This window comes from Ambystoma mexicanum, chromosome 4p, assembly GCF_040938575.1.
Source record: "Ambystoma mexicanum isolate Mex_15411 chromosome 4p, UKY_AmexF1_1, whole genome shotgun sequence".
Lineage (NCBI taxonomy): Eukaryota > Metazoa > Chordata > Amphibia > Caudata > Ambystomatidae > Ambystoma > Ambystoma mexicanum.
Window position 1 is genome coordinate 1,228,336,701 of NC_090927.1, and position 72,089 is coordinate 1,228,408,789.

Below are 72,089 nucleotides of genomic sequence, written 5' to 3' on the forward strand. Positions count from 1 at the left end.
AGATGAAATTGGCATCAAAACAGCATTTTGAAAGGGTGAAAACAGTTTCATTTTGAAGGAGATTTTGGCTTTTGCAGTAATGGCAGGCTTTCCTTTTCACTTGATTCCATATTTGTTTCAGAACACACTGGCATATTTTTCAGTGTGTCCCCTTGTTCCATGTTGCCCGAAGTGTATGAGGCAAAATGGTGCAGCCATTTTTCTATTGTTGCTGCCAAAAGCAGTTTTGAGGCCCTGGTGCACACAGGAGCCAGCGCAGCCAGTTTACTGTTTCTTGCACACAGGCAGCTCAGTGATGTAAGGCAATGCCGTTGAGTGGGTCAATATATCCCACAAACCGTCGCCGGACTCGGTGTTCTCGGCGGTGGCCAGGAAGAAGTCATCGGGTTCATCGTCATCTTCATCTGTACCCCCGGACAACGAGTGGAAGAAATTAGATTCCATTGGAAGGAAGGTAATCTACTCAGCGGCGATGACGGTGAAAGCGGCCAACGTCTTGGTGATCAAGGCCAGATATGACTGGAAGCTTTGGTTCAAGATGGCTCCACTCCTGAATTTCCTCCCCAATGACAAATGGGTCAAGGCTTTGGAGATCCTCCAAGAAGGAGAAGTGGCATCGGACCACACCATCACAGTGGCTCTGGACATTGCAAACACAGGGTTCTGCAAGATGGGCGACAGGTTTTGCTTTTGCCGTCATGGCTGGCTCAAGGCCACCAACTTCAGGCAGGAGGTCCAGACGAGGTTCCTGGACATGCCGTTTGACGGAGACAACCTGTTCAGGGAGACCGTTGATGAGTCCCTCCAGGACATCAAGACTGACACAGAGATGGCCCATGCCTTAGGGACCCAGCAAAAGCACAGGACGTCCTTTCATTCCTCGTGAGGAAAGTCTAGCAGGTCTTTGAAGGGTTTCGGCAGGGGCTCTTCCTCTTACCACTAACCTTCCTGCTCTTCAACCCCGGAAGCCAACAGGGGTCGCACCAAGGCCGTCGGAGTGTTGCAGCACGTGCTTGGCCAGCTCGAGGAGGGAGACTTATTGTGGTCATTGGATCTAGAGCATTCTTACTTCCACATCCCCATAAACAAAGGACACTGCAAGTTTCTGCGCTTTGTCGTTCAAGGGAAGCATTACCAGTTCAAGGTTCTTCCCTTCGGACAGAAGTCAGCACCCAGAGTCTTCACCAAGTGCCTGGTGCGGGAGGCGGCCCTTCTACGACTGCAAGGGATCCATGTGTACCCTTGCCTGGAAGACTGGCTCATCCGGGACAGATCAAGGCACATCACCGTTGTCCACGTGGCGAGGACTTTCCGTCTGCTGATGGAAATGGGGTTCTCTGTGAATTATGCAAAGTCCTGGTTGTCTCCATCGCAGGACGCGCTGTTCCTGGTATCCAGGCTCGACACAGTAGCCTGCCTCGTGTCACCGTCGGAGGAGAGTGATAAGGAAATCCACAGGGCAAGGGGAAAATCCTGCAGAAATGAAGTGTCAGGACACAGCTGAGACGCAAACCAAGTTATTATTAGAGAAAGACAGACAGCAGAATGCAATAATACAAAATGATAAGTGACAGGTATCAGACGGACAGCTCTCTCTGTGTTCGGTCAGAGCTCATCTTATATAGCATGGCAAGTTTCCCGGACATTTGTAGATATTTGGTAATACTAGGAAGCAGATATTTGTAAAGAAACCTTGCGTTATATGCATGGTACATTGTGTAGCAAGATCAGTACGCAACTTTGGCATAAGCACCGTAATGCTCCTTATAAGGTGGTATTTGTGCACAGCTGTGGAAAGATACTGGGAGCTGGTGTATCATGGGTCCCGAGGGCAGCATTAGGTCATGGCCTACCATGCCAAGGTGGGGTGTGGGCATGACAGGAGAGCCGAGTGTAGCAAGAGGCCTCAGGCTAAGGTATGGTGAAGGATCTGGGGCCTAGCAGGGGAGGGTGATTGCTAGGAGGTGTAGTATCAGGACAATCCTGCCACATCAACCCCTATTTGTTAATCCCTGGGACAGGGTAAAGACCACAGGGTGTAGGTTGTCCTTTTGGGAGGGATGGTACTGGAGAAGGAGGTGTAGCAGTGTATACTGTAACAGGGGACAGCTAAAGCCAGTCAAATTCAGGAAATACCACTGGGGTGAAAGGAAATCTTCTGCTAGCATATGTTGGTGTGTGTGCTCAGACATAACAATCTGAGGCATTCATTAGATCAGCATATGTCCTTGAGAAATCTGAGGAACGTATAGGTATCTGGGAACGTGAATAATGAAGTACTGGGCAGCAGTCGCAGAAAAACAGTCAGCAAGGGTAACATGTCTGATATTTGTTGGGGATACCCATGGCTGCGCTGGTGTTATATAGTCCAGGCATGCCCCAACTTGGTCAGTGTATATCATGGCAGTGTTCCTAGAGATACTGGTGTGGAAAGACGTGAGGATGGAGAGAAAGGACAAGGTCATATACTTTAAAACGAATGGCACTGTGCAAGAAACAATCATATCACGTACACTTATTATAACAAGAAATCTGGCCCACCAGTCGCAGCAGTATCTTATCCACGGGATGCTTGCTTGCTTAGCCTGGGAATGTGAAAAGTGTGCAGTAATCATTTGTAAGACATTGTAGGCACAATAGGCATGTGATCAGAGAAACATCAGTTATGCAGTGGTCATCGAGTGCCAATAATATTCCTAACTTGTGCTGTCCAGCCCTATGCAGAATGGGGCCTTATGCCCAAAAGTTCCAGATAGCAGATGGCAAAGATCAGGAAAGCAGCAGGGTAGTTGCTTGGTCAGGCGTGGAACATAAAGGTAGACGGTCAGCGTGCTGAAAATGTTTGTGGGCTGGCAGCACAGCAGGAGAATAGGCTACCCAATAAATAAGGCAGAGGATGCTAAGAGCAGGTATACAGACCAGCTAGAAGGCAAAGACACTGGCACATCACATGGGTCAGGTGGAGCTGGTCTGTGATGCAGGAGAAGGAGCAAAGGCAATTGCTGAGGCCTTAGACTCACTCAGCCGGCCCCTTCAGACTTCTTGTACTGGTGGGCCCCGGTGTCTATAATCTAGGTGCGCAGCTTTAATATGTCTGTATGAAGAAGAAACACATTTTGAGAGTGTTAGGCCACCCGCAGAAGGCAGGTGTAGCAACAGAAGTTTTGAGAGCATTGGGCAACCTGCAGAAGGCATGTGTAGCAGGACGGCAGTGCACTTTAACTGCCAGTGGTGCTGGTGGCAGAACTCTGTAAGGTAAACCTCTGGACTGGTATCAGAGTGTCATCATCTAGAAGTGCAGGATGGGGTGCTAGACAGACCCTGTCTTCTGTGTCTCCGGTGGGCAGCTGCAACAGGGTGTCTTTGTCCTGGACCCCTGGAGGTGGCACCTGGGCTTGTGTTTCCGGCATCACTGGTAGCGAGGTTGCGTTGTCCTTGTCTTTTGGCTGTGGCTCTTTGTTGGCTGATGGGGCTATCTTTACACAGTGGCGGGCATGGACCCAGGCGTTGAGGCCTCTGCAACAGCCTGCAGTGTAGGTTGTCAGCAGAACCTGGTAGGAAGACTTTTGCAGATGAACCTTCAGGACCTTCTATAAACAAGTTACTTTCCATATTACCTACCAGGACCTTCTGGAGTGACCCTATGACTAATGCTCAATGAGATCCCGAATAATGTCATCACTGAATACGCTTATTAATTCGCTATTAAGCAATCTCATGCCTGAAATGATGAATTCCATCTCCTTAGATCATAACCCCATGCAAACATTTTCCTCCCATATTATTATGTTTACTCTCTACTCTACACCATCACACAATTAGAGTGCAGCTACCCCCTTCAATCAATTCGGCCTAGCTGCTCACATACGAACATTACCCCATGAACACCTCATCACGCTAATAAAACTGAGCTATATCCCTATACAAACCGGCCTAGCTGCACACATAAGCATCCCACAGGCCTAACGCAGCCAGAACCCAGTCTTGGTGTTCACCTGCCAGACTGCACACATTCAACCAATATCAATACCACCACACCTAATGATATGATGCAGCTAACATCAGGCAATTGCATCAGCTGCACACATAACTGGTGCACCCAAGCTCCCTTCAAAACCCTATTCTCTCAACTGACCTGGACTATGGTACCAGATACCATGCAACCTACCAGCACTTTCAGGTCATACCAATGATATATAGAGCACTATACAAATGCCAAAGAACATAACATAACATAACATAACATAACAACACAAGCAAACTTCTGCAACCAGCACAACCAACCTGCACCTGAGGGACAAAACAAAATAAGGGATATGATGTGGAATGTATGCAATCATCTTGGGGGTCAACACAACAACCAACCCCCGCCAACAAAAAGGACATAAGCAAACACTCTTAAAACAAGATATATTGGCTCTATGTTAATTGACAAAAGGCACTCAACATCGAACAAACAAAATACTGTATAAAGCCCATGATAATAATAATGATAATAATAAAACACACTGGTTCAGTTCTGTAAGGAGGAAAGCGACCCAAAACCCAAACGCTAAAAATAATCCAATAGTCGAATAACCGCTACACCTCTTTGCAAGGGAAAACAAGGTTTACTGCATTCAAGAAAGGTCTCAGACAGTCCCATAGAATCGAACAGACATGGAGCTCGACACGCCCCAAGAAGTTACAGATTACATAGCAGAAAAATGCACCATTGAATAGGTTTTAAAATCATCCAACAACCCTCATTGGCTACCACGTATGTAGAATTCTAATTATCCCCTATAGTCCTTTGACTGATTGGTCACATCTAATCTAAACCCATTCCCCTAGACAAGCGTTCCCCTACTTCATCATTTGTTAAATCCAGGCACATGATTGGCTGCTAAGCCTTTTTGGTAATTTAGTAATTCATAGCCGTCACGTGATGTGCACCCCTCCGATCCAGATGCAGTCGAAGTAATTGACGAGGCCAACTCTGCTTTGATCCGACACTCGGCTTTCCCATTATACCAGACGCCGGGGCACACACAAGCTGCACCCCGACCTTGTTTTAATTTATTGGCATCACCTCTGCTCCTCCTATACCCAATCACAGGACGTTCCAGACACAACTTCCCACTAATATTTTTCAAACCCCAGGTGCCAGGTAATGATGTGGCTAGGGCACCACGTGAGTCGGAATCTTAGGGAATTATTTGCTTTGGTTATATCTGTACTTAAAAGTTGTATAGGATGGCCTTTCTTTGGATGAGGACAGTAGTGCTCTAAATCTATGCCTGCCCTCTTGGCATCAGAAGACCTTATGCCCTCTTCCCATGAATTGCCCTTCAAAGGGAACATCCCTGCCTTCTCACCTCACAGCTAACATTCTGTTCCCATCATGTTCAATCCCTGCAGCTGGATACAATTAGCAGTTATCTGCACATCATGGTGTCTAAGATCTTGGCTTCTCTAAGGGGCTCGGGAGTGGGGAAGGGCTTTGTTTTCTGGAAATAAGCCAAACAGAGCGACAGCTTCGTAACATGGCCTTCATTGTGTTCTATTCATTGTATACTAGGCCCCAACATCCATTCTGATGACACTTCGGTCATGTTAGCCTGCTTACTTCACTTCTACCTCACTACCTATCTGACTCCATCTTTCACCTTTATCAGCTCACCCTCAACATCTACTACAAATATGACTGCATATACTCTTTTTAAACATGAGGCCTACATCGCTGGCCGACCTATAACCTCTGCAACTGCAACAGTGATGCATGTGTCGCTCTTTTTGTGTTGCTATATGGTAGTATCTAATATCTGTCAAAACGACCTACCTACATGCAATTTGTGCATCTTCTGTAGCATGGGGCTCATCCTGCTTGCACGATGACACGTACTAAAAGATTTTCCTCAACCTAAACCTTCTTGCTGGCTGGGATGCCATACATGCATCCCAACATTCCCCCCTTTAGTTAATGCTCCATTATCTAACCCTTCTTCCTCCTGCCTTTGATCATTACCTTCTATGGGAATCCAAACCTTATGTATGTGGCCTAAACTTCCTCTTCCTCAGGTGTAATCTTCCGGAGTACCTGTCATAAAGCAGCACCTTCCATCTCCTGTCAAATCGACCGAGGGGATTATGTATTTTTCTTGGTCTTGTGGGTGCATGGTCAAGGTGCCCAGGTGCCCAAATGCCAGCTCTATTTTCACCAACCTGGGTCCAATAAAACCATCCCACTTATCAGTTGGGTGTACTTGTGTTTTGTGAGAGGAGGAGCTCTATCGCTGTTATTGACACGATCAGAGTTGCACTCTTCAGCCGCTTCTTTGTGCAGCATCTCAGGATCATCTGGCACGAACAAAAAAGCACAATCTGAAAACCACAATGGGAACCAGCATTATTACAGCGATTTCCTACCACAATGGGGCCTACAAAAACATTGAAGCAAACCAATCGTCCACTTTCACTCCAGATTCGTTCTCCATGACAATCCTCAAATTATGAAGGGCACCTATCGCAGGGGTCAACAACTCTTCATCCACATCATTTGAGGGTGGGGGGTTATGTGCAGAAAGACAGACCAATTTTCTTGAACATGACCCCTTCCATAGCCATGACCAAATCCAGAACATATCTGTTCTGGAGGGCATAAGCCTGATTGCCCGTAATTCAGTCTTGATGGAATTCAAACCCTGCTCTGTCTGGTTTACCAACTGGAGCATCTTCCACCTGGTGATTTGCAGCCACTTAGCATTTGTTGCAGCCTGGACACCTTGTACCAGGAAGGAGGTAAAAAAGGTCTCTGTTTTGTTGAAAAAACTACATTGATCTGAGATTGCCTTTGATTTATCTGATGAATCCCTGGATAGATATTTTGATCTTCTCTGGTGCCAGAGCCTTAGTGAGCGATTTACAAGTTTGATGGATGGGGGCTTAGTTGGTTCTGGGGCACAATATTTATAACTGTCAAATGGGCATCAGGAAGTACCAGGACTGCTGAGTGCAAGTTGGTCAGTGAGCATACGCCCCCCTATAATGGTGGGAGGTGTAGGTAAGCATATTGTCCACACACCCAATGCACATCCATAAATGCTGATGTGCCTTCAGTCAGTTAAGGGATAAACAAAGTCTTATTACAATGGATGCTCGTTCCAACACGTATGGTGCCATTTCCCCAAAAGCAAAAGGAATACTGCTGGCCTCTGTACCTTTGCTGTGGGTTCACTTAACTCAATCTATGTCAGTTTAGGCACATAGTTTTCCCATGTTCTGCCACAGTTTTGATTGACACATGCCACTACATCTTCTGAAAACCCCAGTAAACCCCACCTACTGCACAGCTTACTATTCCTGTTACTCATCTATCATTGGGTTGGAAAACAACACTCCTCCCATTTACAGTAGCAATCTTAATTTACACCAGGCTTGTTCTTTCTTCTTGGCATATTGTTCATAATCTCTGTCCATTATTACTGCTTGGACCGTGGTGCCTTTGGAAAAGACTTTGTATTCTGCATTGGGCCAAGTGCACCAAACACTGGGCTATACAAGGTGGCATTACTTGGTGTATAAACAATTTGGGTGTGCCTGTCACATGAGGTATCAAGGAGCATACAAAGCAGCTCTTGTTTGACTTCCCCTTTCCTACTTTGATCATGTGATTGTACCTGATATTGTCTTACACAGGGTGGTGCACATCACCTACAGTATCTAAGATGACCCTCTTATACTGATTATCTTCCATCTCAGCCTCAGTTTCCCTCCTGATTCGGGCCATCCCCAAGGATATATTTGTGTTATTTCCATTATTTCCATGTTCATATCTGCTTTCATATGCCCCACCCATATAAAATAACCACACAGACACACTATCAATACTCCAAAAAGAAGACAACAAATACAACATAACATGAATATTACATGACGTCTGTAGTGGTGAACTTACAGAGGGATAGAAAAAGTAGACAAGCATGCACTACAATCTATCTTTATCATAACTTTACAAGGATTCAGCAACTGTAACATCCCAAGAGGATGTGCTACAAATTCTACTTTACATTTATTCAAGAACTCATTTTTGTGAGAAGTTGGTGCAGGACTGGGTGCTTTCTGAACATCGAATAAGTGGACCCATTATAGCAACTCCTTCACCCAAACTGAAAACCGTGTCGCGTAGACCACCACAAAGAAGAGGCCTTGGAACTTCTCTTTGTTCCAGCACAGGAGGGACTTCTGCAAGTAGACCAGGTCCATGGGGTATAGCTGGGCGCCCATAGTTCCTGTCAGTGTTGAGTCAGCTCTCTATTCTAAAAGCAATCTGGCGAGACAAAATCTTTATAGTCTTTGTTAGTTCTCACAAATACCCTTGAAACTCCTCCCCCAAAACTCCTGCTGCCCTGTGAGCATCTGATGCTGTGGGTAGTTGTAATCAGTGTGTGCATTCTTCTAACCGTCACGATCTCATGCAGGGCTAAGTGGTGATCTTTGCTTGACTTACTACTCAGGCTAAATAAAGCCAGAGGGAGACACTGCAACCAATTTCTCCCTAATGTAGCGCAGATTTGAGATACTTTACTTTTTAATAAACCATTAAATCTGTTCACAATTCCACTAACCTGATGATGGTAAATTGAGCACAGTTTTTGCTGGACATGCAATCTCTTTAAACAAATCACTAAAAAAGTGAGTTGCACTATCAGATTTTAGGACCTCATATACCCTCAATGAGGGAATACCTTGCATACCAGGAATTTGGCAGCCAACTTGGCATCTGGTTGTGTGCAAGGACCAGCCTCAACCCAACATGAAAATGGACATCCTACAACAATAAGACAACAGTAATTACTGCACCTATTAATTAAATCCACATAGTCAATGTGCAGTTCTCAAAAGGGTCCAGTTGGATGGAGCAATGTGCTGCACAATGCCCTGAGAGTCTGTTCTGTGCTGTAAAGATGACACATCATGCAGTAGAATGTACACATACATTAATATACTCCTTCAGATTGGGGCAAACCAGTCTTCCTGAACATCTGCAGCAATGTGTTTTTTGAAACCATGCACAGGGTAATGCAGTTGCTTAAAATCAACCATGAGCAATTCCCTCTGGATTATTACTTTATATGTAAGGTTTTGTCTCCATATCAAATTGGTCAGTGACTGTGAGCAGCCCCTCTTTACCCATAGCTCCTTCTCTTCTTGGGGTGCCTGACCTTGTAACTCAATTATTTTGGTGAGTGGGACTGCCGTGTTTGGAATTGCTTCCAATATCTGTTGAATTGTCACCAGGATATGTGGTGACATCTGGGTCCCTTAAATATGCTGCTTCTTTGACAGCCTTAACTTCTGCTTCATTACCAAGTGGCACAGGGCTTTTATTCTGGGTACGGGTGCCGCATTTAACCACTGCTAGAAGTGTGGGGTGGGAAAGGGCACACATTAACATCTCCAACAGGGCCCCATGCTGAACAGGTATGATATTGAATCTACGAAAGCCCCTCTTTTCCATCTGGACAACCCTGAATGTACAGTGGAGGTCAAGTAAGCAGAATCAGAGTAGATGATCACTAAGCATCCTTGGGATGATTCTAATGCTTCAATCAACACAATCAATTCTGCAGCCTGGGCTGAATAGTGAGTTGGTAACCTTTTGTAAACTATTACCTCATATTTCCCATCTACAAACTCACCACTGCTGTACCTGTGTGGCTGTGGCCAATTTCCAGATCAAACATTGATGACCCATCAACAAAGAGTATCTCCCCTTCCTTAAGTGGGTTTTCATGTGCTTTTATTTGATTATCTTCAGTTCCCTCATATGTGACACAATCATGCTCTTCCTCAACTGGTATTGCAATAAATGTTGCAGGATTCAATGTGTAACATCTCAGAATATGGATGTACTGGCTGGATAAGATAACTTCATATGCTGAAGCCTATTGTGTTGTTAGAGTGGATGCTCTACATATAACTTCAAATAGCACTCCATAGTGATTGTTGAAGACTTTTCGGTGGCAAAGGCCACTGCGGCCAATGTCTGTTCACAAGAGAATTGACACTGCATCATTGAATTTGATATACAACTGTAGTGTGTTAGCGGTTTCTGCCCTTATGATGTTTTCTGAGCCAACGCTGCACTCATAACGTGACCACTAGAGTGGGAGAACAAGTACAATTCATGCGTGTAATCAGGGGTGACTAGTACTGGTGTTTTACTAATGGCATTTCCTAGCTCCTGAAAACATGTAATAATTTCTCCTGTCCATGTAAGTGTTCCCTTTACTTTCTGTGCTACTTTGCATCACCGCTGTAGAGATTTTATGTAATTAGAATAGTCAATAATCCATGCTCTACAGTAATTACAAAAACCCCAAAACTGTTGCATTTCCTTAACTGTGGTTGTCTGTGGTGTGTTTTGTGTTGCAGCTGCTCTTTTCTGGGTTACTCTTTTCCCTCCAGATTATATTATCTGTCCCAAAAACACCACCACCTTTTGACAGTATTGCATTTTGTTCTTATCCACTTTGTAGCCTTTGTCTGCAAGTAGTGTTTACAATGTACTGTGTCTGCCAGACACACTTCTTCTGTTGTGCTGCATACTAGAAGGTAATCTACATAGTGGATGACTGTGCTAGGTACTTTTATATTACACAAATCCATGTGGAGTACTATGTTGAATATGTTGGGGGACTCTCAATACCCCTAAGGAAGTCTGGCATGTTGAAATCTCTGCCCATGATAGGTAAACGCAGTTAGAAATGGAGAATCGGGGTTGGGGATGTAACGGTATAACGGTATACCGTTAAAGATACCGTGAACCACTTAATTGAACAATAATAACCGTCACATTGTTTATACCGTTATACCATTCATACCGTTAAGTGTGCTTTTCAATCTGATTTGGAAAGGCTGCAGTAAGCAAGTGCTCTGCAGTCTTGGTCTTGCACTGTTGGATGTGCCGTCTGCCAAGTAGTTTCAGTGACACAAAATCAATATGTTAGCAATAGGAAGAATAGATACAGTGCTATGAAGTAAAAGGGTTTACTTTGGGGTGGCGGCTTTGGGGTTTATATATTTATAATGGATAATGTTCTCTAAACATATGGCAATGGGGGACTTCCCTGGTTCTATCATTGAATTTACATATAATAAGTCACACTGCGAAATTCACTCATCTGTCGGTATTCCTTGCTGCCATACCAAAGGGTAACATGTCCGTGATTACTGAACACCTTTTGGCCCGCAAGTAAACTAAAGGATGTAACGTAAAGAGAGAGTGCGTGTGTGTGTATGTATGCGCAAAAGCGTATACTACCATCAGCCTCCATTGATCTGTGGCTAGGCTCCCACTAGGTTATCAAGATGGCAGCATGTTCATCTTCACCAGTAGCCAGTGGGGGAGCAAAAAGCCTAAATGACCACTTAAGAAAAGCTATTCAGTTTGCTTTGCCAGTTGCAGCAGGCCCCCCGACCCCCTCTCCACACGTGCGTTTGTGTTTGGTGGAAGCAAGGCATTTCAGTGGAAAATATGTTGAAAAGCCCAATTCTGGCCCTGGGTGCCTGGTTTTGTTTGTGATGATAAATCTGTCAATTTATGACCTTTTAGAAAATATTTGTTAAGATTAGTTACCTCCACCTGCTATACCGCGATAACCATGATATACCGTCATTTGGCAATAAGGTTATCGTACCGTCATAAAACTAATACCGTGACACCCCTAATCGGGGTGTTGTTGGAAGGAGACATTTTTTTTTCAAATCAATGACAGTACAATGGGAGACCTCAATAGGTATATTACAAAGGATTGTGGTAGAATTCGCTACTACTGGGAACACTGCTTCGACAATGTTATTCAATGGGCATACATCCTGCATCATCCTCCAAGTTGACCGTTTCACTTTTTTGACAGGGTATATCACCCTGCTGCCATAATGCCACAACTGTGTCATGTATCCCCTCATCTGCTTCTCTGGATAATGAATACTGCGTCACTCTGGGTAAAACCACCCATGCTTCAACTTTATACGTACAGCTCCTATACTTTTCAGGAGCCCTACATCGTGAGGGTTATCAGTTCAGAAGGTGCTGGGTACTGTACTGAAATCCTCCTCTAAATGTGATGGCATGGATTTAGCAATACATATGGGACAATTTACATTCCTGTGCTGGATCATTACCTGACATGGGACAGAGACCTGTAATATAATTTCACCAAAATGATCTGCATCTTCAATAAATGAGCATCAGACAACCTACTCAATGGCTGGGTGGGGTCTAAGCACAAAACCGCACACCACTCATCTCCCTGTTCATCAGTCCCATTCAGCACTATCTTATACTCTGCGATCAACACCCCTTCTGTATCTAGTGTGATGATAGTACCTTGAGCATGATCTTGGGTGACAGCCGGCCTAAGCAAAAATTCAGCTGGCACTCTCTATTGCTTGTTTGTAATGGAACCCAACGTAACAATACTTTCACACCATACATAAACAAATCTAGGTCCAATGGTATTCATCTGGTAGTGCCATCACTGTACAATGCTCTTGTAATTGCTAGGACTCAGGCATAACACATTCCAGGTGTGGAACACACTACCCCTTCTACCTATAAATTAAATTGTCATATTGAGTTTACTTAGCAGATCCCTACTAACAAGCTCACTGGTGTTGCAGTTAAGAATAATAAATGGGAACATCTTCTGTAATTGGAACTGAATGTATTGCCCCAGAGAATGCCTGTGTGTCCATTACATTTCCTGATAAGGGGAAGCGCCCTTCCTTTATGCATGATTTTCTTGCACCTGTGTCAACCACAAAGACAAAGGATTTGTTCCCTATCTCCACACTTACCAGGGGTTCCCTTTCCGGGTCAGCAGTGAATGACAGGACTGGGCACATCAGAGCTCTCTGTGGTCTGTCCTAATCAGGTTCAGCCTGGAAAATACAAAGGGATTCCCGCCGCCCACACTCGCCCTTGTATAGCATTTTTGTCCCACACTTGTGGCGCTGGCTGTTGAATCTGCTGTTGCGTGTATACTGGTGTGCTATTGGACACTGGGGATTGCATCTGTTGTGGTACCAGCACTTGATATTGATACTGGGGCTGCAGACCCTGCTGGGGCACCTGTGCACATCCTGTGCCATACAGGGTGCTTCATGGTATCATTCGCATGGCTGTTGATATGCAATTGGGGCCGCTGGTCCATTAGGATATGTGTGGGGATCATACGCCTATGCTTGCCTAATTCTACACTCTCACAAAAAATGACCCATTCCCCAGCATGACCAACATGGTCCTGATCTACCAAATCTAAACCCCATTCCTCCAAATCACCTTCCTCTACCACATCCCCCTCCATGGAATCCCCCTCTACCTTCTTTGTAATACCACTGATAACGTCCTTGATAACCCCCTGATAACCTCTGTTATCTGGAGGGCCTTGATACCCTTCTGTCCACTTCGGTGCCATGCTCTGTTCTACTGAAGCCATTCTTGGAGAAGGCCTGTAATCACTGCTCCTCCTATGCTCACCTTTGCTAATTTTGTATTTATTTGTATTTATAAAATTGTATATAGCGCTTTACACCAAAGTGCTTTACATTACAACAACAAGAACAGATTAGAAGCATAAGTACCGAACTTGAGTCAAATAATCGCGATGGGGGGATGAATGTTGTTGGGACAGCGAAGAAGGGTAGAAGGGGGTTGGTATGATCAGGGATTGGTAAGGGAGGGGAGGTTGAGCTAGGAGATGGTCATGAGGATAAGGCAGAGGGATTTGAGGAAGGGCAAAGAGTTGGGGTAGGGGGAGGGAGGGGAGAGCGAAGGGTAAAACGGCAGTGGAAAGTGGTGGGTGGGGTCACGCATGCCTGGTGGGTGGTAGAAAGGGCTGGAGTGAGGAGAAAGATGGGTGTCACTATTCGAATGACACAGAAAGGTGGGTAAGGGGGGAACATTGAGAGAGCGCTGAGGGGGATGTGGAGAGTGAAGGAAAGTGGGAGATAGGGAACTGGTGGGTCCAAACAGAGGGGCAGGGAAGGTGTTGGCTGGATATTGCAGTGAGAGGGAGCAGGGGATCTGGCCAAGCAGTTGGCCACATAGTTGGAGATGAGGGGGTTTGGGATAGAGCGATGGGGCAATGGTTGCTGCCTGTTATGTCGTCAGGTGTATCAAAACAGACTGTGCTGGTAAACCAGAAAGTGAAGTGTCGTCAGGACGCCACCGGAGGAGAGTCCACTAAGGTGCAGCTAGGTGTAGATATAAGCAGTAAGGTAGCAGGAGGCTCAAGCCACATATGAAAAGATCCAGAGTTAGACTGTTGTTGCTTGCTATGTCGAGAGTTGGATCACAGGGGTGACCAATGAAGACGATGCAGATGATCTGGCAAGTGAAAACATAGTTTGGAGGCAGCAGGAGGAGAGTCCATAGGGGTCGTAGGTAGAGGAGATGCAAGTCTGCTTCTGGGGAACGGGGGGAAGTGAAGACCAGGGAGCACCAAAGAACAGCACGACAGGAAGGAAGGAGGTGGTGTCCTGGGAGATGCATATGCAGTGCTGTGGGAGAGGATATCAGCAATGGCCCATGGAAGGACCCCACATAGTAGGATGAAGGAGTGGGGTGCAGGGTGACAGGCGTGACGGCCCCAATATAGCAGGATGTGGGACAACGGTGGAGCACTCAACTCGCAGCACCCGTCTCAGTCAGCTCAGAGGAAAAAAACACACCTGACAGTGTGTACGAGGATTGGAGGCACAGTTGTCAGGGCAGAGAGGGGAGCAGGATCAGATAGAGGGGCTGGCAGGGTGCCAACCGCATCAGCGCTGGTGCAAACGCTGTGCTGCAAGATGAGTGTGGGTACAGAGAAGAGCCACAGGAAGTGAGGGAAGCAGTGCACTTCACATGTTTAGATGATCAGGAGATCCAAAGGCCCAGGACAGTGCCCGCAGCGACCTGCAGACCGATCCAGAGCACGGTGCAGACCCAGGGTGGAGGGGGCCTGCAGGACGACAGATGCTGCGGGACACACGGGTGAGATTCACAGGGGTGGAAGACAAGAGCAAGGGGGGCCAGCGGCCCAGGTGAGATCTCTGCAGCAGCCTTGGTAAGTGCACTGCAATGACTCGCTGACAATAACGGAACAGGGTGCAGACTCCGGGAGAAGAATCTGTGCCAACAGATCCAAGGCACAGTGCAGACCAAGGGTGCAGGGGGCCTGCCTGGAGCCATTTGCCACGTGACACGCGGGCACGCTTCACAGGGGTGGATGGCAGGAGCCAAAGGGCCAGCGGCCCTTGCGAGCACAGACGCTGCGCTGACAGGTCACAAGCAGGCAAAGAGGTGAGATGCTGGAGAGGAGGAACGCAGGATCACCCCGCTGCAACAGACGTCAGGACCAAGAAGGGACTCGACAACACAGGTCAGTATTTTTGGCAGCGACACGCCGACAGGACCAGAACAGGGCGCTGACTCCAGGGTGAGGTGGCCAGTTAACCGCCGTGGCACACCAACAAATGCCGAGTTTATAAGTCCAAAGCACGCCCAGAGGGAGTAGCAGACAACCTGCAGTTTGGACTGTGCCGGCTAGGAGAAGGTAGCAGGAGCAGTGAGAGGTGGGAGGTGGATGAGCTTCCCCGTTTTAGGGCTTGAGAAGGTCTGAGGACTTGATGGTGTGAATGCGGCAAAGATCTATGCGCTGAATTCAGGTGGAGAAAGATAGCGGTTCTCAATTAAACTTGAAGAGGAGGTGTCCAGGGGGTAAACAAGCAGGAACGCAGAGTTGGGGCTCAGGAAATTGTAATTAATACTGAACTGAATAGGTTTGAATCAGCCTGATTGAGGGAGACGCTGGATCAGGCTTCCGAGCTTCCGCGCCCCCTGGTGGTTATTTATTCTGTACAAGCATCACTTCAGCTTACTGTTATACGCTGCTTCATTCACTTTCTTCTGTCACTACTTACAATGGTTTACCATAATTGCCTGAATCTCTGCCCATGCCTTTGCCTCAATTCCCACCAATTTGTCTAAATCTTTCTGCACCTCTTTTGGCAACCCCTTCTTCAACATGTGATAAAATATTGATATAGTCTTGCCCCATGGTTCCCCTGTCTCCGCCCTCCACATCTCCTGAATCAGAAGCGTGTATTGGTCCGGGTCCTCATCCTCTTTCATGGTGCATGCCATTGCCATAACTTAATGTATGCCTGGTGTGTCGGGATAAGCTGCCCTTAAGGCAGCCCACACTTTTGCCAAACAATCATCAAAATGTGCTGCATCAGGATTGTCATCACCCATTTGTGACCTGCCATTTTCCAAATTCCATCCGCTTGGTTACGTATCAATGCGGTGAACACACGTTTCATATCCTATACCACTAGGGTTACACTGGTTGTTTGTTTTTCAAGTGCATGTATCCACTATATCCACTTGCCTGCTCCTGCTGCAAACAATGGCAGTGCCTTCATAAAATGATTTCTAACCTTATGTGGCCATGGTACATACTTTGCCCTGCCGGGACCTTTATGTAAAAATGGAAACTGTGTCCCCACCTTTTTAGTCTGTGGGTTCCTTCCTCCTCTCTTCCTCTTTACAACTACCATGAAACCTGGTTGGGTTCTCAGTCTTGGATCCCACACGCTCTCTACTCTTGGTGTCACACTGGGCGGTGTCTCGTCAACCTGCTCTTCATCTGTTCCCTACTTCCTCCTCTTCTGCCACCTCTACATCAGCATCTGTTCTAATTAACTTGTAATCTAAACTGTCTTCCCATGTTAATCACTATCGAAGTCCATCACCATTACGACCATCATCTTTAGTCTCAACATGTGCATCCTTAATGGAGATACTTTCAATTCTAAACAAAATATCACCCCCTCTCCATTCATCTGTACCTAGTTGTGCTCTCCGCCCTCCTCCCCTCTCTAGCCTCACTCATGCAAGCTCTGCTTCTGTCTTTGAAGCGCAGTTTCTAGGTCTCTCTGTGCCCTAGTCTCTGCCTCCATTACTAACAGGTTTCACGTAGCATTCACTGCAGGGTGCTCCGGTACATTTTCATAGGCTTTGGGGACTCTCTGTCACGGGCGACATGGGATATATACTTGGGATTAGTATAACCTGCAGTTGCGTGCATGGGGTAGCACCCATGTGAGGGTGGCAAGGCTGTGGGGGCTTTGGGTGTATTACAGGTTGTGGGAACTACACTAGGTGCTTTTATTACAACCCTCTTTTAGTATCCTCTGGGATGTCTTCCAAATCCTCTACCATTCTACTAAGTTCCAGAATACTCTTCATATTCCTGAACTTCTTCCCCTTATACTTTACAGATAAATAAGTGTACATGTGGCACAGGACGTCTTTGTTGTGGGTTCCCTCCTCAGGCCACAGTTTGTACATCCCTCCTCTCATATCAGCGGCCCACTCCCTATGGTACTTCATTTATTTTTCCTGATACAAAGGGACTGTCGAAAATATATACTCGAGTGAGGTCAGGGAACTCGTTTCATTTTATTCTATACCTGTATAACCCGTTAACGTCTTATGCACTGATCCAGTGGCATCGATCTCTTCCACCCTCCCACACAGCCCATACTTCTCACCCTACACACCACACACTTATTACCAAACACTCTATACACACTCTTCACTATCACCACTCCACACAATACCAATTCCAAAAAAACCCCACCTCAAACCACAATTCAAAACAACACAATTGTATACACAACCCTTATAAAAGTCACCTCCTTTTGTCCTCTTACACTGGGCGAAGGAATCTCAGACCTGCCACATATTGGACCTACACAACAAAACCACAATTATTCACTCAATGGTTTAGACCCTTCCTCTATCCTCTTTCCTCCGGATGAGGGCATTTACCTCCTCTCACTCCCTTTTGCTGAGTGGAGGGACCCCAGGTCCTCAATATAATGGACCTCGCCTTTTTTATGTTAACAGCAGCACTATAGTTCACCTGCAATGGAGGAGATGATATTTTCTCTCTTCTTTTTTTCTCATACAATAACACTGTGACATCACCTTCCCTCTCGATGGAGGGGATCCCTCTGGTCACCTCTATATACAAACAGATATATACTGCCACATGGTCTTTCACAATCCATACTCTCACAACCAACTCCCTTCACACAAACACTCTTCTCATTGTTTTCTCCCACAAAGGTGCACTTACATCTATGCATTTGCGAGGCAACCTTCGATTCGGGATCCCATCAATGGCCTGCACAACTGGGGGCACTGCCCTGCTCTAAGGAGCAGACAAAGGTATTCTGGCAACACTGCACCTGCAAACCCCTTCAAGTCATGCACAAAAGACTGGTCATTGCAGGGTGGGTGCCTCGCCACAGGCTGCACAGCTGGGAAACCTCTGACTCTTCAGAGAGTCTGGGGTCACCAATTTGTAAGGAGGACAGTGACCCACAACCCAAATGCTAAAACAACTGCACCTCTTTGCAAGGGAAAACAAGGGTTATTGCATGCAAAAAAGGTCTCAGATTGTCCCGTAGAATCAAACTGACATGAGGTCATCACGCCGAAGGAGTTGCAGGTTATATGGTGGAAAACCACAACTTTTAATATATAGGTTACAAAATCATCCCACCACCCTCATTGGCTATGACCTTTATACAATTATAATTATCCCCAATAGTCCCTTGACCGATTGGACACACCTAATCTAAACCCATTCCCCTATACAAATGGTCCCCTACTTCATCATTTATTAAATCCATGTACATGATTGGCTGCTAATCCTTTTTGGAACTTTAGTGATTCATAACCCTCACGTGGTGTGTACCCCTCAGATCCAGATGCAGTCAAAAGTAATTGACAAGGCCAACTTTGCTTTGCTCAGACAATAGGGCTTCTCACTATACCAGATGCTGCGGTGTACACAAGCTGCGCAACAACCATTTTCTAATTTATTGGCATCATCTCCACTCCTCCTATCCCACATCACCGGACGTTCCAGACACTGCCTCCCCTTATCTTCTTCAGTAATTACGTGACTAGGGCAACACTGAAGTCTAAATTTCAGGAATTTATTTGCTTTGGTTATGTCTGTACTTAAAATTTGTATGGGATGATGTTCTTCGGGTGAGGGCAGTAGTGCTCGAAGGATATGATATGATAGGTTAGGTTATTTATAATGCGCTTAATACCCAGAGGTTTCTAAGCGCGGACCCGGGGATCGAACCCGTGTTGCTCTGTGTCATCTTGGTTCCAAGTTGAGCATGTAGCCCCTGAGCTATCCTCCCGCGACCTGATTCATAGAGCGTTTTCCTATGGGATTGCGCCATTATAAAATGCTTCCGTGAATCAAGCCCTAAATGTACACCTGACCTCTTGGCATCGGAAGACCTTATGCCCTCTTCCCATGAATTGTCCTTCAAAGGGTGCATCCCTGTCTTCTCACCTCACAACTAACATTCCATTACCATCGCATTAAATCCCTGCAGCTGGATATAATTAGCGGTTATCTTCACACAGTGGAGCCTCTGACCTTGGCTTCTCTCGTGGGGAGCAGGGAAGCGATTTGGTTTCTGCAACTAAGCTAAACAGAGCAGTATCTCCACAACATGACCTTCATTCTGTTCTATTCATTGTATATTAGGCCCCAACATCCAATATGGCGACACTTCGGTCATGTTAACATGCTAACCTGACTTCAACTACACTGCCTATTTGACTCCATCTTCCACCTATATCACCTCAGTCCTAACATCTACTACAAATGTAACTGCATATTCTATTTATAAACACAGAGCCTGACTCACTGCCCTACCTATAACATCTCCAATGGCAACAGAGATACATTTGTTGCTCTTTCTGTGTTGCTATATGTGGGTATCTAATATGTGTCAAAACTACCTACGTGCAATTCATGCGTCTTCTGCTGCCTGGGACTCATCCTGCTCGCACGATGACACATGCTAATACATCTTGCTCAACCTAAACCTTCTTCCCTGGCTGGGACACTGTCCGCACATCCCAACACTTCAACACAACAGAAAAAAAACACCCAATGGGCCTCATTCCGAGATTGGAGGCAGCCATGGCGCTAATAGCTCCATGGCTGCCTCCAATAACGGTACTGAGTCTGCCCTCATTCAATGGGGACTTACCGGTCTAGTCGGACCTTTGCGGTACCGGTAAGTCCCCATTGAAAATACCAATCCCCATTCCCATTGAGCCCTTATAGGGCTCAATGGGAATGGGGAAGGTGCAAATAACGGTACCGAAATTTGCGGTACCGTTATTTTCTCCCTGGACCCTTTGCGGGTCCCGCTAAGGCCGCCTGGTAAAACCAGGCGGCCTTAGCGGGACCCGCAAAAGGACCTCAGAATAGGACTCAAAGGGATAACCGGCACAGGTGTCCTTACCGGTGCCCGTAATCTCTTTGCGCCAGCCTCGGAATGAGGCCCAATGTCTTCCGGCAGAAACTAGGGTTGCTTTGGAAGATAGGATAGCTCAGGTAGGAAGGATGACTCAGGGGCAACGTGTTTGTCTTGGAATCAATACAACCCAGCACAACACAGGTTTGAATCCCAATCCTGCGATTAGAAGCCACTCATTGGTATTAATTATGTTTAGCCAGTCAGATAGCACAGTGAGTAGAGGGCTCACTTTGACATCTGTTCAGAGCCTGCCAATTCAGGATCGAATCCGGGCAGGGCCAAACTCCGCCTTTCATCGTTCCGAGGTCAATAAATGAGCACCACACACTGTCAGTAATAATAAGCAGCGCTCAGATGCTTGAGGGTTCGTACCACTATATAAATGTGAATTATTATTATAAAAGAACAATTATATTTGGACAGTTAAATGAACACTCTCTTCACTGAAAACATAGCGGTCATTGACATATGCATTTGTTAAGATACCTCAGATTTTGTAAATATCACTGCGCCTCTGACTGAATTTACGGTCATAAATACATGAATGTGGCAAGATAGAAACTGCCAAAAGAAACAATCCAGGTCAGCCCTGATTTGATGCTTGTTGATGCTGGCGTTAGACTGAGTATAAGCCTAGAAAACGTATATATGAGCGAGTTTGAAGATATGCATATTTATTCCAACAATCTATTCTCTGACCACATAAAAAATTGGCATCAATACATCGACTACAATTATTTCATTTGGGAAGGCCCTGAAGCGCATCTTGAAACCTTTATAACATGATTGATTGGTCGGAATAACCATCTTCAATTCATGTACCAGTCTTCCAAATTTGGGTTACCATTCTTAGAGCTGCTTAACAGACATGCCAATGGCAGAATTTACACCACACTCTTTAGGAAATCCACTGACAGAAATACTCGGTTGCTCTTCAACAGCCAACATCTGAGAGCCATGAGAGAGAATCTACCATATAGCCTGTTCCTGCAATTGAGAAAGAACTGGACCTTCAAAGATTGTTGCAAACTGCTGCAGGCCAACATGCTCATTGACTGACTATGAGACACAAGCTAGACAGTAAAGTTACTCAAGCATGTGGCCAAGTGGGCTTATTATACAGGCAGGAAGATCCTTCCATTAACTTCCCCCAAGATGACCACGAGTGACCACTTAGTGTGTGTGACCTGTAATGGGTCAGTAATGTGAGGCAGACACCTGCTTGCTGTAAAACAAGTAAAACATTTTATTAAAGTAAATGTTTTCAAATAAAGCCTTGCTTTCCCTACTCTATTGAGGAATTCCCTACCTATTCTAGAGGCTATGGGAACAATCTCTAGCACAGGTATACTGGTCCTCACTCTAAGCAACAAAAATTCAAAGAAAATTATAAAGCAACACAAGATATTAAACAATATGGAACAATATCTGGATGACCTTCACAGGTCCTGTGTAAAATTATTTCCACAGGATTTTAAAGTCAACATGAAAATGTTCAAAGAAAAAGAAAAGTCTTGAACCAGCTCTTATCAGTTCCAAGTTAAAGCAAATGTTAATCAAACAAAAATCCACTGGTAACAATTCTCTGGTTTTGGTTCAAAATATCCCCTTCCAATTCCAGCAAGTAAAATAGCACCAATTGCAGTCCTGGTTATCTTCTCTTCAAGATTATTTGTCACAGTTTAAAGAATAGGTAATATTTACATTTAGCACTTCTCCAGTTACAACTTTACAATTGGTTACGACTTCTGCAGTACATTTGGTATATTTGTCAGAATGCTTCTGTTTTGGTTGCTGCTTCCTTTTTAACAACCACACCTCTACTGTTGTTACTGTGAGACCAGTCACTTTTGTCCCACAGTATCCCACTTCCTCAAACCACTCCAATATGACATCTGTTGACAACGTTGTATACCACCACAGTTCAAGTACTTCTATCACTGTTTTGTACTTCTGAATTATCAGGCAAAGACGGACATTGGGCCTCATTACGACCCAGGCGGTAAGGGGTTTACGGCGGCGTAAACAGCGCCGACCCTTACCGCCTGATTCCGAGGTCCCTTAGCGCCATGGAGGATTTAACACCTGCTTTTAGAAGGTGTTAAAATCCATGGCGCTAAGGGACCTTGTTGTTAATTACGCCACCGTAATTTACGGTGGCGTAATTAACGCCTTCCCCACTCCCATTATGCCCTATGGGGCAAAAATGGGAATGGGGAAGGGTAAATGGGTTAATGGGGACTTACCGCCCCGCCAACCTCGAATGGGGCGGTAAGTCCGCCAACCACCATGGCGTAAACATAGTTTACGCCATGGTGGTAAAGGTATGACCCAGGTGGTAACTTACCGCCTGGGTCGTAATGAGGCCCATAGACACTTGCACCTCTTCAGGTAGGCAAGGCATTCCCTTCAATTACTTTCAATAAGGGGGCAGCCTCTTTGCCTCTTGTGTCTGTCTGACTGGCAAAAAATAACCTGCCTCTACTCACAAGACGTACTTCCTTTCAGCTTCAGCAGTCTTTAGAATTACAGGATAAATTCTGAATATTCTTCACAAGCACCCAGCTCCCCTTCCCCAGCTTTACTCACACCTTTTCCCAAGTAATTACCTAGAAGCCATAGTGCTACTCTATCAGCTTCAGGTAGCAATTCCACATTTATATCTGAGGGCACTGGACTGTTAGGTCACAGATTAGGTGGATGTGTTTAAACAAGACCGATTTCTCTATGACAAGGGTTCACCTCTTGGCTTGGGTAATGCGTTTTCTTCTCATCAGTATTGTGACTTCTTGTAATAATAAAGAATGTCAATTCTGGATACAATACAAGGTTCAGTCTTCAAAGTGAAAACATAATTGGGCATACGTGACAACTTTTTAAGGCTTTAAGGTAGATTTTTAAACTTAAAGTGATGAATATAATTGTATTTCTGTGTAGCATTAAGTAGGCAACTTCTGACTTCCTTTGGGAAACACAATTGGTCACAAGCGACCTTCCTTTGATGCAGTTTTCACTTAATATTACTTGTAACTCTTGTACGATGTTAACGTTAGATTTTCAGAATGGATTCAATAAGCGTTCCTTCTCCAAAATTAAGAACACACGACCACTCCGGTAAACCGAAAAGAGTTCAACAATAGATGTAAGGTAAAAACATATCCATTTGGCATTATAATATTGGCCTAAGCACGTACACATTGAACCGCATTATCGCGGTCCCCGAATGCCATCTTGGCTGCTTTGCTCTCTTTTCTGAGTTTTCGTTCAGAAAGCAGGTGAAAATTCACAAAGTCACTGCTTCGGAAACTCCTCAAACATGACCCCGCACAGGAATGCAAAGTCCGCTGAGCACATTGTCTTTAACCTTAGAGCATTGAAGTACTGGCACGAACATTGCTAATCTGTAAAAGAGGTGCCTTCCTGTCTTCATGCGCACTCTTGCCCTTTCCACAATTAATTGTGAATGTGCATTTAAACAATTAAACAGGAACACATTTCATGGCATATGTTGTTCTGAAAGACAAAGCTACTGAGTAGAAGTACAGACTGACCTTTTAGTGTAGAAACAGTATAGATAAAGTAGCGCAAGGAATGTTACCTTGTGTTAGGAACACAATATCCTCCTAAACCCCACTCCGCTCTACTTCCCAGACAGTAAATTGTCTGTGAGAATACGCTGAGTGTTCCAGCATATGTTGCTATGGTAAAATGCCCACGTCTGTAGGTCATGAACCATCATCATGTGATGGGTTAGTAAGAAATTCACCATATTGTTCTGTGTATAAGTGCACTCGTTCCCCCATGTCTTGTCTCACCTTCTCCATACCTGTATACATGCATTGACGAATTTGGGTCTGCTTAAGCGATAAAAAACTGTTGTTTATATATTTGTTCCTCGTGACTGGTGTCTCTTCATTTCTTTGCTGTAGCCTCATGTTTTTGGACTAACAGAATGGCGCCCAATGTGGGGCTCTTCCGATTATGACCCATCGCTTTGTGAGAACGAAGTTGATGAACTGAGGTCAGTGATTATCGGGGGTCCCTGCACCCTGAGATGCGATTCCTCAGCAGACTGCTGCCTACGGTCTCTGGACGTCGCGCTTTGTCCAGAGGTAATCACGAAAGATTCCTGGACTAGAGGCTTTTTGGGAAGACAGCCAGCCACGATGAGGATTCGAATGATGGGGGACCCTCTTTGATTGGAATCAGGTGAGTCTGTTTCAACCTGACAGTACCTGATAATTTGTTTAGTTTAGATCATATTCTACGTATAAAATATTGGCCTGGTAAAAGTGCTTTTTCAGACATGCCAGTTTTCAGTAAATTGTCATCTTGTTGGGCAACGCTTTGTTGCAGGAGAAGACAATGAAATGGTTTGGAACATAGTCAACCGGCGCCACCCACAGGGTCACCAGCATATGATATGTATGCAAAATATGGTTTAGGAGCTATAGTATTCAATAGTATTTGGAATCATCAAACCAGACATTAACCAGAAATTCAATGGCCAGAATTGGGGAGTTTCAAAATAGCAAGAATTGGGCATTTGGAGACTGTATTGTTACACAAGAAAGCAAGACCTGCTGCATTTGACGTCATTAGGAATTGGCGAAAGGAAGCCACCAAACACCTCAAAAGCAGAGAGAAATACGCACATAAACACCTTACACAGCCTGGTAGAGCCTTAGTCCATGATCAACAAAAGGAAGAAGACGCTATTAGGAGTATGGATAGGGGGGTTCCAATTAGAAAATATACCCGTCAAAGGATTTGCATACATCCGATGAATTGACAACTAAACTATTAAATGAAAGGAGAGCATCTCCTACTTCATCACCTCCACATATACCACCACAGCCACAAGCACCACAAGCACAGCTACCATTGTGTGCACCAGCTACACGTTCTGATGGTTTTCCTTTGCCTCCTGGTGCACATGACGTACTCCTACTTTTGTTACTGACGACATCTAGCACTCCACTTTTGACACATGACAATACTGCTAGCGATCAATTAATTGTAACACGTAGCACAATACCGCCAGCACGAAAGAGGGAATTGCAGAATTGAGCAGAAAAATACATAGAAGGGGGGTGACAAAGCAGCGACTTCACATTCCCTATCAGACCATGGGTATTTCTGAACAGAAAAAATTGATAGAAGAGATGGGTTTACACTTAGCTGAGGTTTGGTGTGATTTAACTGATTCAGCTGTACCACAGGAATTGTGGGATTTGAATTTCTCGAAATTATTTTTCTTTAAACATGAACTTGATCGTTTGCACCAAATAGTATATGATGAGGCTACCCAACAACCATCATATGTGCAGAAAATATTTCTGCCTCCATCGAAAACAGTTAGTGAAGAAATGCACATATGCACAAGAGACACTCTTTGATGGATCGCGGGTGACTCCATTTGACCTATCGAAGTTCATGTCACGTTCAGCCAATATTCTCTGCCTATGCAAAGAAAGGTATTACAAGTTATGGTAGAAAATTTGCAGGATGAATGTTTGAAAAGAAAAGTGTGCTGTCCTGCTGATATTATGGTAATTTACAAATAAGCGTTTTCTGCTGACACCACCCTAACTTCATTGTCACTCGATTTGGCCTTGCTCCTTAACAAACATTCAGAATTTCCCACTGTACAATTGTCTATGAGAGAGGTTCCTCCAATTCTTGTGCCAAAGGTAGAGATACCTGGTGTAAATGGGGCAGCTGCCACGACGATTCCAGCCCATTATATTTCACAGTTTGGTCATGTTCCATTCTCACGACAGGAAGTAAACACTCTAATGCAGTCTATTCCAGACATTAGAAAGAATCCTACAGGATTCTACAAAGAAATAGAATCAGTTCTGAGTTTGTAAGTTTTCACTTTAGGTGACATCGATTTATATTCCCTGTAATTTTACCCACAGATTTATGGAAGCAAATTAGGACCGTAGATGATCAAGTTGAAATTGGCAATACTTGGGTTGCATTAGAACTAGCTGATAGTTCTAGGAAAGCTGGAGAAAAACCACAGAGGAACATATTATTGTTACTGAACCACATTGTGACTAAGCTTAAAACTTTAGTGCCTGAAAAGAGAATTATTTGGGGTAAATTAACCGTGTGCATGCAAAGGAAGACTGAGGGAGCAACCGGATTTTTCAATAGGTTTGAACAAGTATTTTCAGATTTTAGTGGTCAAGATTTAAGTACGGAACCTGGAAAGAGATTGTTTGTTGACAAATTTGTGCAAGGATTATTGTCAGACATTCAGTCGCAGATCACTGCCTCTAATAGTGGAGGCTAAATCGCAATCTGAAGTTTTACATATGGCTCAGTATTACGAGAATAGAGTTAACAATGAGAAGGAGAAAATAGAGAAGAAAAAGGGATATCTGAAGACTAGGGTACTTTTGCAACAAATAGTGAGAGGAGCAGAGGGTTGGGAATACAGAGCCTAGAGGCCAGTTCATACCGCAAACAGGCCCTGTTCATATGAATCAATGAGCCTCATTACGAGTATGGAGGTAATGAAAAAAGGAAGGCGGATTGGCATTACCGGCATCGTTAACGGGTCCGGGCCATTACGAGCCGACAACCCGCCAATACCGCCACCGCCCATACCGTGCGTCTTCTTACCGGCATGCGTGCGTACACGCATCCCTTCATGGCGCCAATACTGGGATGCCGCTAACAGGAAGACATCACAAGTTACGCGGGCATTCACCTACCGGCATCCCGAAGGCGGTAATTAGTGCCTGCACAATGGCAGCAATACAGGCATTGCGGACCACTCGCAAATAGCAACCTGCAGTGCAGGCAACTGCCACAGGTGCACACAATCATCACAGGTGGAGTCAATGGAGCCTGTCCCAGTACAAAAGGAGTACACCCACACACCACATCCCTTCCTACACCAAAATGATCCCACTAGCTGTTGCAATCATGGGGCTGGAGGACATGCCTGCACTGCTACAACAACAGCAACAACAACAACAACAACAACTACAGCTGCAACAACAGACAGCACAGAGGGACGCAGGAGTAGAAGGAGGGTGACACAGGGCCAGCAAGTTCCACCAGTGCAGCCAGTGGTACCACGTAGGCAGCCACCAATCCCTCGCATCAGACCTAGTCCATTCAATCTAACCCCTGAGCAGATCCACACCCTGTACCAGTTGGACTGGGACACCATCACCACCATAGTGGACATGATACACAATGACATCGTCAGCCTGATAGAAATCCGCACTGCCATCCCCCCGATACTAAAGGTGGTATCTGTGCTCCACTTTCTGGCCACAGGCACCTACCAGCACACAGTGGGGCAGCTGCATGGCATATCACAACCACTCTTGTCTTGCATGCTGGTCCAAGTGCTTGATTCCCTCCTGAAGCATGCAAGCGTCCACATTTCCATAACACGGACTGGCCAGGAACTCGCTGACACTAAAGTAGGCTTCCATGCACTGCCAGGTATGCCCAATTGCATCAGTGCCCTCGACTGCACCCATGTAGAATTGGTGGCCCCTCATTGCAATGAGGCGGTGTACCGCAATCGCAAGCAATACCACTCCATCAATGTGCAGATGGTATGTGACTCCAGCAAGATCATCACACATTGCTGCGCCCAATATCCTGGATCTACATATGATGCCAAGGTGTTGCGTAACCCCATGCTACCCCGCTACATGGAGAGACATGCTGGATGCCGTGCCTGGCTGCTCAGTAAGTTGCTTGACTGGGCCATGGCAGTGCATTGGGGTTGTGAGGTGGGGGGATGCATACTCAAGCTGGGTGGGATTGGGGGGATGCATACTCCACCTGGGTGGGATTGGGGGGGTGCATACTCCACCTGGGTGGGATTGGGGGGGATGCATACTCCACCTGGGTGGGATTGGGCGGTGATTGGACAATGCACGCAGAGCTAAACACTTGTCCTGAACATCCCAACCTGAACATGACACATCAATGCCATACATAAGACCAATGCCGCACATCAATGACAACATGCCAGACGCACAAGCAGGCCACCATGGGTATGTCAAGTGATGCATGACTAATTATGATTACAACTGTGCAATTGCCGCTAGTGTGATTAGGTACAGAGTAGCATACACTGCAATAATGGGTGGAAAGACATTGTTCCGCATCCACAGTACATCCGCATCAGCATGCAAGTGAACACCCTGCATCATCTGTACAATGCAATCCACCCTAGTAGACCATTGTGCAGTACATAATCCATCAAATGAACCTGAGTGCATGCATCCAGGGACATGTGCATGTCAACACCAAATAGCTGTAGCCATGGCCGTTAATCCTAAAGGTGTCAGCTCAGATTGACTCACACATACCACTTTGTGCTCCCATGCAGGTGATGGAGGCTATCCCTTGAAGCCGTGGCTACTTACCCCTGTGCGGATCCCGCATATCAGGCACGAAGAGGATTACAATCAGGTTCATACCGGTACACATGTTGTGATTGAGCAGACCTTTGGCCTGTTGAAGGCACGGTTCCGCTGCCTAAGCAGGTCTGGTGGAGCACTCCTTTATGGCCCAGAGAAAGTGGCAAAGATCACCATGGTCTGTGTCATGCTGCACAACATGTGCATCTGAAGGAACATATGAATGCCACCTGACATTGACATGCATGCACCGGGTGAGGATGATGAGGATGATGATGGAGGAGAAGCAGCACCCCTGGACGTGATGCACAAGATGGCCATGCTGTACGCCAATCACTGATTGATGATTGCTTCTGAACCGCAGGGACGTTGATGGTTATGTGTCAGTGCTACACTGAGCACTGGGACCGTGGAGACATGGACACAGGGTGTGTGGGGAGTTGGGCACTGTGCTCTGTCATGAATAGAATGAACACACACAAAATGAACAATGTCCAGGCATGAAATGATTTTGAACACAACGGGTGTATTAAGAACAATTACAACATAGTGCTTCCTCCCTCCACCACTCACACGCCGTCCCCCTCCACCCAAAGCACCCAAGCACCCCATACCACCAAACACCCCATAAACCCCCAAACAAAAAATATATATCACGTATCATCATGGCACTAGAATTGATGGCCGCAATGGTTCCGGCATTCGCCTCCCAGATCTCACAGCATGTTTCCTCACCCTTGGCCACATACTGGCGCACCAGCTCGATCATCAAGTCCTGACGGGCCTCTACCCTTGACAGGCGTGCCTCCATGTCAGTGGGGGCTGTGGAGGTGGAGGGTGCTGTGGCTGGGTGGGCCATTGCAGGGCTGGCCTCTGAGGTGCTTGTCAGATGTGGACTGTGCAATTGAACGGCTGGTTCCTGCATGGGGCTGGACGGTGTGCCCTGAGTGGAGTGGTGGGGGTGGATGGGGGGCTTGGTGTGTAGGGACATTCCACATGGATTGTGCCATCAATGTCCTCGTACTCCTCCGCTTGCTCATCCACATCGCTGAGGGGGGCTGTGGCTGCTGCCTCACCCACTGAACTGGTGGCAGCGGACTGCGTGCCATCAGCCTCGCCTTCAGCTGTTGTTGCCTGCTCAGTATTTACAGTCTCATCTGCTGCTGTTGTCTCCTCCTCAGCCTGCCTGCCCTGTACAGGTGCCCTGGGTTGCACTGTGGGCTGCGGTGCTGCCCCGGAGGTGGAATGCCCAGTGCCCTGTGATCTGGCCCTGGATGTTGAGGGTCCTGCCCTTCACCTTCTGCATCAGTGCCTGTGGGGGAACAAGAGATGCAGGGCATCAGGGATGGTGTTACATGCTAGATGCATGAGTTGGTACTGTACAGTATTTCATTTTGCATGCATTGCATTCTTATAGGTGTGTCACACGGTACTTTCAAGGAGGGGGCATATTGGCATAAGTCGTGGCCTCTCCATTCGGCACTGATGCGTACCAGGTGGCATACCATTGTATTGTGGTTTGTGTGATATGTGACATGTGAATGGTCCCTGTGTGTTGGGTGTCTGTTGGTAATGGGATTGGCACGCAGCATGCATTGCATTGTGCCAGGGTTTGGGCCTCCATCTGGACATGGATCTGTATATGTGTGTATGATGGGCCATGCATTGGCTTGGCTCACTTTCACATCTGTTGTACTACGTCATGGTTTGCCCTACTGGGGTTTGCAGGGTCACTCACCTCCATCTCCCGATGTCGCTGCTCCCGTCTCCATTTCGCCAAAGCCCTCTACGGACTAGATTTGTATGGTCGTGCTGCAGGTCTCTTCCCAGCGCATCAGTTTTACTGGTGAGTGGGCACCCCCACCTGTGGCCATGGCCTCCCTGCGATTAGAGGCCAGGATGTTACGGACCCAGAGACGTAGGTCATCCCATCGTTTTTTACAGTCTTTGACTGTGCAGGGGGTGTTGCCAACCGCGGACACCTTTCGTGCAACCTCCTCCCATATTACGTTTTTTCTTAGTTGCACCTCCCTTTTGAGGTTGCTTGCAAAAACCTCATCTGCATGGGCTGCAAGATTATCAGCCAGCATGTTTAGCACCTGATCGGAGAAGCGCTTCTTGCGCAGGCGGTGGGTAGTTTTGCCAGTAGCCTTAGACATGCTGGATGGTATGGCCCTGCTATCTCCTCTGTAGCACTGCTGGATTGAGAGGATTGCAATGGATTGTGTTTTTAAAGATGGCCACTGGTGCATTTCCCGTTCCGACACGATGACGTTACTTCCGGGTCTGGTATTACGAGCCTGGTATTAGCATGATGTTATTACCGGGGCGTTATTAAAGGGTTGCTCCTTGGTGGAGGTGGTATCGGCGGGTCCCGTGATGACGCTATCAGGGGGTTGGAGGGCCATTAGTGGCATGGCAGTGCAGCCATTACCGGCATGGGGGTTCGCGCATACTCGCGCACTCGTAATCAGCCGCTATTAGCGGCGTCAAGGGTACACGGACACGCTATTACCTCCATGCCGGTAATGACTCTGTTTTTAGCGGGAATCTCGTAATGAGGTCCAATGTGCCTATTGTAGGCAAGAGGGTCACTCTAGGGCACAGTGCCTGACCCTCCAGCAGAGAGCAGCGAATGGTACGATCGGTCGAAGATCGAGAGCATGAAATGGCATGCTCGGTCCAAATAAGAATCAGTTTGCTCAGAATCAACAGAACCAACCACAGAATAATAATGCAAGTAATCAGGGAGGTCAGCAACAGAATACTGGTAAAACAAACACTTTTGACACCAATTTTCACGCTTATTTCACTGAAGATTTTACATCTGATGATGTTTTGTTTTGCTAGGACAGCCCGAAGCAGATTCTGGAACCTATTCTTATTCTTGTAGATCTGAAAGGACCCTACGCACAAATGAAAGTCGGGAATAGGGCACATGTTTTTCTAGTAGACACAGGAGCACAGAAGTGCTCCATTGACCATCTGCGGGTTCCAGATATCCCACTGTCAGGGCAGAATAATGTTTCCGAGGGGTTTTCTTGTACTCTAGTAGTAAGTCTGGTTTCTCAACTGGTGCCAATAACTTTAGGTCCATTCACTGACTCGTGTCCATTTTTATTGACAACAAATTGAGGTGAGAATCTTCTGGGATTAAATTTGTTAAAGAAATTGCATGCAGTGATTTACTGCTCACCAGATGGAGTGTATTTAACCATTTCACCCCAGCTGAATTCCACTTCACAATTTATGACTTTGCCTTTACCAAGTGAATTACAACAAGTGCCTACGCATTTGTGTCCAGTGAACGACAACGATAGGGATACTAAAAATTGAACCGGTATGCATAGTATTAAAATCCAGTGTTACATTACCACACACTCCACAGTATACAGTATCTGTTGAGGGCGAACAAGCACTTAAAAGTATTGGTTCTGACTTAATGCATCAAGGAGTTATTGAAGAGATTTCTGGTAGTACATGTAATAGCCCAGTTTTGCCTGTTTATAAAAAGGTGACAATGCTTTACCCTACCATTTTGTTATTGATCTTCACGCGATTAACAAGGTAGTAGCCCCACAGTTTCCCATTGTCCCTGACATCACTACCATTCTGACTATGATTCCTGCTACGGCTACACATTTTTCCATCATCGACTTGAAAAACGCATTCTTTAGTATACCCATTCATCCGGACAGGATATATTTCTTTGCGTTTTCCCTCGGAGGACGCTCTTTCACTTTCACATGCATACCACAAGGGTACACTGAGAGTCCTAGCATTTACAGCAGACCCCTTAAGGAACAACTCGATAAGCTTGAATTGCCTTCCACTTGCACATTGATACATTACATTGAGGACCTACTTATTGCTGTAGATTCCAATACCGCTTGCAAGGAGGGCACTGTTTTATTACTAAAGCATATAGCTGAGCTTGGCTATAAAGCATCTTTGAAGACGTTCCAATATTGCCAACATGAGGTTGCCTATTTAGGCTATCTCCTGTCAAAGGAGGGTAGGCAACTTGCGTCTGAATGTATACAGAGCATCTATGGTATGACTGTTCCGAATACACAGAAAGAAGTTAGGTCCTTTATCAGCATGGCTTCATATTGTAAACAATTGATTCCAAATGTTTCACTTTTGATTAAGCCAATCCTTGCATTAACAAAGAAAGATGTAGCCTTACCGCTACCTTGAGATACGGATAGCCAAGACGCTTTTGATCTGCTGAAAACAGCGTTATGTTTGGCGCCAGTTTTGGGCACACCAAACTATAAAAAATGAGTTAATTTTGTTTGTGCATGAGCAGAATGGATGTGCTTTAACTGTTTTGACACAGAAACATGGAGGAAGAAGCAGGCCATGTGGATATTTTTCCTCCACGTTAGACCCTGTTGTATGTGTTTTGCCGAAATGTCTCAAAGCTGCAGCTGCTGCTGCCGCCTCAGTGAAACAAATTGAGGGTATGCTGCTGCATATGCACTCACCACTTTAGACCACATTATTGAAAGCAAGAGAATTCCACACAACTCCACCCAGGCTGCAGAGATAGTTGTCTTCACTAGAGCTTGTGAGATATCACAAGGGCTTAGTGTGAATGTTTATACTGATAGTCAGTATGTCTTCGGAGTAGCTCACAACTTTGGAAGATTATGGGCTGAAAGGGGATTTTTAACATCTCATGGTACAAAAATTCAGCATGGTCCCTTGATAGTGCAATTGTTATCGGCATTCGCCCTTCCCAAACAACTAGCTATAATGAAATGCGCAGCACACCAGAGTGTGACTGATGACATTGGAAAAGGAAATGCCTTTGCAGACAAAATAGCCAGACTGCCACCTACCCACACCCACAAATGTATGTGTTAGAGTCTGTTAAATGGGTCGCCGGAACTGGGATGATGAAGGAGGGCGTTAGTGGTGTGAAAGAGAATCAGGCTGAAGCTACCAAGGAAGAAATTGAATATTGGGCTTCTGGACCTGCAGGGTTGGATAATGAGGGTTGTTGGGTTGACCGGGAGAAACAGAGATGGATGCTGCCCAATGCATATGTTACAGCAATAGTTACTATGGCACATGGGCCAGCACACATTACTGCGAAGAGTATTTGTAAATACTTAGACGCAGTCTGGTACAATGATAACATTCCCAAAATTGCAGAATGATTAGTTCAGAACTGTATGATTTGCTTGCAACACAACATTGGTAAGGGAACACCAGCACCCAAAGGTAGTTTTGTACCTCCCTCTATGCCATTTGAAGTGATTCACTTTGAGGTCTTTGAGATGAAGCAATGCCAAAACTACAAGTATGTGTTAGTAGTGATATGTGCCTTTAGTAAATGGTTTGAAGCTTTCCCTTTGAGAGATAACACTGCCATGTCCACTGCAAAAGTAATGCTAAAAGGGTATTTCCCTAGATCTGGATTACCCAGAGTAGTTTGGTACGATAATGGATCACACTTTATAGCGGATATCATGCTACAGGTATGCAAGGTGCTGCAAATTGATAAGAGTTTTCATTCAGCGAAGCATCCGCAAAGTGCTGGTTTAGTAGAATGTCATTACGGTATCCTTAAGAATAAACTAGCTAAGGTGTGTGCACATAGTAAACTGAAATGGCCTGATGCCCTAGCATTAGCCTTACTGTCAGTGAGGACAGCGGCTCAGTCTAGAACGGGACTTTCTCTCAATGAAATCGTGATGGGGAGACCTGCTAATATATGGAAGGCACCTAGACCTAGAAAACTATGTGAGATAGAATACCCATTAATAACTGACTACTGTGATCAATTGACTCAAAACCTGTGTTTGATTCACCAACAGGTTCAAGCAGCTTTGCCCAGGAAATACGAAGGACCTGGTCACTGCATTCGGCCTGGGGACGTTGTTTTAGTAAAGGACTTCGAGAGGAAGTCCTGCCTTGCAGCTCGTTGGAAAATACCCTATCAAGTACTCCTGGCTACTCAGAGGGCTGTTTGAGTTGATGGAAAATGCCATTGGATACATGCAGCACACCAGAAATGAGTGCCCTTGCCTTTACCCTGCGACACATGGGTTAAGGGGAGAGGGGGTTGATGATCCTGAATGCAAGAAAGTGCCTTTAAATGAGGGCACCCATTTTGATCCTGAGCAAAATATTGAACCCAAAAAACTTGAGAATTCTTCAATTTCTTCAGATTCTGTTCCTTTGTTCCTGGACCCCTCTCTAGCTGGAGTCATGAGGTAAAACCTTTGACCACAGAAATAGTTAGGGAATTACACTTTTGTAGACTAGGAAAGTGTAGTTTGTATACTGCACCCACAAGAAACCAATAGCCTTCCCTCCAATCCCCATAAAGATGGTTCAAGGAGTTCCAGAGGGGGCAGGGCAAGAAGAGAAGATTCAAGTAAGATCGGCCACATGGTCAAGCTCCATCCTACGGATGAACTTATAAAGCCTGTTTCAGTGAGGCTTCTTAACGAACACTGAAAACTATGCCTATATTTAGGGCATGTAGAATCGAGTACATGGAAAGCATTGCCATTGGAAATAATACCAATTGTAGCCTGTGTCATGATCAAATGAATACCTCTATTATGGTACTTGGAGAGTTCACATCCGCTTAGTGTATTACTACCTACTGTCAGTACCACTTTGTCTCCTCTCTACGTACACTCTCACACTCTTCGTCCACTTGATCTGAAACACAGAGAAGGTTATTATAATAATACACTCATACAGATGATAAATGCTACTCATGCAATCTTGAACAAAACGAACTGCTGGGTATGTTCTCACCTACCTCAACACTGTGAGAAAGGTTTGGGATGGTACATTTATCCAATTTCACTGTCGAAATTCTTGTTATGCATCATTTAGAGCCCTATTCTTTGGCAAGTGGAACGATAGTGCCACTGGTAACTTTGATGGAACGAACATCAATGAATTTGACCGACTGGTCCTGTTACCCCTAGGATGTTCTGTCTTTGTGAATAAAAGTACAACCAATACTGCCTCCACTAAAAGTACTGATACGCATGCTAGACCCTACCAATCTATGATTTTATTTAGAATGTCACCAGTAGGAAACAGGGAAGCAATTCCTCCATCCTACACCAATAATCATGATCCAGAAATAGTTCAATTTGGTTAGCAGATAGAAGGTTCCTGGTATATGGGCACATATGATAAATGTGTAAACACTGAAATTCTGATGGATGAAAATAGGACCTTATACATTGGGGGACCCATTTAGTTTGTTTGTGGGAAGAAAGCCTATGCATGGTTGCCTAAATATTGGAAATGGACTTGTTATCTGGGGATACTCCTGCCAGGAGTTTATGTTACAACCACTGCAGAAATACTAAAGCATCGCCATAGGAGGTGAATAGATGATGATACCCCCCCTCCAGGTATTGGGAGATGTAGCAAAATCCATGGGTCCTTTTTGGGGCCAGATCATATATTCACAGGATATTAGGATATTGGCTAGAGTATTAGAGAACAGTATTAATTAAAACAATTACACACTGTTTAACATGACATTGGAACAAAGAGCAATTAGATTAGTTGCTCTTCAGAATAGGATGGTTTTAAACATCATGTTAGTTGAGCGTGGTGTTGTATGCAAAATGGTCAGATCCGTGTGTTGTGTCTACGTACCTGACTCCTCCCCTACTGTGTTGCAAGCAATCAAAATATTACATTTACTAAGTACTGAAGGACACGCTCTTTAAGGGGATTGGGACATTGGAAAATGGGCCTGGAACATGTTTAGAACATGGGGTTGGAAACTCTTCTCAGCACTCGCTGTTATCATTTGGGTGATACTGTTTTGCTGCTGCTGCATACAATGCTTGCCCATTCTAGGTTCTTCATTATGTGACTGCTGTTCTAGATCTCTAATAAACCTAAAACCTGGTCCTCATCTTCCTGTGAATATAACGAATGCCCTGATCATGCAAGATGTCATTATCAAACAGTTTATTGCAATCAATGTAGAGGACAGTGATGACTCTGGTTGTTCTGATGATGATGATACATGGTCACATAATACCAGCAATGTGTTGGCTTAGGCCAAAAGGAGGGTTTGTAAAAACATATCCATTTTGCATTATAATATTGGACTAAGCACGTACACATTGAACTGCGTTATCATGGTCCCCGAATGCCATGTTGGTTGTTTTGCTCTCTTTTCCGAGTTTTCATTCGGAACACGGGTGAAGATTCATAAAGTCATTGCTTCGGAAACTCCTCAAACATGCCCCCGCACAGGAATGCTAAATCAGCTGAGCACATGTTTTGTCTTTAACCTTAGAGCCTTGAAGTACTGGCACAAACATAGCTAATCTGTAAATTAGGCGCATTCCTGTCTTCATGGGAGCTCTTGCCCTTTCTGCAACTAATTGTGAATGTGCATTTAAATAATTAAAGAGAAACACAATTCATGGCATATGTTGTTCTGAAAGACCAAGCTACTGAGTAGAAGTACAGACTGATCTTTTAGTCTAGAAACAATATAGATAAAGTAGCACAAGGAATGTTACCTTGTGTTAGGAACACAATATACTCCTACACCCCACTCCGCTTTGCTTCCCAGGCAGTAAATTGTCTGCGAGATGACGCCGATTGTTCCAGCATATGTTGGTATGGTAAAATGCCCACGTCTGTAGGTCATGAACCATCATCACGTGATGGCGTAGTATGAATTTGCCATATTGTTCTGTGTATACTCGCTCCCCCATGTCTTGGCTCACCTCCTGAATGCCTGTATACATGCATTGACGAATTTGGGACCGCTTAAGTGATAATAAACTGTTCTTTATATATTTGTTCCTCATGACTGGTGTGTCTTCAATTCTTTCCCTCATATTTTTGGACTAACAGTAACAGCTTTTTACTTCTCACGCTAATAATATAGCTTTCAGAATAAGCGTCTGAAGCATTGTTAACAAACAGTTTAAAGATGCTGAAGAACTTCTACTAGCTTTACACGTTACATGAGTTACATCAGAGCTGGCTACCATTACCGGCAAGGCTGTGGAGTGAATCTGAAAGCTGTACTTCACTCCCCAGCTTCAGGGACACTGAGGTTCCGAGTTGCTCTACTTCCCCAAATTTCTCGACCACTGCTACTACTTCTGGCTCTCTTGGGAGCCACACCCTTCTCCAACATGGGTGTCTTCGGTCCGGCCACCTTAATTGGGAGTTGCTTTCCCACCCATGACCCTCGGCTTGCCTTCTGCTTCTGGCCTAGGGCTCTTGCACGGTCACGGCTCTGCAATCACAGTAACTCGGCTCACATGTGGAAAACGTCACTTCCAGCAAGCCTTCCCCTGCACAGCCTCTTCAATACAGGTTTTGGGAACATAGGACCCTCTGAGATCTTGCAGGTGAAATCTGCTGTCTTCACATTCAGGTCTTTTTTCTGTGCTCCCACTTTCCTGACTTGCCAGCCTCATGCTTCTCCTCTGCTACTACTACTGACAACCTTCCAACTGCTGCTCCATCTCCTTCTGCCTCTCCTGCTTTCCAGCTGGGGCCTTTTACGCCTCTCAGGTTTGATAATAGGCTTCAGGTATGAGCCATTAACTTCAATTGCCTGACTACTGCAATGACTACTAGTCTTAATTGCCTCTACATCTACATGCCTCTTCAGTCCTCATCCTCGTCTCAGTTCCTCTAAGATTCTGGGACATGGAGTTTGTTTTAAGAAAGATGTTTTTTCTAATTCTTGATTCTTTGTAAGGGTAGATTTAATTCCCTTCATATTTTTAACAGAGGGGCTGTGCGTTTTAACATTTGCATAGGAAGATGGTTTAAAGAATGATTTGATTTGATTAGATTTTACATTTATAATGCGCATACCCAAAGGTCCAAGCAACTTTGCATCTAAGTGCAGATGTTAATTAAAAACCAATCATTGTCACCACAAAGCTGTCACTCAAGCTTCTGCTAACTGAAAAAGACACATTATACAAAAAGATACATTTTTAGTTTCCTCCTGAACATAAATAAGGACTCAGTCTGCCGGAGGTTCCCTGGTGAAGAGTTCCAAGAGCGGGGACCAAAGGAAGAACAAGAAGACATCATTTCCACAATCCATTGTATTGCACCCTGGGATTGAGGAGGGCATTTTATTTTAAATACCAGAAAGGGTCTTTCTTTCTTTTGGTAAGATGTTTCAACCTTAGGGTTCACAACCTTAAATTTAATATGAGGTTAAGAGACATTAAAATGACAATAAGTCATAATCTCTTTTGGCAAAGTGGTAAAAATCACCTTAAAAGAGGAAAAATACAGTGTCTCATACCACAGAATCTCCTCACTACCCTGGGCCCTGTCTCCAGGTGATCTTCCGCAGTACACCACCCCCAGGGTTGGGATCAGGAAGCGTCTGCCTTCCCCAGGACACCTGGGAGGAGACTTTAGGTGGGGTTTCAGTGTGGGATCTGCAGGATTCTTCCGAGACCACTTTCTCAAACAACAAGACCCAGATTAAAAAGGTGATCAAAAACATTGGGGGTAGTCCGCAGTTTAAGCTGCACTTCACAATGGCCCCTCTTTGCCCTCAAGAGACAGCCCAACATCCATGACAAATTGGTCCACTCACTTTTCCAGAATCCTTTGACTAGTAACACAACTCTGACTGACCTTTGGGGTTTGACAACACAATCAGTGACGGACACTTCCCATGGGAAGGGCCTGCATATTCAGCCTCACAGCAACCACCGGGCATTATGCAAATGTAGATTGTACCCTGAAGCAACATACCAATTGCAATTCCACCAATGTGGTTTACATGATCCAATGTCCATGAAAAAACCTTCACATAGGTATGACCACCAGAAAAGTAGTGATACGCATCAGTGAACACAGGTCAAGGATTTGCAATGCTACACCGGCCCCATTAGTTCAACATTACATTGACCAGCGCAATTCTGACCACAAATTGAAATGGATGGTCATTGACAAAGTCATCACAGATTTAAGGATCTATGGAACAGGTACCCGTCTGTTCAGCCTGAAGCAAAGACGGATTTTTAAACTCAAGACTCATGCAACAGGTCTAAATGGGGACATCCACTGGGGATCCATCACATGAGCACACATGCTGTGGATTTCTGCTAAACCCTTTTACTGAGTGTGGAACACTGCCCAATTCATTTGGCTTCTGTCTTGGTCCCTTCTACCACTTTGAATCGAACACTACCAATTCTGCTTGCACTTTTGCATCGATTACTGTGTTAAATTATTCTTTCTGGTTGGCTGCACCACCCACGATTATTAAGTAGGTTGACCCCTTCTTCATACTCTCTAGCACCTTGACCAATCCCTGTGGCCCGTGTTTAGATCCTGGCGGGTGTGCACAGCAAGTGGATGTTCCTACTACAACTGTGAGAACAGGTGAATGCATTGGCCTGGCGCTCCCAAAACCAGCAATACATTTGATGATTGAGCGATTAAACTCGCTGTATTCTTACATACCCCCCCAAATGGTTTGCTTTCAGCATTTGTGTCACTATTTAAAAAAAGAAAAAAACATAAAACAAAGACAAACCTTTCCCACATCAGACCAGTGATCAGGGTATGTTCCTTTCAGTCACTAATGCTTCTTCCTTGACATGGCTGGTTTATAGTGACAAAACAAGTTATCTTTATAATTGAGGGACAATGGTGAAATAGGTCTAAAATGGTTTGTGGGTTGTCTTTGCAGAGCCTGGTGTTTGACTTTGGCTGTTGCTGGGACCACCAGAGGCCCTACTCTGGGTGATCTTTATGATATTATTGACAGTTCTTCCTCAAGCTCTGGTGGGTACCAGCCAAGCATGCAACTCAGTGGGGAGCGGATTTCCCCACCCGCAGGCCTCTGCACGGTACCGGTGGGGCATGCTTAGGGGTATTAGCCACGTTACCATGTTAGTGTTCCTCCAAAGAATGGTTAGCCACATATGCAAATGTTAAGTGAATTGTATCAATAAAATGCTAGATCAAATGCTGAAATGCCCATCGTGTGGAGTAGGGGTGTTTCTTTGGGATAATACACTAAAAGCTAAGCAAATCCCTATACGTTTCAAACTTGCGAGTGTTCAATCATTAGTACTATTTTTTCCACAGTGTTCCCAACCATTTCCGCCTCGCAATAAATTTCTGTTCGCCCTCAAGAAGGCTGGGCCTTAACACCATTTTGACCACAATAGCTGAAACTGGAGTAGGCGAGAGCAGAATGATCTCTCAGATCCCACTAGGGTTTTGTGTTTTGTATTAAATCAGGGATAGAGGCAGATTCAGTTGCCAATTGTACCCTCTAAAAATTGGAAAAGTCACTAATATAGACTTGATGAAAAGGAGTGACATGGCAGTGCAGTTCTAGTTGTGCGGCCCACCGGGTCTCAGAGTCAAGTGTAAATAACATTCGATATCTCATTGTCATATCTATGTACCAGTATATTTGGTTTACAAGTCACATGGTCTTGTTGATGGTGGCACTCATTGGTCAGTAGTGGTTTGAGGTGGCCTGTCTGTGTTCATTACATTTGTTTTATTGGGAGCACTTTCCAACTCCAATAATTGTCTTCTAGTTTTGAAAATTTGAATGTACCTACTGTTCCTTAACATCATATTGTTGATATATATTTTATCCAATTGCGATGTCATTGTGTCTAGTTTTGTTTGAAGTCAACATTGAGTATACAGCATTAAAGCACATTTATTTTCGACCAATTTAAGTCAGTTTCAATACTTTTTGATTAAGTCTCAAGTACCAAAGAGGAAGGCTATTTTTTGTTGTTTTTTGAGTACAACAAATACGCAGATTAAATTTGCCACACTAAGAGAGGTCTCTTGTATGCCACACTTGAATGGAATAATGGTCAAGGTAATTGTCATGCCGCGAGGCGGGTGGCGCATGTTGAGCCGCTGGCGGCTCAGACGCTAATTCCCGTCGCACACGGCTGCCTACCCGTCACGCCCTCCTGTAGCAGTGTTCTAGTTGTTGCACGCTGACGTGGCCCGGAGCATAAAATCTGCTTCTTCCGGGTTGCGGACGCGTCGCAACGCTTCCGGTTTCGTCCGCTAGTGCTGTTTTGCTTTGAGCCTTCCCTGCCTACTCGTCTGTTGTATTCTTGTCGGGGTCCCGGTCCCCGATCGGGTCCCGGCTTTCCCCTCTTCTTTTCCGCCTTTCTTCCTGCTCAGTGTTCCTTTCTTCTGTTCCTTTGCCTTCGCTTGCTCCCCCCTTCGCTATCCCTCCAGTTCCTGCTAGTCCTCCCCCCTTCCCATTTTCTCTCTTGCCCTGTTTCCCTGCTCTCTAGTGTTTTCTATTTCTTCCTTTTTCCTGCCTTTTCCTCGCCGTTGGCATCCCTCCTGCTGTTTGCTCTCCCGTGTACCAGATTCCCGGCCTGTATTTTGGATTGCCTTTTCCTTACCCGTTGGGATTCCTCCTGCTGTTGCTCTTCCGTGTACCAGATCCCGGCCTGTATTTTGGATTACCATCTCCTCCTTGTTCTATTTCCTCATGCCTGGTTCCCATACCCGAGCCACACACCGATTGGACTGCACCCCTCCGGGGCTTCTACTGATTCTTCCGCTGGCTTACTCTTCTGGTCCGGCCTCATCTTCAAGAGTGGCCAGTCTACGCATCTCCAGAGAGACACTGAGATCGCTCAGGGGTTTTTTGTGCCTTAGGGCTTTTTCTCCTTTCTCAGCGTTCCCGGGAGGGGGCCCCTGGTCACCTTTTTAGGCGACACAGTGGCTTCTTTCTGTGACCATCCATACCTGCACAAAAAAAAGGAGCGATCAAGAAGAACAGAAAAGAAGGGTTCTAGGAAGAAGGACTAAGGTGAGGAGTTAGGGGAGGGGGGAGATTCGGAGTCTACGTTCTCTGAGGAAGATATCACAGTTCATGGTGACAGTAATGAAAATAGACTGATGGTGGTCTTATTGGAGAATAGATGATACCTTGAGTATCCTTATTAAACTTTTTAGGACGAATGAACAGCATCACACAGTTGAGGAATTATCTCTATTCCTTTTAAGAGGTCCAATAACACTGTAATGAAGCAGTATTGCATTGAAAGAATGTTTAGCTCAAGACTGTGAATCTGATCAAATTATATATCGGGTTAAGCACACATGTTATTAAATGGAAGCAATAGAAGTTTTCTAACAGAGGGATCTTCTGCATCCTGAAGAAGATCCAGCAAATAGTATTACAAAGGGGTTGAAACATACATTATGATGCCTTTTAAGGATCTTATAATTGTTCTAGCATAAGATTTGTATTATATGTAGTATTTTTTATATTTCAGGGCACTTAGTGATTACTAGGCACAGCATTTCACTGTTTGTGCATGACCTTCTTTTTCCTTCCCCTGAGTGCATGTAAGTGAAATCAGTTGGTATGGAATTTTATAGTGATTGCATTATGTGCATAAACGTATAATACATGGGATAATTACATTTGATTAAACACCAAGTCTATGTTTGTAAAATGTCGGATCCATCTGTGCTTTTTTACTTAGGTCTAATTTAACCCCAGTCCCAGTTCCTTTGGAATAACCAAGAATATTCCCACTGACATGCAAGGCAACCACATGAGACACACAATCACATTCAACATTACAAGATTCCAAATAGCCCATTTAGTCCCATGATGGCCACACCTCTCCATGCCGCAGCCGTGATTTCCTGCCAATCCCCTCCCATGCTCAACAAAAAGTACTGGAGACAGTGGCCCTGATTCACACGCGTTTGTCAATGGGGAAAATCCCATATAAAATGCTTTGTGAATCAGTCCCAGTAGATCCTAGAGTCCCCCACTGGACCATGAGCTCAAACTGCACAAGTGTGCACACCTACTCAAAGTTGGCATTCCTTTGCAGCTGCCATTGGAGCACTACCAAACGTAGGTTTCCCCTTGATGCCAACAAAATACTTATACATATACTCAACAACTCTTACATTCAAAACACAAAAACACACATTAAAACTAAGAATTAAGGAAAATGAGCATAATTGGGTGGCCTGCTTTTTCTGACTGTTCGTTTCCCATCTAATGGAACTGGAACAACTACTTTGCCACACACTTTCCAGTGGGTGTCCCGCAAGGATGAATCTCTGTCAACTCGTCTTCCCTTCTATACCTCCTCTGCAGGCGAACTCATCTCATCCTTTGCTTTTCAATAACACCTAATTGCTGGTGATACCCAAATCCTTTTCTCTGCTCCCTACTTCACTGCTGCTAACTCTAAATATATCGCCAGCTACCTCACTGGTATCCATCACTAGATGGCTCAGCACTGCCTGATGTTCTACTCCTCAAAAGCTGACATCATATTTCTCATCTCCTCTGATGCCAACCCCACTCTCCCATCTCCCATCTATCCTCTTTCCTCTTCATCTCCTCACTCAATCAACATAGGTTCACAGACTTGTGTTTCTCTTTGACAGACACATATGACTCCAGCACTTCATTACAGCTGCTGACACTTCTAATTGGATTAACTGTCTGAAAATGAGAATGATTTTCAGCCATCTCACCCACAACACATCAAAACTCTGATCTCCACACTTGCGCACAGAAAACTGGACTACTGTTTGAGTTTACTGCTTGGTCTTCCCTGTTACTCCTGCTCTAGCCTAGATCTTAATTCTTACTTACAAACTCTGCACTCCTCCACTCTAAACAATATTCCCACCACCTGTGCCCACTGTGTCACATCAGACTTCTGCTTCTTCTCTCTACTAGTCATCCCCCGCCTCCAACTGGTGTGTTCTCCATCAAAGCAATCCAATCAGTGGAACAAGTCAAGATCGGACTCAAGCGTAGCTGCTAGAAGAAGAAAGGATGTTTCCTATCGCCTCACTACCTTCCCCCAATGGACCTGCGGCCTACTTCTCCTAATAATATCATATACAAATGTAAATATGCATGTTGCTCCCAGGTAGGGTGTGGCACTGAGCCCTGAATGTTTATTTTATTCATGATTGTTTCCTAGTCATTGTCCTGAGTTCATCTACGTCTCATTATACCATCCCTCCATCTCCTGCTATACTCTCATCCAAGACTGCCATTGCACAGACACTCTACCAAGGTAATGCCATCTGTAATGTATCTGTGGCTACTGAATGAATATGTTATGTTTTTTAGGATCGCACTATCCTGTTCACAGGTACTGTCAGAGCTGCCGATAAATTGAAACCTATGAAACCTACGAAATTAGCACTGTACACAGATTAATCCGAGTTTCTATAGGATTGTAGACAGTGAGAATCATTCATTAGACTTTAGGTTTAGGGACCTGCCCCCGTCAAGATGGAATGACAACCCGTTTCAACCTAGGGCAGGGGCCCTACCAGGGTGTTTCCTAGAGCCAGTCCTGTCCCAGAAGTGAGATGAGGGGAATGGGCAGGCCCCAGCATCTATCTCTTCTATCTGTGCCTGGATGCAACTGTGAAGTAGCACTTTTTATAACCTCATCCCTGACATGTCCATTTCTGTGTGTTGTCCTTTTTATTCTCTTTCAGGACTCCAGAGCCCAGACATCCATGCAGTGAAAGAGCCAGCGGGTAATAGCAAGGCCACAGAGCAGTACATGAAGCAGACCGGCAACCTGGAACCTCCAACACACAGTCACATGAACGTTGTATAGATCTAGTGGAGCGCCAGTGCAGACCTGCAACAGACCCGCACTTGAAGACCATGAGCATAAGATGTGGGGTGACTGAGATAAGGAGGGGTGGATTTTAGTGTAGTATGTAGTGGAGTGGAGACAACAAGTGTTTAGTAGCGTTGATAGGGATGTATATTAGAGTGCAGAGTGGAGAATAGTAGAGCTGAGAGGGGAGAGTAGTAGAGTGGAGAGGAGAGAGGAGTAAAGTGGAGATTGGTGAGTAGAAGAGGAGAGAGAGGAGAGTATTAGAGGTGATAGTAGTAGAGAGCAACGGAGAGTAGCAATACACAGAAGAACATCAGGGGTCAGAGATGGGCAGAGGGGAGGATAGAAAGAGGAGAGTGGGAAGTAGAGAAGGGAGAAGAGTATAAGGAAGGAAAAGGAAGGAGAGAACTTCAGGGCAAGGCATGAAAGGGCATGAAAGGTAAAGACTAAACAAGACATTGGTAATTGGGAGGCACCACTTTAAGAAATTGTTTTGTTTTTGTGAGACCTGGCTAGGATCAACCTAGGAATTCCATGAGGAAGCCAGGTAGATAAGGCGACTGCCTTTAGGCCTTCATGAGTAGCCAGCCAGAACAAAGACAGTGGTGGTGACTGATCTATAGTGACCTCCTTGGGAATTAGGGTCCCCTGGGCTAGGGAGGGTTTTGCCCAGGGGAGTCGAGAGAGAGGGACGTCCCTTAGTAAGATATGATTCAAACATTCTGATAAAAAACCTTAAACCACCTGTGAGAGCTGGTGTGTAATTGAGGCCATATGTGACAATGGTAAGATATATTTAGTCATTTACATTTTTAAAGTACACTTCCCTGTGGAGCATCAGCCACACAGCCCTTTGGTTTTATACAATTGTTGTCGCCCTATTGTAATCTACATAAGGAATATCTTGGTTGCCTCCATGACCACCAGTCTGGCTTCAGAGCTGCCAGAAGCACAGAAACAGCTCTCCTGAACACACATGAAGACTTGCTCTCCAATCTTGACTTTAATCTTCCTTCTGTCCTCATTCTCCTTTATCTAGCCTCTGCTTTGACATGGTCCACCATGCCATCCTGCTCAATCGTCTCTGGGACAACCTTGGTATTACTGATCAGGCCCTGGCCTGGTTGACCTCCTTTCTTATCGACCGACCCTCTCAGGTTCAACTGGGATCTTTCCTCTCTTCTAGCGCTCTCTCTACTTGTGGTGTTCCCCAGGCATTTAACCTCTCTTCCCGGCTCTTCAACCACTACTTGGCACCTCTTGCCCTCTGCATTGCTACTTTCTGCTCCAATTTTCAATATTATGCGGATGACAGCTTTCTTTCAGGCTCCCCTCAGCCACCTCTGCTTCTTCTCTTTTTTCAGACTACCAGACTGTCTGGCCACAATTCAGGAAAGGTGTGCTGCTAATGATCTCTGCCTTAATGCCAGTAAGACTGAGATCCTCCTCATTGGGACACCTGCTCTCTCCTTTCCTCTCTCTCTCTCTCTCTGGCCAACCACTCTGGGTCCTCTTCCTGCTCCTTCCTGTGATGCTAAGAATCTTGGTGTCATCCTCGACTCCAGCCTCTCCTTCTCATCTCACATCTCTGACATCTCTAAGAATTCAAACTATCAGCTGCACCTCCTCAGAGGTATTCTTGCTTTCCCCACTGTCTCCAGAGTACTGGTCCTCTCTAGATTAGACTATTGCAACAGCCTCTTTCTAAATCATCCTGCCTCTACTCTTCGACTGTTACACATTATCCAGAACAGGACTGCACTGGCACCCCCGTGATTGCAAGGATCAACTTCAAGACCCTCTGCATACTCCACAAGGCATTCTGGGGCCTGGGACTGCTCTGCCTCCAGCTTTCTCTTATAAAACATCTTCCTTCTCAAGCTCTCTGCACTTCCCTCTTCCCCCTTGCTCTTGGCACTTCTCCCTTTCCCTCTTCTCTGTACTTGCGTGATCTGAATGACACAAGACCTAGTAAGATCATGATTTTGTCCTCCCTTGCTTCCCCCTCCTTGTCTTGTTGTGCCTAGAAACACTTGTGCACAGGCGTGTTATAAATGCCACATCATATCATATCATATCAAAGATTCTCGCAGTTCAACACTATCGTATCACTAATCCTGGCTATGGTGCTGTCCTGTTTGGGACAAGATGCATGCTCAGTGCTCATTGGAAAACCTAACATATTTACTCAATATCAAAAGTTCCCTCATTTTTGTGCTTACAAACACAATTAATGCAATTTTTGTTTTTTCTCTCAGTACAATTGTTAAATATTTTAAGAAGATCCGATACCTATCTTAATCCTTAATTGAGCCTTTATTTCCTGTCCCTAGCTATACAGAGTAATTCTAAAATTAAGAATTTTTATACATGTTTAATCGTGGACAGTCAATGGCCGTTAGTGTGGACATTTCCTCTGCAGGGTCATCATTCTGTTTTCCATCTATTGCCATCATCTGAACACTATCTGGCAACATAGGCCAAACTCGAAATTTCAAACATGTAACGCTTCATCATGGATTCTGAGGCAGCAACACCAGCACATAAAAAATGTGATTATTGCGGCTATTATGGTGACACTGTATATCGACTACTGATATCGATTTGGTTAGGCAAATGATTGGGTGACACAGCACAGTACATCTTTCAGAGTGCAGGGCATTCTTCTCTGCTTCGAATGTCAATTGTACATCATACAGCCTCAATTTTCTGCCCATCGGCATCAAATATAAGAAACGATCAACTTGTTTGGCAATAGATGATGTATTGTAATTTTCAGTTCTGCATTCCAATATCTTTCATGTCTGTTGGCCTGGGTAACAAGCACCAGTTGACATCTTCTGCCACTCCTTCAATAGGTTGGATGCAGCCGCCTCTCGCAGTAAACATTTTTGTTGCATTCAGTATTATGCATGCTGCTTCACCCCCCAGGCAAATTCTTCTCCTACAGTCATTGTCTGGCCTGCCTGAGCCTGTCCACACACTGAAGTGCAGTGGTTCCATTGCACCAAAGCCCATTCAGTTCCAATTCCAAACCATATATCAGCCTTTGCTTCAAGTGCACTTAGGTTGTAGTGATTGGTCTTCCTGGGAACTCTGAACTCCCAAATTCTCCGTGGATGATACAATTCCACCTGAAGCTGGCCTAAGGACCAGGCAAGAGACCAGGCAAGATTAGGTAGGTAATGACCCATACTCCTTGGTAATGACCAATACTCATTTGATGGGCCCATAAGCAGAGAAGGAACACTGCATTAACTTGTTCTGCCAACTGGCAAACCTCAGGCACCACAGCACTTGCACCAGGAAACCCCATAAGGTGTGCTTGCCCTGGCAACTTGGGAACCAAATGTGGAGAAGGGGGCTACATTTCCCAGAGTCCCACGCCTGCACACAGCAGACATGTCACGTGACATGCTGTGATGAGACCACTCAGAGGAGACAGAAGGCACCTATAGAAACCAGAATTTAAGCCCTGGCTTTAGCGGACCCGCGCTTCTCAAACTGTTTGCAATGGAACAAGTAACGTTTGGCTCCTGATCCCCAGGATTATTTCTTGTCTTGTCACATTTTTGAACCTCGCTTTCTGTGTGCCTGGATGGACTTGTGCAACAGACTTACAGACTTTGGTTTAGGTGCCTGAACTTTGTATTGGTTAAACTTGTATTTGAACTTGGACACTGTTCTAGGACTGGATTTGGATCTGTGCTGGCGTTTCATTATTTAGACTTTTAGTTTTTTGGACATTCCTTTGGCTCTGTCTTGGAATGCTGGCAGACTACCTGAGAAACTCTGAAGATATCTGGTGTGCCCATCAAATACCTCTTGCCCGTCCTCGTGCCAACCGGGTTACATTGGGTTCGGTCCTAGCATGGTTGTTCTTTTGTAACTTTGGGGACTCCCTACTTTTGTCTGCACTGCATTTCATCGGTTTGGTGTGTCCCCTTATTCCTGTTCTCTTGTGAACCAATGCAACGCAGGAAGGGGAAGGGTTTTTGACCTTGCCTGTAGTTCCTTTGTGCTAACATTAGTGCCTGTTTCCTTTGCAGTTTGGAAGACGGAGTCTAGTGCCGTGCCTCCTTTCCTTCCTTTCCCTCAAGCGTGGAGTCTGTCTTTCTCTCCCTGTCTGGTTCCCCTGGTACCGATGGTGCGAAGGTTAATCAGCTCATCTGGCAAACCAGCTCCTGCCACAGACTGCACGTCTGAAGCTTCATTCATGGTGGTAGGCAGTTCTCTTTTGCTCATTCATCTGGGACGTCGCCTGGGACTGGACATCCGGGGCTGACATTAAATATGAGACTTGTTAGCACACCTTGTATTGCACAGTTTAAGGCTTCAATTACAGGCGCTTTACATTAGCGGGAAAGCAAATCGAGGGACAGCGCAGAGCACGGGACTACCCGGGACCATAGCAACACCCCGCCTACTCGTCTTCACGTGACCTGCACGTGATATTCAGTATACCATTTGATTCAGAGTTGGCTCGCCAGAGTTGCGAGCAGTCTACGGCAGTCCGCACTGCCTTTCCAGTCTTTCTATGCTTGCCGTCTTTTTCCAGGGAGGAGCAGCTAAAAACCCTGACCCTGCGCAAAGCGGCACGCGGAGTTGGCTCGCCAGAGTTGCGAGCAGTCTACGGCAGTCCACGGCCGTCTCGGCCGAAATGGCCTCTTCAGCCAACTCGGACTTACTTAACCCACTACCAGTGCCGACAACCAGACTACCAGAGCCGACAACCCCGTTGGGTCGTGTCCTACACAGTCAGTACACACGTCTGGAACAAATCGACCGACGTAACAAAAAAGACAAAGGAAACCTACGATCCCGTCCAAATGTAAGGAAGGGAAAGGGGAGGCAAAATCTATCTCAACCTCCTCCTCCTCCTCCTCTCTACCGTCTAGGTCAAGCTCGCCAGACATCCCGCTGCTGCGTGACGTAAGCTCCCGGGCTGACCTAGAGGAAGGAACTGCCGTGCAAACCGAGGCGGACCTACTGAGGGACGAAGTCTTTGACCAGCACCTCGCTGCTACTGGAACTCTTTTGCAGTCCAACCCTGATGTGATCTCACCCAAAGGCTCCACAGAAAATGGCGAAACGACGATGATAAATCTGTCTGACTATACACCGTCCTCTGCATCGCGAAATCAGTTTTGAGCTTCAGGAGACTGGCCTGCCACCGCTGCGGCGAGTGGGACCACACCTGACGACGCCGAAGGGCGCCGTCGGTTTGACCTCAGCGGCTTGGTCTTACCGAGCCGACAAAAACCCCCGGACCGGTCCGCTTCCGCCGCGGCTTTTGCCATGGCGAGTGGGATCGCACCGGGCGACGCCGGAGGGCGGCGCCGGTCTGACCCTAGCGCTCCGGTCCAGGATGAATCACAGACTCTTGAACTTCCAATCGATTCAACCTCGCGACAAATCTTCGAAAAGTGCAACATCCATACGCACTCTTAACAAGCTGGAAACCAGGAAGACAATTTAGTGGCGTGTGCTAATTTTGGAAGTATCATTCAAGTCGAATGGCATGCAAACTCTGGCTCTACGAAAACACTTGGTGAAGGAGACGATATGGAAATGCCTACCACTTTATCACCACACCCACCGTTAACTTCACCGACAATAGAGAGGTCGGTAGGTTCTACGACTCCTCTTTTAACGGTGGCACCCTCCACCTTCCCCATGGTAGCGGACACAAGTTCAGCCCCTGTGAACGCGCCGGCCAAAGACAAACTGCTATAGCTCTACTGAAAAGAAAAGCACTTCATCAGAAGAAACCCCGTGAATCCGGGACTCTACTAAGCTCCAATCACTACCAAAGGAAACAGCGTCCAACAGCAAAGAAAATCGAGATTGGGAAAACGCTACTTTCCAAACCCTTAACATGCCATGTGCTAAAAGACTTCTTTGCCAGACAGACTAAGAGAAAACTGGTGAGGGAAGCCGAGCTCTCGGATGCCGAACTATTGGACGCAATTGCTGAAATTCCCCCGGCTCCTAAACAAATGAAAACGGGGGAGGTCGATTCACCGAATTCACCGTTAATCGACTTATGCCTCTCTCCAGTAAGGGCTTCAGACTTCCCGCATAACCTGGACCACCCACAAGTAGGATCAATACATCACAAGACAAATTCTCCAACCACAAACCACAAACAATCTCCTCAAGCACAACAGAATACCAAGTATCGAAGTCACTACGCAGAAACACGAGAACATCAACGTGAAAGACCTAAACACACGCCACAGACCTGGACAAGCAGAGCCCACCATCTTAGACCTGAAGGGGGCCAAAGTTGGAAAAAAACCTGTCTCAGGTCAGACAGAACCTCCGTGAAAGATTTCCTCTCAGACCATAAATAACCACTGAACCAATCGCAATCACGGGCTCCATCTGGTCCCTGGTCTTGGTTAAGAAAAGTGATAAAGCCAAATCCTCAAAATTAGCAACTACCTAACAAAGAACCGCAACCCTCTGACAAATCTTTGTATCAAACCACTGAAGATCTTCCCCAAATCATCTCCATGCGTTCCTGAAACACGAGAGGCCATGACCATCTGCTAAACCCAGAAACACAAGACCTAGCAAAATTTGACATAATGTGCCTCCAAGAGACTTGGCTGAGGGAAAAAACAATTTTAGATGGATATACTACCGAAATATCACCGGCGATAAAAGGCATCCTTGGAAGACCATCATCAGGCCTTCTGACTTCGATCAGAATTGGATCCGGAATCGACGTCAAGGCAAAGATAGCTGAAACCTATGGAATCCTCGCTCTTCAGACAGAATGGTGCCATCCGAATACAAATGCTAAGGGAAACCTGAAGTCAAAGCTGGCTATCATCAACACTTATTGGAATCCGCAAAGATCTACAAACAAGGAATTTTGTGAAGAAATGACCACCCTGTTAGACAAGATCACTGCCGAACTTTGTATTGACTACATCATAATTTGCGCTGACCTGAACGCAAAGTGTGATCATTTTAGTCACACAGCACTATTGACAGCCGCAAAAGTAAGAGGAGACATGTGGTTAGACCTGATGGACGCCAGAAATTTCCATAACGTGGCAATGGTGAGGGGCCAACTTCCTGCTTTCCCGACATGGGAACGTGATTCTTCAACAGCTACACTTGATTACATCTTCACATCCCTTGCTCTACCACCTTACGCGTCTACCTTCGAGATCTACAAAACGAAAGAAAGCGACCACAACCTTTTAACCATGACGTTGGAATCTATAATTCCACTGAGATCGACCTATACACCTAAGCTGGAATTGGCAGCGAACCAAAGGCGGCTTCAGCTCACACCATCAAACATCAAAGAAATAACGAAAAACTACAATGAAGTCCAAAAAAATGCCACAGGTGCTCTAACAAGGCCAAACTACCTGCCCCTTCTTCTACCTCATACGCAAAAGCAAAAAAGCTGCAAGCCTACAGTAACAACTGGTCACCACGAATATGATGAAGCACTAGTGCAAAAACGAAGAGAACTGAGAAAACTACAACGCGATTACAAAAGAAACACCAATGAAAATCTTAAACAATTGTTGGCTGCGGCGACCAGATCTTACAGAACATTGGTAAGACACCGGAGGGTGGAACTTTATCAGAAGGACGCAGAACAGATGTTAAAAACATTAATGTCGAAAAGTGTTGGAGATTTCTGGGCTCTAATAAAGAACAAGGGCATCCGAAGTGATGACAAACTCTTCAACTTGATACCGGAATCATCCTGGACAGCTTTCTATTCTGCCCAATTCGCCCCTACCTCTATATCTGCTACAGAGGTGGGAAATCAAAAGGAAACACCATGGATAAATTTAGCAGTCCAAGATGAAATAAAGTCAGTAATCTCAAAACTGAAAGCGTCCAGAGCACCTGGGCCTGATGGATTGACCAACATAGACCTAAAGAAAAATCAAACGGAATGGTCCCTTTTGATAACAAACATTTTCGATCATTGCAGAATATCTAGACAAGTCCCGAAAACATGGATAGAGGCAGTTATTGTAGCCATTTTTAAAAAAGGAAGTCGAGACAATCCGGCGAACTATCGACCCATAGCCCTACTGGACATCATGGGCAAAATATTTGCGACCTTACTCCTTTCAAAATTTCAAAACTGGGCAAGAACCTCTCCTTCAACCGATCATTTCCAAACGGGATTTCTCAAGACGGTCTCGACAAGTATAAACATCTTGATCTTGAATATCATCAAGGACAACGTAAAAAACGGGGCTCCGAAAGTTTTCCTTGCATTTATTGACTTATCTCAAGCGTTTGATAAAGTAAGCCGTCAAAGATTATGGTCGAAATTGTCCAACTGGAATTGTCCAGAGGAAATATTGGACCCAATAATCGCATTACACACAGAGACAACTATGCGAGTCCGATTAAACCGACAAGGCATGCTATCGGAAGCAGTAAATGTTGAAAGAGGAGTCAAACAAGGATGTCCCTTAGCCCCTGCATTATTCATCGCATTTCTGGGTGACTTTCAATACACGCAAACTTTATTGAGAGCATTCCCTCCAAAAGTTGGAAGCAGCGCAGTGTCCAGGTTGCTCTACGCCGACGACTTGATTCTGATGGATCAAACTCAAGTTGGTCTTCAGCGCCAGTTGTCAAACCTGGCCAGATTCATCACCAAAAACGACCTAGAAATAAACGCAGAGAAATCGAAAATCTTGATCTTGGGGAACAAGCGCTCAAAATCTAAACCGGGTGGTACCTGGTTCTTAGACAACGTAAAGATCGAGATAGCTACAAACATCAGGTACTTGGGTGTAATGATTGACGAATTAAGAACTGAGAACTCAACCATCGTGGCTTTGTGGGCTAAAGTCAAAACACTTACCACTCAAACAAGACTGATCGACAACAAATATGGAAAGTTTTCCCTAATACCGGCGATCCAGTTTTACAGACAAAAGGTGGTACCAGCTTTAATCTATGGAATGGACGTGGTGCTCAACATACACGACTCCATCTGGTCAAAACTGGAGGGATACTTCTGGAAAGCTGTCTTGGGCTTGCCAAAATCGACATCTATCGCAGCCATACGACGCGAACTTGGCTTATTATCTCTGTCAGCATCCATAGAACAAAGCCAAATGAGAGCATTGAGGAAAATCATTGACCCAGACTCACTGCCAATATACAAAACGATTCGAGAAGAACTTCAGATGGGGCGCTGCAAAGCATTGACCCTTTGGGAAAAAAAAAAACTAACGTCAAAACTAAAAGATCTTGCCTGCACCCACGAGGATTTAATCCAAAACCCGGAAAAAATCAAAAGCAAAGTAGCACAAGAAGACTGGATCACTACATGTAATCTGGCAACGGCAAATAAACTTCTTGGTCACCTTCCACATACCACCAATAAACTGAATCTTCCGTTGAACTATTGCATCAAATTTCCAAACAAGAATCTTCGGAAAATGTTCATGCGAACAAGATTAAACCTGATGCCAACGCAAGAAATTTGGGCTATTCGCACTCAATCAATAAATAAAACCTGCAGACTATGTCTAAACCCGGATATTACAGAAACAGTAAGACATCTGATTTTGAATTGTCCTAAAACTGCCCACCTCCGAGCGGCATTCTTGCTGCCGCTACTCCAGGACTCCCCTCTTAGAGAAGAACACACTTGGTGGTGTAGATTGATTGCCGGGGAAAAAACAAAATGGGTTATAGTGGCAGTCAAGATCCTTGAAGCTGCCTTAAAAAAGGCTACTGAACTTTGACTTTGATATTGAACTTAGTCAAGAATGAAATGTGTGAAACTACATCAACAGACCTCAAAAATCGGTGCGCAAGCAAAGAAACAGCCACGCTGAATTTTTATACCTTGTAAAAATCAATTCTTTTTGGTTAAAATCAAGTAAATAAAAAACAAAAAAAAAATTAAAAAATTACATGCGCTCTCCTGTACTTACTTGCATCTGTATTTAAGAGCTGTACACACTATTAACTCAACCCCATAGCTTTTGTCCCTACTTTCATTTGTTTTTATTTTATTGTTCATTTATAACGGGCATAATACGAGTGGTTTTAAGCGTGTGATTGGGATTCGAACCTCTTTGTGCCACGTTGTCTTGTTTCCACGTCAAAGACATTGCCCCTGAGCAATGTCTCTTAATAGTCAAATAGCTGTTCCTGCAAAAACATTTGAAAAATAGAATGTTACTTGAAAATTAAATAATGGCAAAAAAAATTGCACTGAGACAAATATTGCATTTCCACCTGTCCGGGTGTGTTCCATTCTTCATGGGCAAATACCTCAACCTGTAATCCTTTATTACGAGATAATTGGTTAAACATAATTGTTTTGGTGCATGATAGGATGCTCAGTGAAACAGTGTTCAGCGCACACGTGAAGCTGGTAGCAAATGCATGCACAATAGTTTCTCCCTGGTATGCATATTTTCTCCACAGGCGTTTCATTGTATGCAAAGTGAGCAATCTCATAGCATCCCTCACGTTGCTTCCTTTCATTGTTATATACAACTCTGATGCTATTCACGTTTCTGTTTATTTACTTAAATGTGATGAAATGACTCATCATCATGACTGTCTCTCCCATTAGTTGCTCTGTCAGTTTCACAATTTTTTTGTCATCAGTTGAATTACTCTCTGGTGCAGTTTTCCTTCCTCTGTGAAGTAAAGATGTGTCGAACAATAAGAGGACAGGTAATCCTGTGTGATGATCTTGACCGTCCTGTTTCCTGAGCTGGAAAAACATTGACTTTTCACTAATAACATTTGGAGACACATTTTCCTCACCTTTACCTAAATGGATGTTGCCTGAGAAATAACCACTGTTTCCCATTCTTTGGAAACCCAAAAAGGAAGCATTTGGCAGATCTAGGGTACTTGTCCATAAGTACACTCTATTGCTCCTGGGAACAGTGCCAAATAGTTAGTTATCCCATGATGTAGTTCCAGACACGACCCCTTGTCATATCAAAACAGTTCCTCTCTTTGATAAAGGCCGGTTCCTTCCTTGTTCAGTGGTGGCAGTTTTCAGTTACCCCACCTTACTCTATTGCTCTTGCTTCTATTCTTACATTTTGATAGACAAAATGCACCCCATCTGTATTCAAACTAAACCAAAGCAGAGCAGTCCACTAGCTATGAATGCAAGACACAACTTCACTCTGAAGTGGCTGCGCTCTCTTACAGAAGCCAGTGTGAGCCCATGTCAATACATCTCTGCAGTACACTGCTACAATCAGAGTCAATCATACCACAAAGGGTCCACGCTAGCACAGTGCCAGGCTATTCTTACGCTGGTGACCTTTGATACAAACCAGATCCCTGACCTTTAACGGTGGACAAGGTGTCACGATTTCCCTCTGCAATGCCTTATGGACCTGCAAACAAATGCACCTGTCCTGACGTATATATGGTATTTCTCTTAGAAATTACATCATCATTGTTCAACAAATACAAACATATACAAATACAAAACAAAATTTATCAAAACCCCCTCCCTAGTGCCAGAATCAGCTCACACTGAATCATACAACCAGAGGCATGCTCACCACTAGCACTTAGCCTCTGCTCACCTCCTGCATGTTTCCTGCTTCTTCCATCCCACGCACACCCAAGTGCTGCCCACTGGTGGATGTACACAGTGGTGATGTTCGAAGGGAACAATGGCAACACCTAAAAGCCATGCCTCGAGTACTCCTTTGGCAACATATGTCTGTTTAGCCCCTGACACTACCACATTCCACATTCTGTTGGTGTCACAGGATAGCCTCTGTTATCCTGACCCAGGACACATATGTGGCACCGCAAGAGCCATTGCGAGCATAGCTAACAGCAAACATACGTTAGGGTTCTGAGCATTATCGAGTGTAGATGTATCCTCCCGAAGGCACAATGTAGGTAATGGCACAGAACTGGAGGCACGCTCATCTACAGCCTAGGATAGGTGGACATGATAAGCATTGACTGCTGCATTCTCCAGAACCTTGATATGAAGGTTACTATGCTGACAGCAACACAGGAAGACATCTTGCCAAACAGTAAACATGGGGATGATGATAGTGATGGGGGTCAATGTGCAGCCAGATCACCGTGATGGATGTATATCGTGTTAGACATTGATTGAAAATGATTTCTAAGCACATTTATGCTTTTGTCAAACACGAATATTGCACATGTCTGGATGATACCATATGATTCAGAGAATCATTAAAATAAACAATGTCACATGAAGGATTATATTGACACAAGAATGAGTGATTAAAAAAGATGTAACCCCCTGAAAATGCAAACACGGTGCATGCACCACTAAAACAAATGATCAAACAGCCAGCCCTACCTTTACAAGACACCCTGCACACTCCTTTCACCCTCCTCCACCCTTCATGGCAACCAAACAAGACCCATAGCACACACCTTCTACCCTCGGGCCCACCAGAATAAGATCATTATCACACGCCTTCACTTCCACAACAGCAGCAAACCCCTTTAAGCATTTGCCAACTCCCAAGAAGATCCCTAATGCATTCCCTCCACCCTGCAGCCCCCCCCTTACACAACCTCCTACATCCCCTATGTTCCTTCCGCCTGCATGTCCCGCAGCCTGGTGGAGAACCTGGGGGAAGTTTAGGGACCCTGCCGCTGGTGGTGGAAGAGTGCTCTTTGTGGGTCACATAGGTTAGATAATGGACTTCCCAGGCTCTACATGTGAGGCATGTGTGAGGGCTGTTGGGTATTTTGTGTAGATTTGGGGCCTGGTGGTATTTTCTTACCGCCAAAATAATTTTGCAACAATCACTACTTGTACTCAGATTAGGTTAGGTATAATAATAACACGGTGGATATGCATTATTTCAGTACACAGACATGCGTGGTTGGTATGCGTGGTTTATGCGTGGTTTGTTATTTTTGTTTAGATTGTTCGTGTGATCACTAGAGAGACCTCAGGCCTACATTTCAGAAATACCACATTTTCATTTTTAGTGTGCCACCATGGGCAATTCTCACTGAATTATTTACAACAGCGAGCTAACATGTGGTACAACACTCACTATTTTATATACAATAGTGAACTATGTCCCGGGTCTCTATTTCTGCTGACTCATTTACCTTCAGCTGGCTATTTCACACACACAGTTATTTATAATTGCTCATACTGAATGAAATCGTGCACACAGCTGTAGCCAAGTCTTATTTTTCGCTACCTTAAAAATGACAATTGCACTGTCTAAACATCTCCCCACATCATCAGCACTGTAATGGTAAATGCACAAAGGAAAGAGAAAATAAAACACACTACTCGTCTGCTTTCAGATATTTTTGAGTACTATAAAAATTGCATTTAAACACAATCTTACTCTTTTTACAGAGATAAATGAAATAGCACAGTCAACATTATCTGTAACAAAATGAGAAGAGATCGACGAGAACAGTCGCAACATTAAACCTGTTGATAAGATACTGGAATTCTTTCTTCTACACTGGCTGAATAGTTTCGCACTCATGCACACTGCCCCCGTACTTTGCAATGTATAATTACCTAATCTGTTCAGCATGTGAAATTCTTCGGCTGGTCACCTTCTGGATGTGGCAATTCCCTCTTCAAGCACCCCCAGTGAGAACAGGCATCTGCCGTTACTCAAACCGGGGATTATTGTCTGGGATTCCCAGTCTCTGCAGCAGTGCAGCTGGGATCTGCTTTTTCAATCAGGAACTCCACAGCCACCAGTCAGGTCTTTCTCCGAGCTGTGTAAAAATGTATTCTGCCTCTCTCCTTCCCCCAGATTCTACAGGACAACTAATATGATGCTTGTCCAATAAGAATCCCCTATGTCCTATCCTCCTCCTGCACACAATAGAAATCTTTTACAGTAAGCAACTGTAACAAAACTGATTTCCTGCTTATTCAAATCTTTGCTTCCTGCAAATACTGTGGACAAAGCAGCACAGAGAAAAAAAAAAAATCTGGATGCGTGTTTAAAATGACTTTCAGAGTCTGCCTCATTTTGCAGTGGAGAACACATTATATTATTAAGAAGTTAAGATCAGGTTAGTTTTGTTAATGAGGTTAGTTTATTAATTCTCAAATGTGTCTCTTGCAACAGAGGAATTTCAGGTGATAAAATGGTGTGCATTTTGAATGTGAAAAATGTGTGCTTTTAAAATGAGAAAATGGTTTGTTTTTTACCTGTGTAGCCTGTCTTCATTTACATGTTCATAGGTTGCACTGGCAACACATATCTTGAAACAATTGCATCATAGCAATGCACCAAACCCATGCAATGGCGCTGCACTTCAAAAACATGCTATACATTGATCCTGTGCAGTGGTGCTGTGCTCTGTGTTCCCAAAACATGCTAATTAATCTTACAGGGCTCACCTCATCCTACATGTAACAGATAGAAAGGCGTATCCCTGGACCACAACATCATTAGTCTTCTGAATATTCTGATTGGCCAATGTCATTTCAGCTGCCACCATCGCTTGTCTTCCACATCGCACTGCCTCTGCACCACTTTTTAAAGATATGGGCCAGAGTGTGCCCAATTGAATTAAGTGTCCACCTGCTTTTGTCCAAGCTGTTTCAGGGCATCCGGCAATGCCCCACATATGGTCCCTGATCACTTCCCTTATCTCCTGCTGGTGTTGCGGAGGTGTCATGAAGGGTTCCATACCCACCCACAGCACCCACAATATCATTGTCACTTTCATCATCAGGGCTGGTGGAATTGTTATGCTGATGATGCTGGTGAAGATCTTTTGGATCCTGTTCCTCAGCATCACCATAGCCAGCGGTGGCATCATCACCTGGTTCCTTCTGCTCCACCCTACTCCTTGACACGTCTTACCGATGCTGCAAGAAGTTCTGGGTCTCATCATCCATGGGCAGTGAAGTTGGGCATACATCAGAGGCAGGCAAGGGGGTTAATGTGGGCACAAATCCCTGGCAGGTGGCTTCTTTGCCTGAAGCCTTTTATAGCCAAGCCTCTGTCCACCAGCAGTATCCAGTAAAGCAGAGGTGGGGACCCTGGCTGAGATAGAGTAGTGGTGATGGTGTAAACAGTTGTTGTGGTACAGCATCAGCAAAGCTGACAGTTGTGGCGCAGGTGGCAGTGTTGACTATGGTTGTTTTACCAGTGTGGCTGTTGCTGGTGGTAGAAGCAGTGATGGTGGTGGGGGTACTGTTGGAAGTGCAGGTATTAGGGGTGCTACTGGTTGAAGCAGTGCTAGTTGCCCTGGTCGATGGGGTAGTTGCACCCTGGTGCCTGCTGATGGTATAGCTAGAATTGGCACTGCTCTTTTGCTAATAAGAACAACTAGTACTGCCTTCCAGAACCTTGTGGATGCCTGGGCTTGAGCATCCCTGAGGACCATTCCACTAGCACACCTAGATCCATATTCTCACCTGTTTGTACATCAGACCATCTCTTTGACCGCTCTGTCCCTCACCTTACAAGGTAACAAGGTTACCATGTTGAGTGTTGTAGGTTTGTACAACCATTTCCAAGAGCACCAAGTACTTGGCATACTGTAGATGTGGATTTAATTGTGGATTTCAAATCTGCACATCAATGTACATACATTGTTATTGAAGTCAATCTGTTCGCAGAAATTAATGTGTTATTTCAGATTGTACCTGAGTCCTCATGGAAAACCCAGCTTAAACACACCTTTACAGACACTAGGGACCTACCTACCTGCAACGCTGCCTACCTAAATACTGTCCCTCACGTGCCCTCCGCTCATCTATCTCAAACCTTCTGCGAGTGAGTTGGTTCTCAAGAAGAGATTTTGAGGGAGATCCGTATCCTCAGCAGGTGCCTCCCTCTAGAATAGCCTCGCTGCCCCCCTCCATCTTGAGCCGGATCTCCTTAAATTCCGGAAAAACTGCTCAAGACTTTCTTCTTCTCCTCTTCCTTCTCTCTCCCTCTCTCCCTCTACTCTGATAACCCAGTTCTCTGTTTTTCCCTCTCTCCTTCCTCCTCCATACAGCATGCTGACTGGCCGCCGGGTGTACCTCAGAGTTTCTCTGGTCCCCAGCACCCCCGCCAGTCCTCTCTCTCTAGTCTGTCTGTTCTCCCTTATCTTCACCCCTAAGTTGTACTGTTAAAACTGCAGAATCACTGTCAGGCCTATTTTCTGTCCCCCAAACTGTTACATGTATTTTTTACACACTTACTCTGCCTGTGCAGACTATTATCGTCTCAGAATTTCAAGGGCTCTGAGCGACTGTTTTTTCTCTATATTCCCACCCTCCTTGAGCGCTTTGAAACACTTGCCTGTGCATAGGTGCTATATAAATAAACAATACAATAACATTCCATCATCAGTAATTTAGGACAACAGTTTTAAAAAGGGCATGGCAACATGGGTGCAGGAAATCTGCTCTTATATGAAAATGAATGCTCGGTCAAAATGTACCATGAAAACCCATTAACAGTATTTATTTTCTGTTTCATTGTGTCTGGCCTCCTTGGAATGCATTTGCAGATTCTGCATACATCACATGTGCACTTCTCCCGTGCTCATGCCCCTTTTTGTCAATGTATGGGCAGCATCTTCTGTCCTTACCAGTTCAGCATATACTTTTTTTTTGGAACTTTATTTTAAGATTATAATAGTAACAAAAACAAAACAATTAAAGAAAACAATAACATTCTGAAAAACATCAGCTGACATCATGTAACCTGTACATATTTACATAGAAAACACCCCCACCCCCCACCCACAAGCAGGGTCCACATCAAAAAACATCTCTTAGAATTCAATAGATGTCGAGGAATTTCCCCCATATGTTCTCAAATACCATAAGTTTCTTGTTCCTACGAAAAATAACCCGTTCCATCTCAGCCAAATCATGCATTTCATCAATCCAGACTGCAATCCGTACAGGATTTGACATCTTCCACGCTCTCAAAATGATTTTCTTACCAACCATTGCACCTCGATATATACACTTCCTTTGAGATAATGACAGATCCTCCAAAAGAACATCAGAACTGAGTATCAATGTCTTAAAATCAAAATGTATCTTTTCATCCAGCACTGCATCACAAATCCTACCGAATTCAAACCAAAAGCCCTGCACTCTGGTACACGACCAAAGCATATGTTCAAATGTACCCTCATCATGAACACACAACCAACAGTCCGAATTGTCCGACATTCCCCTATTGAAGAGCATTTCTGGAGCCCAATATACTCTATAGATGATTTTAATCTGCTGTGACCGCTCCACTAAACTTAAAGAACATAGTCTTGTATTAGCACAAATACATAGCCAGTGATCTTCTTCAATATCACTCCCAATCCTTCTATCCCATTCCTCCCTCAACAAAGCATTGTGTTCAAACTTTCCAGCACTCAAACCATAGACATGACTCACCTGACCACGTCCACCCACTTTAGGTTTCTGCCACAGTAAGCTAGCATCTAGTCTTCGCTCTAAATCAATATCTCCAACAGCTCTTCAGATTTTATGGTAGTCACTCATACTGAAATGTGAAATATAGAATTTTGATTGCAATGCCCTTGCAGTCAACCAATTTCCATTCTCAAAGAGATCACTCACCCATTGCACTCCCGCCAGAAACCATTCCGACCAAAACAAGGTTTTCCCATCACATCTAATACCTGGGTTCAGCCAAATAGAAGCATTAGGATCTCTCAGGGCATCATACCCCAAACATTGATTCAGACTCATCCATGAATTATACAGGCCCTTTGTCAAAGGGGCAGCTACACCTGGTAACTTTGATACAGTAGTCAACATAGCTCTAGGAAGTAAAGGACAAGAATGATTACTCTCAGCACACAACCATTCATCCGGAATAGGCTTCATTACTCCCATTAATGTATGAGACATATAAGCCAAGTGGTAAGACCTATAATTTGGCACACCCAATCCACCCTTTCCTATGGGCAATTGTAATTTACATAGCTTCAACCTCGGCATTTTATGGTCCCATAAAATACCCTGGGTCAGCCGATCCAATTCCTTCCAAAATTTCTTTCCAATATCTAAAGGGATCATGCTAAGTACATAATTATTTCTTGGTGTGGAGACCATTTTCAGTGTGTTAACCTTACCCCACAAGGACAAACGTAAAGCACTCCATCTCTCCAAATCCAACTTATATGCATTACAGACCATGCTCATGTTTTCCGTCATATACTCACATAAATTCGGTAAGATCCAAACACCTAGATATAGCATTTTACTATTACACCATTCAAAACCCCACTGTGTAACAACGTCCTTATCACATAGCTGCACCAATTGTAATATTCTGACTTGGAGCAATTTATTTTATAACCTGATATTCGATTATAGTTAGTCAAAATGTCCATAAGAGTTGGAATTGATAGCCAAAGGTTTTTCAGAACCAACAGGAGGTCATCTGCATAAAACCACACCTTTTGTTGTACACTCCAACAGCTCACACCCTGTAGATTTTCCTCCAGCCTCAGCACTATTGCTAGAGGTTCAATACTGATGACAAAAAGCAGTGGGGAGAGGGGACATCCCTGTCTCGTACCTCTCTCCAATTCAAATGTTCCAGATCTTAGACCATTAGTATTCACATCAGCCGTTGGTTTGGTGTAAAGAAGTTTAAACCAGGAAATATCATTTGGACCAAAACCCATCTTCTCCAGGACCTTGAACAAGAATTGCAAGTTCACCCTGTCAAAGGCTTTTTCTGCATCTAGGGAAAGAACTGCAGCATCTTCCATTGACTCAATAGCAATTGAAACAGTGCGCAATAGTTTCCTTATGTTGCTTGTGGTATTTCTCCCCTTTACGAAACCCGATTGGTCAGGATGAATCAATTTTGGCAAGACATTTTTTAATCTCAGAGCCAGAATTTTTGCCAAGATTTTGTTATCAACATTGAGTAAACTAATTGGCCTGTAACTGGTCGCTAATGTCTCATCTTTTCCCTTTTTCATCAATACTGATATCATAGCGTGTCGTACAGTAGGCGGGAGTAAACCATTCAAGTGGGATGATTTGAACATATCCAACATCAGAGACAAAGCAGAAGTAGGTAGCCACTTGTAAAATTCAACTGGTAGACCATCTGGTCCAGGAGACTTTCCCGTATTTATTGATTGCTTTTTTCACCTCATCCAATGATATGTCTTCATCTAAGGAAATCGATTCCATTCTCATAACCGTCTTAATCAGTAAACCCGACAGGAACCCACCATCATCTGAGCAGATATGTGTTTCATTTTTGTACAGGTTAGAATAAAAATCCCGAAAACCCTCATTGATTTCTTCAGGTTTGAAATTAATCTGGTTATCTTGTCTCCGAATGGAAGTTATAGATCTCTCCGACTCCCTCTATCTCAGTCTAAATGCGAACCAACGGTCACATTTTTCTCCTTTCTCAAAATATGTACATTTGTGTTGAAACATATTTTTGTCTGCTACATCAGAAATCAGGTTTCTCAATTCCATCCGTAAGTGTTTAAGTTTCTCAATCAAGATTGAATTTCCAGGATCAAACACCAAATCTTTAGTGACGTCCTTAATGCTCATCTCCAACTCCTGATGTCTACAATCAGTACTCTTTTTTAGACCACTTGCCACACTGATGAGCATACCTCGCACTGTACATTTAAAGGCTTCCCAGACAGTCGTAGGGCAGACCTCCCATGTGCAATTGTCCATCACAAAGTAATCTATTTCTGTTGCAATTTTCTCCATGCCTTTTTCATCATCCAAAACCCTAGTGTTCATCCTCCATGTATAAGTTCAGTGCAAAGCGAAGTCAAGCTTTATATCCATGACAACATGAGCATGGTCTGACAATACAATATTTCCAATATTGGACTTCAAGTAATTTTCAGTAATCTTTCCGGAAGTTAGCAACATATCCAGCCTTGAATATGTCGAATGTGCACTTGAATAAAAGGTGTAATCTCTGGTCAATGGATGTTCAACCCTCCACCCATCCATTAAATTGTGTTCTTTTAAAAGGTCACTCAGAGCTCTAGAGTGCCTGTCAGTTGGTCTGCCATATCTTGAATTGTATCTGTCCACATTCTGATCAAGAACCACATTAAAATCCCCACCCAGGACTATATTTCTTGATCCTAGATCTTGAATAACCTGAGCCACTTTCATAAAAAAGGAGCCATTGTCAACCGTAGGTGCATAAATATTACAGAGATACATCTGTACCTTGAATATTAGTCAGTAGGCAACAATCCTACCATCTTTGTCTGCAAATTCCTTTAAAACTTTTATAGGGGCATTTTTTCTAATCAAGATCGCTACTCCCCTAGTTCTTGAGTTGAACATCGAACCATACACTCTTCCAACCCATCCCTTCTTAAGAACATCAATTTCTTCCTTAACCAGATGCGTCTCCTGCAGAAGACAAATGTCTCCTTTCAGACCATTTAGGTAAGACATAACCTTCTTCCTTCTCTGCACATTATTTAAACCATTTAAATTCCAGGTGACTGTTCTCAAAAGGCCACCAATTATAAAAATTGGACTCAGCCCAGGTTTCCAGGAATGCAGAGAACAATCAACAGGGTACAAAACCACAATAGAATAAAGAGATGTGAACCCCGCTTCCCCAACCCCAGTGTAGATGCAAAGCGCAAAAACCAATGAGAAAAATGTGTTCGTATACCACATATCGAGATGTCCGGCGCCCTGGACACCTCTCCTTATTTTATCTGAACTCCTAAAAACCTTTGAAAAATAACAAATAAAAGAAAAAACGACAACAATACCCCAAACCCACTATCAAATGAATTCCCAAGAGGACTAAACATTCTTCCCTATTGTATTAATAAAAAAATCAAAACATCTGTACACCCTCAATTAACCCTTGTTTCAACACCATGAATGAAAAGCTCTAACACTTAAAGAAAAAGAGTGGGCGTAAACGAAGGCAGCCTACCACATTATTGATTTATTGAACAATCATGCAACCGGGACGAAACACACTGTAGAAGCAAAGATAATATAATTTTGCCCTTAATAGAAAACATCAGCCCATAGGGTCACCCTCCACCCATCCGGAACTATCAAACCAACCAAGTGCAAATTTTTAAAACTGGAACCAGTCAAAAGGAACATTAAACAAGCGACATTCTATAATCCTACCATTCTCCAAATCAACCTCATCCCAGTCCTACGTTAGACTCCCACACACACCAATAGCTCAAAGCCCATACCCATCTACCAATAAAAGCGGGCCTAATGAAATCCTAAGATCATCCCACAAGTAACCAACAAGCATGCAAAATATACATGCTATAGTGCCTATAATACGCAAATCACAAAGAATCAATCCAACACAGGATTAAAGGTTGGCTATCTGCCAAAAATATATCCACGACCATTGAAACATTAGACCGAACTATACTAATATCTGAAAACTGGTGTGCTGATTGTACGGCACTGGATACAAACCGAGTAAAGGACAAGTAACCATAACCCCCATGCCCAGCATATAGTAAACCAAGTGAGTGGAGCCTTCAAAAACACAACACCTGAGCAGCCCAAAAAAAATATTTTTAGGCAACACAATGATTTCATGGGAAAGACCACAGTAGAAGCGGGCTCAATCTGAAAAACAAAAAACTTCATGTCATCTAAGATAAACCATGCGCATAATTAGTGTACATAGTGTACATATTCCATTGAAACCACATGTATATTTAAAACCACCACAACCTGTCATAGACTGGAGCGCAAGGCATGCCGGTGATTAATGCTCCCGTTTCGCATTTTGTTTAGTATAATTGCAGTAAACAATGCCAAACCCAAACACTGGCAGCATTACCTGCTGCCATGCACTCACCAATCACACTGCCAGTAGAGTGTAATCTATGGAATAATTATTGGAAAATCCATTCGATAATACTTTATAACAATTTAAAACATCATCCTAGCTGGCTTACATGTCTCCCAAATCAGCATTATAGTCAGTGTGTGCCTAGGTGCTTCCCCCGTAAAATCCATGCAACATGTGCATTAGCAAAGAGTGATTCAGCCTCATGTACAGCTTTGAGGATGTTAAAAGGATAAAATGGCCACATAATGAAAGCTAATAGCATTCCTGCATCCGAGTCACAGAGGCTGAGGGGGGCCCTATTTATGTGCAGTGGTTGAAATGCCTGAAATGCCCCCGATATCGGCACCAGAGTGACTAGCATTTAGACATCAAACATGGATAGTAGTTTCACATCAACAGCTGGCCCTACAGTAAATCTCATAGAGCCTACTACAGAAGAGCCGTGGACTGAAGTAACCGTTCAACGATGAAAGAAGCTCTTTTAATATGTAATCCGCCGCTGAAGTAAATATAGGCTGGGACTGCGGGCAATCAACCAAGTTGGAGGGAATACAAAAAAAATCATTTGTCCACTTGAAATAGTTCTTCCCAAGCATATGCAGTCCCTGGCACCTTACCGCATGCATTGTTCGTCCAATCGTCTCCTGGTGGGGGATGTATAGATGTGCGCAAAGGACAGGGAGCCTCCGGTTACAATCCCAGCAGTGGCACAGACTAGCAACGTCCGTGTAAAGCTGACTGTGTTGCTCATGGCTCTCCACTCACGTACAAGCCGTAAGAAAAAACAAGGCCAATCAGCTGACCTAACACATGCGTACACACGTGTGGAAAAGGTCCTTTACTCTATTCCCCCAGCCAGCAGAGCGGAATGAATCCGAACGAAAAGGCCGTCATGATGAAGCAGGCATTCTTTAAAAAGAAAACGTTAAACTGTACGAACAATGTGGCACCATTTTAAACGGTGAGAAAACATAGATCCAAAAGTTCAGAAAAGAAATGTACATAAAAAATAACCTTTTAACATCAGTAGGTCATCTGAGATGGATTAACCCATAGTAGTGGAGGCATTTTTTGACGCATTCAACTATTTCACAGCCTCTGCAGGGTCAGATGTCGTCTTCTCACTGTCTGGAAACACCAATGTTCAGCATCTTCTGTCCTTATCAGTTAATGTTCCATTTATCCATTGCCGGCTGCAGACACAGTCATTGAAGAAATACAAAGAATTAAAGATGAGACACAAAGACAACTAGCACCATATGAAAAAGACCAGAAATGAAGGACGTACCAGTCCGTTGAGTAGGTCACATTGTAGTTATCCCCTCACAACATTATATTCCAGTATTACCAGAGATGCCTTAAATGATATTCCACATTTCAGAGATGGTTCAAGAATTTTTATTAAAGGTTTAAGCAGGGCCATAGCGCCCTCCTTCTCACTCTCTCTCTCTTTGATGTCCCTATTCCCCGGGTTTGTAGATAGAGAATATTGCCCCATCCTAATGTCTAGTTTTTAGATGGCTAGCAGAGAAAGAGCAGGCCTGTGACACAGCCTTCTTCTGTTACCCACTGATATTGTTGTACAACATCCCAGTGGATATCGGTACCACTCCAACACTTCATTTTCCAGAGAATTCTTCTTAGAGCTCCCAGGACCTAAGTGCCTCCACACATGTGCATTCCCCTACATCAGCCAAGTCTGCCATGGTATGTCTTTGTTCTTGTAATGAAAACAAATAGATGTGCCCTTGCTAGTGAACAATACTCAAGGCAATTGTTTTGGTGGACCGGTTCAAGTATTTAGACTGGTCCATAAATTTAGTGAAATGGTTGGTCTGCTAAGTGGCAGATCCAAACAGGGAGTCAAGGACATGTACAAACAGCTCACTGTGTCAAGAATACAGAGATTCAAAAACATAAATTTATTTTCTCATAAAGACTAACATATAGTGCATGGATTTTAAAACAGTGCTGTAAGGTACAGCATACATGTGCAGAAACAATAGTGATTCATAATGACATCAAATAACAAAAGAAAAGTGTAGTATATACAACAAAGTGAACATAAAACCCTGTATGATCAGTATACAGACATATTTCAATAATCTCATTATTGTATGACATTATACATGTTAATATACATGGATAAGTGTTTTCTGAATAAATCCAGAGGAACAAAATAGAAAGAAACAAAACGGAAGGGGCTAAACAGCTTCCCAAATTTCATAAAGTTTCCTAATTCATAGGATATTTCCTGTTTATGATTAACATTTCTTCTAAGTGTAACAATAAATGCTCCAGGGTCTTAGGAAAAACAAGATATCTTTTAGGCTAACGTGGCAGAAACTGAAGGTACAGAATCTGTTACAGTAGGGAACCATACAAAACAGGTGTTCCCAGTTCGTATCACGTTTCGGCGGATATGCATCAAATTGCGTCCGCCTTCATCAGGGCTCCGTGGGGGCGACCCTGCCGGTGCTATAGATCCCAAGTTCTCGGTTCCGATTCACTAGGAGACCAGGGGCTGAGCAAGGGACTTCCTCCGGTTTGGTCCTGCTGGGAGATGCGGACCCTTGCTCTTGTAACCCTTATATTTACCTTTTTATAGGGCCCACTGCCTAAATAAGTATGCCATATATAAATACTTACCAACCTGACATGCCTACAGAGAGAAGAAAAACACCTTTAAAAAAAAAGCTTATTGGCTTACCATTTTTCACCCCTACATTCTCTGTCCATGGTGAATTGGGTGCTTTGCACCTTGAAGACGACTTATATTGTGAGCAGGTGAAGATACGACTCAAAATATAATCTAACGACAAGGCTTCCCGCCCCCAAAGGGCAATAACATCCTTTCACAAACGGAATGAGTCTGTCATTGCTCTTCACTTCCCTCAGCTAGTCACATGTCCTTGTTCTTCCTGTTCATCAACATTCAGATACGTTCTGTTCGGTTAGGAGCATAGGTCCACTGCCACTTGACATACTTCCTCTTGGGAATTGAGTCCCATTGTCCATGGCGGTTACAACCAGCCTACGCCAAAGATGATGATCGAGTGGCCGCCACCCAGTTACGTCAGCGGGCCATAATGCTGAGCCTTGTTGTTTTCCTGCACATACCTCTTGATGGGGTAGGAGAGCCAATCATGTCAAAGCCATTAGGCTAGCGATGTCCCGCAACCACAGCCCACTGCAATTGAAATTCAAACCAAAAATCTCGTGCGAAAGCATGAGATGACGAAATGAGACATCATAAAATAGGGAAGATGTCCCTCAGTGTCCTGCCCCCTCCTATCTTAATCATTTCACAGCTCTGCCACTGGCGACATGATTATTTTCATATTTATTGCGCCGCCTCGTTCGACAGTGTCTTTAGCAGTTTTCGATGACTAGATAAACCTGAATGCTGTGGCAGGACGACCATGTGACTTATTTGTGCCATTATTCAAGGCCTGCTTTTATGCCCCATCATCTTCATAAACGCCAAGGTCAGAAATGTTGAACTCCTTTAAAAAGGGGTGAGTGGCCAGTGTAGGGCGACTGCTATTTTTTGGTTTTAGTGCCATTGCAAAATCAATTTCTTCCTACTGTTGAACATAAATCGAATCTATATCTCATGCTGTCAAACATAATGATGATAATAACTTTTTACATAATTCGTCAAAATTGTGTGTTCCTGCTTCAGCTGCTAATCACTGTATTGACTGGTTGTATAATCAAACTGAGTAGTAGATCCGTGTATCAATTACAGAAGTATAGGGCTGTGTCAGCCCTGCCCGGTTTCAGAGATGGGCACACGCATGTCAATTTCACCAGTTGTTAGTTTACCTTGTATAGTAGTGATGTAATTGATAGTCCCTTTGTCATTACATCTAGGTGAACATTTTATGCTGTATTTACACTATTTCTGTCCATTTAGTCCAACTATAATAACTGGCCCTATTTTGCATGAATTTATGCTTCTATTTTGTAATGATAACCCGACTCACAAGGTGTTTTTTTGTGTTACTTGAGGCGTGCAAGACAATAATATGTGGATTTTAGTGTTTATGTTTAATAATAGTTTTGAAAATGTTATGCATATTTATTAATGGGTTTCTTACTCAATCACGTTACAAGGGAAGGCTGTGAAAAACATTGAGACGGTCAAGATTCGCTTTGTGAGTACATTTCTTTTACTGAAATCAAGTAAAAGCGCAGGGGTGGGGTTTGAGGGGGTGTTGAACCCGGCCTTGTGAAACACATGTTCAGGTAAATTCTTTTGTACATTTTCATGTCATTATCTAGCACCAGTGCCAAATATTCTCTTGCATGCCGATGCCACATTGAGGCAGAACCTCGCCGCCCCTCCGGCCACCAGCCCCGGCCACTCAGCACAGTGCCAACATATTTGGGGTTACAACTGCCACCGGCTCTCAGGAAGGGATCATCCTTGCTGTCATTTTCCCAGACTCTATAGGTGGCAAGTAGAACATTTTGACCGTCTAACCACAGAAAATAGAGTGATGAGGAAATGTAATTTAAATCAATTTTTGAACTGGTGAACTTGCCGCAAACATACATGGGTCAGAACTCAGCTCAGGAACTCCTTCTTGGCTGTGGCCTTTTCCCTAACATTGCACCCTGTGGTGGTGGTGCTGGCTGAACTGTCCTGTTGTTGCCCCCTGTATGGTGCACCCCTGTGCCCCACTAATGAGAGTGTTGACCGTGTTTCGCTGATTGCAGTCACATGCTAGCGTGTGTTTGCGACTCAGTGGGTTGGTGGTCTGGCATGGTGTGGTGTAGCCGTGAACTGGTTTGAGAGTGCAGTACAACAG